The 63,496-nt window shown below is 37.1% G+C and overlaps 4 protein-coding genes, 1 long non-coding RNA gene and 1 other non-coding gene across 12 annotated transcripts; 2 read left to right on the forward strand and 4 right to left on the reverse strand.

Annotated features, from left to right (window-relative positions):
- Positions 1–3,040: 3,040 nt before the first annotated feature.
- Positions 3,041–5,781, forward strand: LOC149019630 (epoxide hydrolase 1-like). The gene is made up of 4 exons (XM_089153604.1): positions 3,041–3,340; positions 3,457–3,639; positions 4,270–4,508; positions 4,633–5,781. Exons 1-4 carry the CDS (start codon positions 3,059–3,061, stop codon positions 4,877–4,879), a joined length of 951 nt encoding a protein of 316 aa, XP_089009730.1. The 5' UTR covers positions 3,041–3,058; the 3' UTR covers positions 4,880–5,781.
- A 714-nt stretch (positions 5,782–6,495) lies between these two features.
- On the reverse strand, positions 6,496–9,846 carry LOC149019631 (large ribosomal subunit protein eL18y). The gene is made up of 5 exons (XM_089153605.1): positions 9,747–9,846; positions 9,560–9,649; positions 9,352–9,480; positions 9,084–9,266; positions 6,496–6,950 (listed from the first exon to the last, which is right to left on the reverse strand). The coding sequence occupies exons 1-5, from the start codon at positions 9,747–9,749 to the stop codon at positions 6,792–6,794; spliced, it is 564 nt and encodes a 187-aa protein (XP_089009731.1). The 5' UTR covers positions 9,750–9,846; the 3' UTR covers positions 6,496–6,791.
- Positions 9,847–14,643: 4,797 nt separating this feature from the next.
- Positions 14,644–16,689, forward strand: LOC149019632 (MATE efflux family protein). Its single transcript, XM_089151073.1, has 2 exons — positions 14,644–14,726; positions 14,818–16,689. Exons 1-2 carry the CDS (start codon positions 14,676–14,678, stop codon positions 16,276–16,278), a joined length of 1,512 nt encoding a protein of 503 aa, XP_089007199.1. The 5' UTR covers positions 14,644–14,675; the 3' UTR covers positions 16,279–16,689.
- A 1,873-nt stretch (positions 16,690–18,562) lies between these two features.
- LOC149019633 (uncharacterized) lies at positions 18,563–37,422 on the reverse strand. Of its 7 annotated transcripts, none has more exons than XR_016173100.1 (5): positions 37,167–37,422; positions 35,385–35,603; positions 24,635–24,824; positions 20,682–20,725; positions 18,563–20,398 (listed from the first exon to the last, which is right to left on the reverse strand). It is a non-coding gene; the product is annotated as an uncharacterized LOC149019633 (long non-coding RNA). The 7 variants fall into 7 exon arrangements; XR_016173102.1 differs by lacking the exon at positions 18,563–20,398 and adding an exon at positions 33,638–33,753 and having other exon boundaries at positions 20,418–20,725; positions 24,635–24,811; XR_016173101.1 differs by lacking the exon at positions 18,563–20,398 and adding an exon at positions 33,638–33,753 and having other exon boundaries at positions 20,418–20,725.
- On the reverse strand, positions 28,306–28,412 carry LOC149019634 (small nucleolar RNA R71). Its single transcript, XR_016173240.1, has one exon. It is a non-coding gene; the product is annotated as a small nucleolar RNA R71 (small nucleolar RNA).
- A 7,959-nt stretch (positions 37,423–45,381) lies between the features above and the next one.
- Positions 45,382–57,599, reverse strand: LOC149019635 (fanconi anemia group I-like protein). Its single transcript, XM_089153607.1, is given in 14 exon segments — positions 45,382–46,124; positions 46,232–46,422; positions 47,534–48,035; positions 48,152–49,122; positions 49,525–49,606; positions 49,707–49,898; positions 50,125–50,241; positions 51,542–51,622; positions 51,624–51,788; positions 54,583–54,742; positions 54,843–54,907; positions 55,816–56,004; positions 56,243–56,324; positions 56,404–57,599. Coding segments are annotated over 14 exon segments (4,272 nt in total). The 5' UTR covers positions 57,438–57,599; the 3' UTR covers positions 45,382–45,683.
- Positions 57,600–63,496: the final 5,897 nt, after the last annotated feature.

The following is a 63,496-nucleotide window of genomic DNA, read 5'->3' on the forward strand; positions in this document are numbered from 1 at the left end:
TTCTTTGATTCATGTAGAATAAGGAATTAATGAAGTGAGTGAAGTTAAGGATTAAGTGGAAAATATACTAGGTGATTTTTAGTTTTCAATTTGAGTTGAATTCAATCTTCCTTCCTCTTCATTTCTATTTTGAGTTTTATTCAATTATTTCTTTTTTTGTTTGATGGTTTCTTTTTAGAGGATAAAATGGATTTATGATTACTTTTTTTTCATAATGAATTAAGGATAATACTGATTTATCAAAATTAAATTAAGGACAATACTGTAACTTGACAAAAGGCTATATAAGTAAAGAGGACAGTTCTGTAACTTGACAAAAGGGTAAGTAAGTAAAGAGGGCAGCACTGTAACTTGACAAAAGGGTAAATAAATAAATAAATAAATATAAGATTATTTTGGGCTTTATGACAAAATATAAAGAAGTCACATCATCAGTAAACTAAGGGAGCAGGGAGACATTAATAATTATAGATAAAGTTAAAAGGTTGGATTAGTAATTTTAAAAAGTACAAATTCATCCAAAATAATTAATTTAAAAAATTCAAGAGATTAGAAGTAATAAAATTAAAGTATGATGTTTGGCATTGAGGGATGTTTGCAATAAAATAGATTCTAAGAGGTATAAATGTAACTATTTGCAAAGATAATGGGTATAAATGCAAAACACTGCTTTTTCATGTGACTCCAAAATTCCCACGAGGATTTTTAAAAGTGATGCCTGGTTATAAATGGAATGGACCACTTCATGGAAATGAACTTTTTTTCTTCTCTTTTTTGATTAAAAAATTCATTTAAATACAAAGTATGGATTACACATGAGTTGGGTATAGAATATCAAATACCATAGGATGGAATATGACAAAATTGTCTTATAGGTACAATTCCTTCCAAAGGAGGAGATGGTTGAAACAACAATGACCTCATAAATATTGTTATAAACACAGCATTCCATATCAAGTATGACAAAAATACAATGTACCAAACACACCACGAAACAACATTTGTTTGATTCTTCTCATTGAGCACCTTTGTAGTCTCCATGGAATAGAATACAACAACAATGCTCCACAAGCCACAAAAAAACATTCCTAGTCATTTTATTGAACTCTTCTGTGCAATCTCCATATTGCCTAATTTCAAAAGAGTTGAAAAACTCTTAAACCAATGGATTTTTTTTGCAACAGCCGCTACTGGCTGCTGCCAAAGGTATTGATGGTGCCACGTCATCACAATATGATCCAACAGTTAAGAATCAAACTGTGGGGGCGTATTTATAAATAAAATTTTTTATTTTGACATTCAAGATTTAACTTTTTATAAATTTACAAAATAAGTCTTTGGATCTACCCAATCCCAAACCCCAGCCTTTCTTTCCGTTCCAATTTCAAATCTTCTCTGCTAGTCTTGTTTCAATCGTTTTATTATTATATTCTCCTTCCTCATTCCTCTGCCTTAGAGAAGTTTTTGAATTTTGGACATGAAAGGTCTCGAAGCTTATTTTAATCCTCAAACTGTCGAGGAGGTTTTTCAAGCTTACAAGGGAATATCCCGTTTTGACTCTTGGAAGGTTGTTGATCCTTCAAGTGGTCCTAACTCTGGTAGCAGAAGTGCTTCTCTTCTCTTAGGCATAAACCTCCTCAAAATGTTGGGTATCCCCGTAGGGCTTCTTCTTCGATGACTTGGGGTTAGGGCCAAGCTTTTGCAATCCCAAGCTCAGTCATATATATTCTAATCTAAGCTCATTCCCGCTCTGACCCTAATTTAGGACCAATGATTATTGTCCATGACCCTAAGCTCTACATGGCCAAGCCAAGTTCATTCTCACCCTAACTATAATTCACGGCCAATGATTATTGTTCTTGGCTTTAAGCCCTACAAGGTAAAGCCAAGCCCATTCCCTCCCCAATTGGCCATGTCTCTGGCTTTGATTGGCCTTAGCTCTAACCCTGATTAGCCTTATTTGTCCCTAGCCCTAGCCCTGATTGACCATATCCTTATCTCTGTTCCTAATTCATTGGGATCAAGAATCAGGGACAAAATTAGGATATAATCAAGGCCAAAATCAGGGCCAAGGTTAGGGACAAAAATTAGGGACGGGTCGGTACAAGCTCGGCGAGCCCAAGAGTAATCCCAATGATGCCTTTGATCTTAATCAGGCTAGAATGTTTTTGGCCTTAACTCGCCTTCAAGGCCGAAATCTTGAGCCCAAACCCTATTCGGGCTCATGGCGAACTTAGGGCGGGTTAGGGCTGTCAGGACCAAACTTACACCCTTACTTAGATTTTGAGATCGGATAAATCCAAAAACTTTTTTTATAAATTTATAAAAAGTAAATCTTGGATGTAAAAAATTAAAAAAATATATTTATTTACAAATACACTCCCATAGTTTGATTCTCAACCATTAGATCATATTGTAATGATGTGCCACGATCAATACTTTGACAGCAGCCATTGCTGCAAGTAAAAATCCCAAATTAGTCTATAGTGGACTAGGAGTCTATGGTTATCAAAAAGTTTTTCATTTTTTTAGAATAAAAAGTCAAATTCTAGTATTGTTTTCCTCTTCCAAACGGTAGAAAACAAGAAAGAATACCAAAAGAGAGACGAAATCTACGAGAGCATAGAGAAATGGAAGGAATTCAACACAGAACAGTGAATAGAAATTTGATGACGCCGTCGGCTGCCGGCGGCAGTAGCAGCAAATAAAAATCTAAATATCTTTTGACTTGTCTTCATGATACTTGGATCTAATCAAACAGCTTTTTACTTTTTTCTAATAAAAAACAAATGCTAATGATGGATTAGTAAAGCGGTTAAAGACCCAACCTCCCTTAATCAAACAGCTTTTTATTTTTTTTAATAAAAAACAAATGTTCTTGGGTTCGCATCCATTCGGTGATATTAATTATATAAAAGCTCTCTTGAAGATGTAATCGTGGTGCGCATTAATTATATAAAAGCTAAAAAAAAAAATGTAAATATTTTTTTCTTCTATAAATGGGTATAAAACGAGAAAGTATAGAACAGACAATCTGCAAGAGTAAGGAGAGGGAGAAATGGAGGGAATTCAACACAGAACGGTGAGTGTGAACGGAATAAACATGCACATAGCAGAGAAAGGTGAAGGTCCGGTGGTGCTTCTTCTGCATGGATTTCCCGAACTCTGGTACTCATGGAGGCACCAGATTACTTCACTGGCCTCCCATGGCTACCGAGCTGTTGCTCCTGACCTCCGTGGTTTTGGTGATACCGATGCTCCACCTTCTCACACCAATTATACCGCCCTTCACATCGTTGGCGATCTAATCGCACTCCTGGATCTTCTCGGCCAAAATCAGGTGACGTCTCCCTCTTCTATCTCAATCGAAATTTCATGTTTTTTTCATTTCTTGATTGATTTCATCTCTCAACAAGAGGAACTGTTTGTCGTCGCCGGTGGTGGTGATGGTTGCAGGTGTTTGTAGTGGGTCAAGATTGGGGAGCTTACATTGCTTGGTGGTTTTGCTTGTTTCGCCCTGACCGCGTTAAGGCTGTCTTGAACCTCAGCGTCGCCTTTATTCCTCGAGATCCATCTTCCAAGCCCCTCGATACGCTGCGAGCTGCCTTTGGTGATGATTACTATATGTGCAGATTTCAGGTATCCCCTGCGAAACGATACTTAATTATTACCTAGCCTGGGTAGCAGGATTTGGTTTCCAACAAAATGAAATCTTAAGAGGTTTTAAACTCAGTGGAGCATCTAGTCTTTTTCATTGACTTTCAAGTATTCATTTTCTTCCACTTCATCTCAGCACCATTTTTGTTCTACTCTGAGCATTTCGGGAGTAAAGTTTTAGGTGCCCTTTTCATGGGTTGGTGTAAATCATGTCAATTTTACAGATTTGGGGGAAATCGCACAGCTTAGAGACTCGTTTGTAATTCTTAGTGATTTTAACTTCGATTATTCAATCTCATAGTTTTGTAGCCTATTCTCTAAGTTAGGGTAAATGTTTTCTTTTGATTTTGAGAACACCCATATCCAATGTACACCAGGCATTGTAGTTTACTGCAATTATTGGAGTTGATGAATTGTAAGATTTTTGTTTTCCCCCTCTGGGTAGAAAGCTCTTGCAAAGTGCAAACACCTAGGTTATCCATGTAAGAGAAAATTTGATCCTCTCTAGTTATGTTCATGATATTTTTCTTTTCTTTTTCTCCTAATTCCTCATTCATTGGTGTTTCACATTTCATACACCTAAACCGAACCAATTGGCTTGCTATTTGGTAGAAACCTGGAGAAATGGAAGAGGTGCTTGCCAATTACAGTGTTGCGGTAGCACTGAAGAGACTTCTAACATCTTTCGGACCACGTCCATTAATTCTACCCAAAGGCAGAGAATTTGGAGATGCACCAGATCATGAGATTTCCTTGCCCTCTTGGTTGTCAGAAGAAGACTTTAATTACTACGCCAGCAAATACAAGAACGGCTTCACTGGAGGGTTGAATTACTACCGAGTTTTTGATCTGTAAGCTCACTCCATAAAATTTGATATACTTGGTGAAACCATTATCATTCTTGAGACTCACTAGTGAATGAATGAACTTGTGTTTGAACTTACAACTGTAGTTCACTTCAATTCTGAATTGCAGAAACTGGGAGCTCCTGGCACCATGGACTGGTGCACAAGTGAAAGTGCCAACCAAATATGTTGTAGGTGAACTTGATATAGTATACAACACCCCAGGTGCCAAGGAATATGTTCATGGTGGTGGCTTCCAGAGAGATGTGCCATTTCAGCACGATGTGGTTGTAGTTGAAGGGGCAGGTCACTTCATCAACCAGGAAAGGCCTGAAGAAATCAACAATCATATTTTGGACTTCATCAAGAGGTTTTGAGGTGCTTCATTTGTTCTTCCTTCATTTGGTGTTCAATCTCCATGAGTCTGTGTGTTACGTGTATGATATATGGGTGTAGTTGATAATAATGGGGTAGATTCAAGGATTAGAGAATATTACAGTATTAGTATTGTACAATGGTCATATGACTAAAGGGATAACCTAGTCTATAAATAAATATAATAAGGGGAAAAAGCTATAACAGCATTCACTGCAGAACAACTCCAGCTTTGGGTACAAGTTCTTCTGCGTCGAGCTTGATAGGTACGCCTATACGAGATCCGCATTTTCGCTACTACCATCGCTACAACTGTAGTAGTTATGTGTCCGCCCTTGAGGCGTGTTGTCTGTCCCCCTATGTGGGTGTTGTATGTCTGTCCCCATATGTGGGTGTTGGTGCTTTATTGGTGTTTCTGTTCTAAGGGTCCACCGGGTTTTGTGGACGTGATCCATTTTGGGCTTGACCTAACCCCTACCCCGACCCTGTCTATTGCATGTACGACAGTTTGGTCCTTGTCCGCTCCTTGGTTTGTTTCAAACTTTGTGTTCTCATGCAGCTGTTTACCAAAAAAATGTAATAAGGGAAGGTATTTTGAAGGCAATGAAGAAATGTCATTCCCATATTTCATCTTCTTCCCTGCTGTTCTCGCCCCTCTGACCTTCTGTAAGTCCTAAAATTATGTGTTTGTAACACTGTCTTCAGCTCTAAACATCTCGTATTACCTTAAAAAATTCACTGATCTGGTGGCTGTTAACTTCTTATGTTAAAAACAAGACATTGTTCTTCCATTATCCGCTCTTGCCTCAATGGAGAAGTAAAACTGCAAATCATTCCATCCAGTGCTTCTTGGTAGTGCCACTTTTTGGAGCATGCAACGAAAGCTACAAGCCCTGATTAAGATTAGGATTTCAAAACCAGGATTGTCCCCGAAAGACAATCAGCCGACCGGAACAAGACCAAGGCTTTCTACTCGCTGCGGTTATAAAATAGTTCTCCTTAAGTTCTTCCCCAATCTTTCTTAACAATAATTTTTTGCGCTTGAAGGCCCATCCTCTACGGCAGGGTACAGAGACGAGGCCTTTGATCCACCTCTTTGTTACATAATGAAATGCAAATCAATCAACCGGGGAATCCATCAATCTGAATCTGACTTAGTCCATTGCTGCGGGATGTGGCACCGGGAGAGAATATGAATACTTACTCATACTTACTCAGCAAGATATATAGCCGTTGGTCGTAGATCACTAAGGCGCAACGGCTATATATTCCGCCAACTTATTTGAGTAAGGGGCGCCGTTATTAGGTTGGGCCAAGCACTTGATAATTCTTAGTCAATTCTGGTTTGAGAGCTTTCGGAGCCGAATGAAGTTCTAGGGTGAATAGCCGCCGGTGCTGCTATTAAATCATCTGATTGAAGTCAAAATGCCACATAAGTCATACCAGCTTTTGTCAGCGTAACTGTTGAAGCAGAATAGGAATACACAGTTGAAGATGTATAAGTCAGGAACAGAACTCGAACCCTGGATTAGAGCATGGTGCATCCTTAAAAGCACTGACACCTGAGGTCGATCAGTCATGGCAACAACAGATGGAGACTTGCTCGAAGAAATCAACGAAACGAAGAGCCTGTTAACCCAATTACTCAAAACTCCTCAACATGATTTTTCAGATCAAGAAGACATGCACTGAAAACAAGAGAACTGATTCTGCTGCCCAAGGAAGAATTACTCTACAATGAGATGGAACTACAATATCCGAACTGAATCACTAACTGCCTCAGGAACAAAAAAACAAACTTTAAATGGATGTACTACTCATAAAAGTACATATGTCTAGGAAAAAATAAATTCAACCATAACCTTACAGCTAGCTTTTCAAGTAGTCTTTCTTTCAAAAAACACAATCACTGACTCAAACCCTAAAGCCCCTGCTGTTCCTTTTTCCTCTAGCCCGCTCAAATTTCCTACCCTTTGCTTTCACATAAGGTTTGGTGTGGCTGTGTGGCACACCAGGGGCCTTGCCGAAGTGCTTCACTGCTTCACGGGCATTCTTAGGACCCCTTAGGAGAACCTGCAGCCAATTTACAGAAACATCAGAAACGACAACCTATAAGGGGGAATTTCTTTTTCGAGCAAATTGACAACTAGGGAAAAAATGTATATATACCAAAATAATGAAGAAGCAAGGCATTTATTTGGTACTTGAGTATAATGAAAAACTTTTACACCTTAGCTTGCACCAATTGGCTCTGATGCCAACTTACGAATAACACTGCAAAACAGGTACTTTCCCCTACACCCTAGTTTGAGCCCTACCAAGGGTGTCAATTAGTTCTGTAGAGTTGCCATGATCCAGAACAATACTGATAACCAAATTGCTTCTAAAATCCAAGACAAACAGAACCTGCTTTGTTTCAGCTCTTGTTCTGTTCTGGGTTCTCACACAGTTCAGCACCAATTCCTCTACTCAATTCATTTACTATAGCATATCCCCTACTCAATTCATATATCATAGATGCATATTATTATATGTATATAACATTATACAACAGTATCATAAATTTTAAAGGCAACATTAGAAATTAAATTCTAAAATATATTAGCATCATTATAAATTAACATATGGTATTATACCGGTAAGCAAAAGCAGTTTGGTTTTGACTATGGAGTATGGAATTGACTTCCTACTCAAAAGCAGAATAGAATCAAATCGGTTCAAGAATCTGAGTCTGATACTCATACCTAATCAAATTTTATTCAGTCTAGTTTTGGATTCTGTCATCAATTTTGGACAATTTAACACCCTTATCCACACCCCAGGGAGTTAATGCAGAGGTACGACACACTTTAAAAAGATTCTATCTTTTGATAAAGAAAAGGCAGAGCAGAGTATCTAACAGAGCAGCAGAAAGAAATGTCTGCAAAATGACAGGTTGAAAAAACAGCCCATTTGTTGAATTGTCAAGTTCCAGCCAAAAGAGAGATGTCTAAGAAGCAAGATAGTGCATTAAACAAAATCTAGGATAACAAATAAAACAGATCGATATTTTGACTACTAGAGGATGTATCTGTATACATAGTATAAGGTATACAGAATCTTAAAATCCATAATTTGGTGGATTAAGAATATTGTTGAACATCAGACAGCCATGATTGCCACATCACCCTAAAACATAAAACAGCAAGAGACAGCATATACTCTTGTTTTGAGCTGGCTTCTATTTTCTCGTGGGGGTGGTTGAGGGGACATCATTTGGGGAGAGAGAAAAGTGATTTAATACTCTACCGGTACTGAACTAATCACAAGGTAGTCTGAGAAACAAAAAACCAGAAATCTAAGTGGGCCAATTAATCTAGCTTTTGAGCAAAACCAACAGAATGGCATGTTCATTCAGGCTCAACTAGCTAAGTTGCAAGACCGACAACAAAGATCTAAATGGTTTCACAAATTGCCCATCTTAAAATGGGCTTCCATTGTTAAAAGAGCAATTCAATATCCAATAGGCAAAAACATAGGGATACACCTGTTCTCTTAACAACAATTTGACAGGAAACAGACACGCTAAGATTATATTCTGAGAAGTTCATTTAACAAGGCCAAGGCTGCATCTATAGAATGCATTCCACATGTTCACCAAAATTGGAAAGGAACAACAAAATGGTTGAAAGATTTACAAACATTGATATTTAGCGACTTCCAGTATTACAGTACAAACATCTGTTTCTAAATGGCTTTATGTTTGGAAACTAGAGGAAGAAAAAGAGTCTTTTTATGACAATTTTCGGTCAGTTGTGAAAGGGTAGCAACAGATAGTACTCAAAACTGAGCCACCTAACTAATACACACTGATTTTCATTTAAAACCTAAAGGGTTTTGATGCGACCATTGACTTCTACGACATAAGACCAGAAATTCCACCTGCTTGTATGTGAGGCAAATTGTACCAAAAATCAGACAGTAGAAGCACACACGAGATCTAATACACCACAAATTTAGATCAATGGCAACGCCCAATACTACAATTTAAGACCAGAAGTTCCACACTTAAAAACAAACAGAACACATACCAACAAAACACAAAGAATAAAAGGGTAATGATTAACGAATGAATCATGCAAAAGCAGCATAAGCATGGTTTTCTACACCCATGCCTATCTTATTAACATAATGCAATAAACGAGAAGAGCGATGGGGAGTCCGTACCGTATTCTGCCCTAGAGGAGCCCTAAGAGCAAGCTGATCGAAAGTCAAGCACTCTCCTCCTGCGTTCAAGATCCTCGCCCTTGCCCTCTCCGTGAACCTCAGAGCAGCCACCTTCAAAGCTGGGACCTCATAAACCCTGGTATCGTCGGTAACCGTCCCCACGAGCACAGCTACCTTATCATTCTGGCAAGTGCGCACCAATTACAAATTATATGCGAAAATGAAGAGACCTTAATGGGTTTAACAGAGTTGAGCACAAAGAACCAACCTTTCCCTCCATGAAGCCAATCAACCTAGAGAGAGACATCGGAGCCTTGTTTACTTTGCTCATGAACAGCCTCTTCAGTATCACTGCATTGAACTTACTTCCCGTCCTTCGAACCAGAAACCGATAAAGCTGATCACAAACAAAGCAACCATTTGATCAGAAAAGCGACAGAGATCTTCAGAAAAGAAAAGTAAGAGATTAAACTAACCTTAACGAGAAGCTTAAGGTAAATATCATTAGATTTTGGGGCGGTCCTCTTGGTCTTCTTGCTCTTACCACCAGCAACAAGATCGATACCCTAAACGCCATAGAAATGGACAGTGTCAAGTAAAAAAACACCAAATTCAACGAAACAGGAAGAGAGACATAAGTTGTTTAAGATAAGAAGACGATACCATCTCTACCGCAGCTGCTTCGTCCTCTACCTCTCCTCCTTCACCTACCGCCGCAGCTGCTTCTGGTCGAAGAGAGCTTTCTCAATCTCTGCCATCTTATATGAATAGCAGAACAAGGGTTTTGCCCTATGTCTTTGTGTTTGGTTTAGGGCTTCAACTCGGGCCGTTCTGGTTCGAGTTACTGTTAACCCTATCCCGGTCTGACCGTGCTCGAACCCAACATTTACAGCTACAACCCTAGCCCAGTCTTAAGCCCACAATGTTGATTGCTAGCTGCTAAGCCCAATTTCTTTTAAGCCCATATGCTTTCTAAATAACTCGACACCTCCAACATGGGCCTAAAAGCAAACCCACGTTCGGCCCATATTGTTACCAACTTTTCTATAAATGGGCTCCAAAAGAACATGATTCTTGTTAATGGATTAGGAAAGGCTTCTAATTTAGGGGATGTTTGGTGAGCTTTTTTTTTTTTTAGTTTTATTTTTCTGGAGAAAAAAAAGGGAACACACACATGGTCGTTACTGGTGGGAAGTGCCAGAAGGGTGCTAGTATCACCACAAGTTGTTCGATGAAATGCCCAAAAGGGATTTTCTATTCACAAAGTAATAGAATGCATTTGCTGATGCAGGTATGCCATAATAGCGTATTAGGTGCCTGTTAGAGTCAAGTTTTAAGGTTTAAAGTGCATTCAATCATCCGAGAGATAGTACAAATTTTCCAAATGTGAAAAGCATTCCAAATTAACTATGATTGAGGCCTTCCTCCTTTCCTTCACTTGGGTTTTTCAAGGACAGATTTCTCACCCCATCTCTAAAGTCTTCAGTACCTCCTCTTACTCCACACGCTTAGGCAGAGAGCTCTTTGTCCTTAAAAGTTAAATGTTGACATAGGCTCCAATGCTTATTCTCTACCCTAAAGCTCTAGCTTTACATGTTAAATTTGTCACTTCATCAACTGGCCAATCTCATTCATTTCCTTTCTAGAACCTCAACGTTTAACCATTATTTTCATTACTTAATCATGAGTTTTATAAAGTAAGCCTTCAAATGCAAATCTTTATTCTTCCCAACTAAACATCACATGCCCTGTGGGGACTTAATATTCCACTCTTATCTTTTAGTCATTTTCTGGTAGAATAATAGAAAACCCTAGTTAATGATGTATGGAAAGTTTTGGTTATTTAAAATAAATGAACTCCAAACAAATGATCACAACACAGTTTGGATGAAGCTCTAGAAAGAAAAAAAAAATTTATCACAGTTGTGTGGCTGGGAGAGTGAATGCTTGTCTGTACTTGTTTAGGTAGAAGTCTGAATCGGACATGAAAGTCCTTTCCCCCCACAGGTCCACTAGGAGCTGTTCATCATCCAAACTCCAATGGGACATAGAATAAACAGTACCACCTCTATTAAGTTCGGTTTTGACTAAAGTTGGAGTGAAATAGAATAAAATTCCGGGACTTTAGGCTTTTGCTTTTGAAGAAAGAAGACACACTAAGCCAGCAAACAATAACAGTGGTTATGTGGGACTCTTAAGGGGAAGCATCTAATGTCAATTAACTTTCTTTTGCAAGTTGTGCTAGTTGCTTAGGCTCTAGACAGTGATAATGAGAATTTTAAAATTTTGATTCCCATTAGTGGTTGGTGGTGTTCTTCTCCCACAATATCTACAAGGAGCTTTCAAATCTTCTTTCATGGTGGTTATACACTTCCAACTTCTTCTTCTTCTTCTTTCTTCTTTCTCTTATCATAGATGCTGGCCTGCCTGTTGGGTCTTGGGACCGGAGACATGGTGTCTTCCCAGCAGACCTAATCAACTGTAGGAGAGATGTGACCATCGGATATGGTATCTCTTGTCCCCCCTACACGTGCATGTTGCACACTTGGCATTCTGCACTTGAGTTGTTTCAATTAGAGATAACTTGATTGAAAGAGAAACCCACTATCAACCTCAAGAAAACAGTGTAATTAATTATCATTCTTTAGGAATTAAGTCATATAGTCTTAATCCTCGACTTACCCATATGGACTGTTCTATGTTTCTTTCTCCCCTTACTTTCTGGTAAGATATTACTTTCAGTGTTAGATGTGATTGTTTTGATCACTATGCCATAATCACTCACTAATGCATGTTTTCAACTCTCTAATATGACTACCTTTTCTCATGCAGCTGATGAAGTCCATGGTACGTAGAGAGAGAGAGAGAGAGAGAGAGAGAGAGAGAGAGGATGAGGTCCTGACCAGAATTTGCAAAGAGGAAGAAAGAGAAGTTTTGTCTCAACATGTAAGAAGCATGGTTTGTGCATTGATCTCGTTTCTTTTCCATATTTACAACTTCCAAGCTCCGGGCTTTGAATGTGGGAAGATGATTTTACCTCTCTATGGATTTTGTATTAAGTATTTCTGGGACAAATACTGTAACTAGCTAGCAAGTGACACACGTAGATCATGATCATCTCATGTCGAATCGAACCAAGCAATACAAAAGAGGAGAACGTGGTTTCATATCAAGAAAGAGGGAAAGCTGCTTTAACTTTGGTGGACATGGTGCGTGCTCCCCTTAATATAGGTGGGAGGGCAGTAGCTAGTGAGGATAGGGTTTGGTGCTTGGGGTCATTTAGGGGACCCAACTTCCAGAGATACCAGAAGAACTTGGCGACAAAGCTTGCTGTAGTAGTGTGTGTAGTCCTTGCCCTTGTACGGGCAGAACGTTTATTAAATCTTGTGTGGCTCTCTTCTGTCTGTCTGGAAGGTAGGTCAATGGGTCAGGTAGGGTTGATTTTGGTTCAAAACTGAATAAACGAGTTTAGTCAAGCCCTTTAACTTATCTTATACTAAATCGATTCAATCTAGCGTCTATACAATAATAAACTAGACTCCATCAGAAATGTAACAGATTCCAACGTGATAAAACTGAATCTTAAACCAATCCAAGAAGGAAATATACAATGGTTAATTTGGATTTGAGTTGATTTTAGTTTAGCTTGTAAGTGGTTTCAAGTGTGCAATTCTCCAACCCAGGGACAATGAAGCTGACCCCTTTCTGGGAGGGGTTCCATCATCAACTTGAGCTTCTCATATAGCTAGAGTCAGGTTTACATCACATGATTTTTGTGCCTGCACGCAAGTACCAAAATCTGGGGTACCCTTCTCCTAACCCTGAAAGTTGATGGAAGTCTTGCAACTTAGAGCTGGTCCTTGAAATTCTGGATGAGAACTTGTTTGATTGGAGTCCAATATTTCTTTTACTTCGACTACTGAAGTGTAGATGGATTTATCAATCTTATTCTGGTTCACATGCTTGTAGACTTTTGGACTGTTTCTTCTCCCAATCCTAGCTAGCTGCTCATAGAGTCAAGTGACTGAGGGCCATCTAGGGCTAAATTTGCTTTATATGAGATTCCAGACACTTGCCTACCCATCCCTATACACTCTTTGCCGATGTAATTTGTATTTTTGTGGCTTCCCTTGCTATGCATCAATGGAAGTTCAGATAATGGCACGTGGGAATTAGTTCCTTCCGCTTTCAAGTCTTAAAGCATCCATTTGGGTAGTTCAGTTCATTAGATATTTTTAGAGTTCAGATCTTTTATTCAGGTATAGACCTCTATACTCCCTTCATACTTCTTTACTACATCTTAGTAAAAAAAGTTTATTGGGGAGTCCTCTTTAAAAAAAAAATTCTCCTAATTTAGAGATGGGCTCCCTTGTAATGTAGAGATATGAGAAGAACACAGACGTCTACCCCAAGACAAGTAGAGGATCCCAACTCACGTTTTCATAGCAAGGTAGCTGCAATATAATCAAAATTTTCATCATCCATCATAGATACTACATCTACCATGCATGTCTATGCAATTTTTCATGAACTAAGGTGTGCCCTCTCAACAGATACATTCCAACAGCTAGGTTGACCATGTGTTGAGTGTGGGGAACATGAAGAAGTGCATGTATCACCACCAGTTTCTTAAATATTACTTCTCAAGATAGTTTCTTTTGAAGTCATCAACACACACAAAAAATCTATCTATATATGGGAAAGAGAGAATCTAATATATTGGGTATTAAAATAGTAAATCTCATCTTTAATTTTAAATTCATATTCTCTAATCCAATAATATTATCTATTTTATTAATTCGGATGGCTAGAACTCGCAGATTAAGTGATTCTCTTTTCATCATGAGTGAATGGAAACTCAATCCAAAAACTAAAGTAGTGATAGTAACTCCTTACTAAGCACGTCTTTTGGGTAACACTTAACCAACTTAGAAGAGATTAGGTCATTAATTTTCTAGTTGCTATTTGCTACTACATTCTTCTTTAACTGTCACAGAAAAGGACCCCAGTCAGGCATGCATGAATCAGTAATATAAACAAGGGGACATGACTCAACATGTTGAGCAATACCTTCCAACTCAGCATAATTTTATCTCAAGAAGGTAGAAAATGAAATTTTATGTTACCTTGCATGTTAACAATTAATACAAAAAGCATCTACGTATGAATAGATATATGTACCTATGTATATATGTTAGGTGATCAAGAAGAAAAGAATTACCTAAATTTGTTGACAATATATATATTTTCCCATGAGAAGTAATAAACGTAAGTGAATTCAATTCCTATAAGGAAACTGACGAAAATAACTATGACAACCAGTATAGTGCATGTAGAGGTGTAATACTTAACTTATTTCAGTTGCGGTTAGCTTTTCTTGCAAGCTCTCTTGTGGGGAAGGAACCTTTATAAAATCTTCTCTGATCCCGACTTTCTAGCAACTGAGCTTTTCCCCCCACACCTTCAAAAGCTCTCTCTCTCTCTCTCTCTCTCTCTCTCTCTCTCTCTCTCTCTCTCTCTCTCTCTCTCTCTCTCTCTCTCTCTCTCTCTCTCTCAAACAAAAAGAAAGAAGGGGAAACAGAAGAGAAGAAGATGGTTGCAGGAGAGCAAATCAAACTCCAAAAGTACTCGAGAATGCCAGAGGTACGAAAACCTTTTAAATTCCAATGAGTCATGACTTGCAGCAAATGTGCTGCTTCACTTCACGCACCACTTATTTATTTATTCTCTATAGGTAATAGAGGAATTAAAGAGAATGAAGAAGATTGGTTTACCTATTGCTGCAATGGGCCTTGTGGGCTACCTCAAGAACATGATCTCGGTTGCATGCATGGGAAGGCTAGGCCCTCTTGAGCTTGCTGGTGGTGCTCTTGCCATAGGCTTCACCAACATCACTGGCTACTCAGTTCTCTCTGGTCTTGCCATGGGTATGGAACCTGTTTGTAGCCAAGCTTTTGGTTCTCACAATCTTGCTCTTGCAGTTCTCGTACTTAGAAGAACCATTCTCATGCTACTCTCTGCATCTCTCCCTATTGGACTACTATGGAGTAACCTTGAACCAATCATGCTTGGACTTCAACAGAAACCAGACATTACAAGAGTAGCAAGTATCTACTGCCACTTTGCTCTCCCTGATCTCATCTCTAATAGCTTCCTTCATCCTCTGCGTATCTACTTACGTAGCAGGGGAAACACATGGCCACTAATGTGGTGCACTTTGCCCGCTGTCATTCTGCACCTACCCATCACTGTCTTCCTGGCATTCAATCTCCAGCTCGGCGTTTCCGGCATCGCCATGGCAATGGTTATCACCAATTTCAACTCTCTTCTATTCCTTCTATGCTACATGTTCCACACAAGAACTTCTGAAGAACCTTTATGTATTCCTCTATTTCCACCAACATTAACATCAACTACCATGGGAGAAGAATGGGGAATGTTGTTAAGGCTTGCTATACCAAGCTGCCTAGCAGTTTGCTTGGAATGGTGGTGGTATGAGTTTCTCACAGTCATGGCTGGTTATCTTGGAAAACCTAGAGTGACACTTGCAACATCAGCCATAGTTATACAAACAACTTCTCTCATGTACACCTTGCCCATGGCACTGAGTGCTTCAGTGTCTACAAGGGTTGGTAATGAGCTTGGGGCGGGCAACCCAAGAAAGGCTCGTTTGGCAAGTCATGTGGCTATGGGACTAGCCATTCTTGCTTCCATGGTTGGGTTGTTGTGGAACACCATAGGGAGACAAGCCTGGGGGAAAGTGTTCACGGAAGATAATGAAGTTCTGGAGCTGACCATGGCAGTGTTACCCATAATAGGATTATGTGAGCTTGGTAATTGCCCACAGACAACAGGGTGTGGCGTTCTCAGAGGGACTGCAAGGCCAAGCATAGGAGCTGCCATAAATTTCTATTCATTCTACATGGTTGGAGCACCTGTAGGGATCTTTCTTGCAATAGTACTGAAAGTAGAGTTTGTGGGGCTTTGTTATGGACTGCTAGCGGCACAGATTGCTTGCGCACTCTCAATTGGAACAGTGATTTGTAAGACAGACTGGGAGAAGGAGTCATTAAAGGCAAGAGACTTGACAGGGACTGAGAGATGTGAAAGCCCAGATGATGATGAGGAACAAATAACAACCAAATGTGAAGAAGAAAAAGCAGAGTTTCTCAAAGTGGTGAGCATGGACGCGTGAAGGCGTGGGCAAGGGAAACACTAGCTTGTGAGAAGAAAACTCCAACGTGGCAAAAAGTAGTCATTGTTTATGGATTTGATTGCTCTACTATGTAGTTCAAATGGGATACATCATCTTCAGTATATATTAGGAGAATTACCCACAAAACTGGATTTTCTTTATTTCTTTTTTTCTTTTGGATTGATTTGATCTCTTCCTACTGGTTACTGACAACTACCTTCCTCCGTTCTCTCTCTGTCTCTCTTCTCAACAGCCACATTATATTGGCTTGGCTCTGGCACTCTAGTGCTGTTTCCACTTGTCTTTGTCCGTATCAACACATACGTACACACACAACCCACTCTCTCTTCCCCCTTCTCGGAAAAAGATTGAGAAGATTATAGATTTTTCTTGTAATGGTAAGCGTTCTTGTTGGAAAACATGGGCAGGCAAGAAATACTAAGCATGTGAAGCTAGACAATCTACATCAATATGCCAGTCATTATCACTTTTCATGGGAATAAGATGATCATTTAACTTTCTAATGCATATCTAGACGCAAGAGTATAATCTTTGGAGTGTTAAAGAGTTTTATTTTATTTGTGATCGTATTCAAGAAGGTTATCATTTGTCGATTCAGTCCAGTTTTAGCATATTCTTAGCCAGCTTGAAACCAAACTGTTGGGAATCGAAGTTTTGTGTTCCAATTGGTTTTGATTAGTTATGTTTATGCAATTGATTTCTATTCTTTCAGCTTTATTATTAGTTGACAATTATCAAGATTTAAATATAACACTCAAGATTGATGCTAAATTAAAATCTTTATTTCTAGCTTACTATGGAGTTGCTGTCACTGCATCACTTGCCCTAATTTTGAGTTGTTCCTACATGATTTATTATGGAGTTGCTCTCACTGCATCAACTTATTCCAATATCATTGTAATCCAAGATCATAAGTTCATATTAAGCTATATAAACTTCGTATGGAACTGCATTATTCTTGTATTATTCACCAAAAAAAAAAAGAAAAAAGCAATATTCTTATATGATGATAGAGGCCATATTGCCACGCTAGTTATAACTGGACACTCCATACACTTTTGATTACCCAATCCGTCAACCAGTCTGAGATGAGGGATTGAGCACTCAAAAAAATGTGAGATTCTTCACCTAGGAAATAACACCACTGGGAAATGTAGAATCTCCAAAACATTTTCCATCTCTCAAAAAATCATTCTCTAGTGGTCCTAGGGGTTTAGATCCTCTCCGTCTCATGTTGCTTTCTCTTCTGTCCGTTTGATTGTCAAATGGGCAAGGTGTGGATTGGTTTAATTATAATTGTCAAATGGAGAAGAATCACGCCTTTTAAAAACGAACTAATTCAGTTTCAATCATTTCTAAACAAAATGGTTCCATTCAACCTTGGCATCAGATGTTTGCAATTGAACCACTCCCACATTGCCCATCAGCGTTTAGACGACACGACCAGACACAACATGAGACTGAGAGGAGCCGGATTCCGTGTGAGACTCATTTTGGCATTTCTGAACAATATAGATGGAACTCGTGAATTCAATCTACACAGAGTTATTTGAATCTAAGGATTTTAAATCCCTAGATTCATGAATGAGAGATGTATACCTATTTGGTGGTAAATCACCTTCAGATTGCCAACGCAGAGTTGTTTTAGTGGTTAAAACCAATACCTCTTAGTGAAAAGGTCGTGAATTCGACTCTCACTGAGGCATATTAATATCCCATCCCCCGACTTAATAAAGCCCCTTTGTACCCAAAAAAAAAAACACTTTAAATTCATCCAAGGATTTCACTTTTTTACCTAAAAATGTGAATTAAGTCATTCTTAACCTCTTGGGTATTGGGTGAAATCTATGGATTCCACCCTAAGTATAAAATGAATGAAGTTTGCAGATTAAAGCAAAGTAACCCGATAGAACTCTACAAATTTGATAGATTTGAAGCTAATCAAACAGTTAATTTTTTTAACCATAAATCCATAGGTTTAAAATCCATAAATGTGAAATATCATTTCATTTCAAATCCCTGGGAGAATGACTCTTGTACGAAAACCTAACTCAAACTCAAAATATCACTGATTGTGGGGAAATAAGATCGCTAGCTGTCACAAACTGGGACCCATTCCAACTAGATCAGCACTGGGAAACCAATTTCCTTTTCTTTCACATTTTGAATTGTGGTTGATTTTGGGACCGTTGGAGATTCAAATTCTTTCTTTTTTTCTTTTCTTTCTGGGGGGGGGGGGGGCTGATTAATTCGTACGTTATAACATTCTGGATGAGTGGAGTTTAAATTGACCTCAGGTCACCCCATGGGATTTGCTTTTAGGTTTGCCACTTTGTCTTGCAAAAACACCAAACCAGTCAATTCCTTTAGGATGCAGACATGCACTAGAAATAGAATAAATAATTGAAAAACTGGACACAACATAAGAAGAGAAAAGAAAGCACAATAAAGACTTTGTCTTGCAAAATCACCAAACCAGTCAATTCCTTTAAGATGCAGACATGCAGAAGAAATAGAATAAATATTTGAAAAACTGGACACAACATAAGAACAGCAAAGAAAGCAACAATAAAGCATGCCAGTTTGTGAGAACCTTGGATGTGGATGTATTAGCATCCATATGCTACATTTTATCATTGTCAATGCTGTTCAAATCTTCCTGATCATGTTACAGAGGTACAACATTGGAACTCTCGATATTCGTTTTCCAGCGATGAACAGGGCAAATAGTGAGAATAATCCCTTACTTGCTCATTGATTTATATTAGGATAAACCCGTATTTTACTCGTGTAGTTATTCAAAATGTTATATTAAACAAACCAAGACCTCCTTGGTCTTACTGCTTCTACATAGGAGGCTGCCACCACTCTGTCAGAAACACCTTCATGACCTTCGACTTTACTTGTCCACAATATTTCGATCTTTTCGGAAGTATGTTCTTCAGCTCCACGAGCCCTACATGTGATGAATAAAAGAAATTTCAATATTTTCCAATTTACCACGTGGAATATCTGAAGTGCTTGAGATAGAGGAGCCCATATCAAGTTAGGGATCGAAAGAAGCAATGAAACAAGGGTACCACAGAAGCTCCAAAAATAACTAGTTTTGCAACCAGACGAACTTTACCTAACAAACAAATCCAAAGAAGAAACCAGAAAATAGTAGAAAAATTTGAAGTACTGAACTTGCTTCCACTGTTGTCTGTCCTTACACAGCTGGTACACATGGGTCTCTAGCTAGGATTAGAAAAAAAAACCCAGAAGATTCACATAGAGTACCTCAATAAGAGGGAGAATATATGTGGCTCCAACTACTCTAATCTTAAACAGCAATGGAAATGAAACATCCAAAATCATCAGTTGATCCTGGATTAGGGATTCAATTAATTATTACTTAGTCCACAAGGATTCACTGGTCCCCTTTTAAGTACATTATTCACACTGGGTTTTTGACAACACTCAACTATTGGTGTGATTAGGTATCGTTGCCTAATTAGGCTTTTAAACATGATACTTTGTCCTAGTGGAGTTCAAGCTAGCACATTCATAAAGAGTTAAGATGTAGTTGCGGGACAATTGATTGAACAACAGAGATGTGACTACTGAAACTCATAGGACCTCCATTCAGAAGAGCATCCACCATTCAGCAGGACCACTGACCACTGATCAACACCTTAAAGTAAATACCTAACTTACAGGACAGTTTCTGGAAGATACGTAACATGTTCACATTCTAACCACTACAAAAAAGAGTAAAGTGGATGGCTTACTTTTCTATGCCATTCACACAAAGAGCATATACTGATGATGGATAGTATTGACAAGGAATTTTTGAAAGTTCAAGTTCCATACACCATAAGTGGGGAATGAGGCATTACATATGGCTCATTTCTTAAGTAGGCCTACGATATGGAAGATTTTTTTGGGAGCAATCTTGAGGTTTTTCTTCAGAAACTTCTGCTGTATTGTTTTAGATAATAAATCAGAAGATATTTGTTTTCATCCCTTCTCCGTTTACCAACTAGGCTTGTTCTTCCCTGGAAGTAATGGCTGTGTCCAATGCAGAAGCTGGGAAGGGAAGGGAGAAGGCACATCAAAACTGTACTGGTATTAATTGATATGTATTTGTGCATGTGTGTAAAGAAGAATGTTCACACAGGAAAAAGAACCCCGAGCCGATATCCTTATTAACTATCTCCAAAGAGAACAAAAATTAAGATGAATATTAATCAACCTCATTCAATTTAACTAGATGCTTTGATCATTCGAAGGAGAAAAGTCCACCTCCAACCTACATCCCCCACCCTCAAAAAAATAACAATAAAGCTGGACCAGAAGACACTACATAAGTATATCAACTTAGAAGTACATTGCATTCTTACATTAATTGGTTTGTTTAACTCATCCTTGATCCAATTGTTCCCATCTGCAACATAAGACAGCAATACTTTAGGGTCCATTTGGTTGAACAAAAGTAAGTGAAAAGAGCCAGAAATAAAATTAACTTACTTTTCACTCATACTTGCAACAAACCCCATTGAAAAGTGTTCTTTTTCTTCTTTTCATTTTCACATCATTTCTAACCAATCAAAATGGCCATAACACAATTTGACTACTTTCTTTTGTTTATTTCTCACCTTAACTAGTTAATTAAAACTTGTACAGGCATTTTGAACAACAACAACAACAACAACAACAACAATAAGCCTTTTCCCAACTAAATGGGGTCGGCTCTGGTTCGCCCTCCAATCGTTCGTTCAGGCCATGCTGGATCGGCCGCTTCTTCCTTTCTCCCCTTCTCCTGGTTTCTTGGTCTCCCCTGCTCTTCTGTTCCTTCTTGTCGTTTTAAGCTGTTCAAATATTATGGGCTGCCAGGGAACTAATCCCAGGAAGCCTCCCGATAATGCTGCACCATAAAACTCAAAGATATAATAGGACTTGACCTCGGAATCTTGACAGATTGAAAGTGATGAAACCACTCTGCCCTTCCATTTAGGATGCAAAGGTATGAAATAAGTTATTAAATATTGATATATCAAAAATCATGTGGCGTTATATCATTCCATCCAAATCTGCTATATAATCCACTATAGATGCCATCCAATTATTAAAGTGATTCAACAAGTGTACCTACCCTCAAGGTGAGGGTCAAGGGAAAAGCCCAGGGGCAAACCTAGTAATCTTGATGCTTAATGCCCCAATTGCAACTATGATGCATTCATGTAGGCAAACTTACACGTTGAAAATTGAAGTCATATGTGCCTCCAGTAACCCAGAATTATCAATGTCACCTTAGCAATCCTTTATTACTGTAGGAAGGAAATAAACATTCAAATATAGGAGAGGTCAAGTCTAATAATGTGAACAGGCAGGCACTTCTTTCTGTTTCCAGATGACTGATTTATAAGAGCCCAAAGAAGTATTTGAGTAACCCTTAAAGTATCCCTTTCCTGTAAAAACTCTCAGTACTGTAGCCCAATCAGTGTAGAGAAGACCCACTTTTTCAAGCCCTGTTTGTTTTTAGAAGGTCTTCAATGTCAGGTCATAAAGCTATCTTATAAAACTACACCAATAGTTCTATTCATACACATAAAATCACATGATATTCTACATGCCACCTGAGCTCCACATGCAGGGAATGTGAGATCCTGGCCTGCACATGCAAGAGAGTATTGATGCAAACTTGCTGCGTGAAAGCCACCTTATTACACTTTCAGAGACACGCTCTATGGTCATAAAAAAATCATTTCTTATAACTCAAGATGTGGGATTGACTAAAAAGAATGAACTCCAGAGGAAGAGCTGATCACCACACATCAGATATTCTCTTCCTACAATTGAGCTTTTGGTAAACCAGTACCAAGCACTGGTCTGGAGGAACCTTTTACTGCCATGATCCAAACAGGGTTGTTTTCACTAATTCATACTCTGATGACATGGACATAATTATTCATCAGACACTGAATCCTTAGGACCTAAGCATAAGGATATACAAGTATAAGGCAGACCCTGTTCCTGATTTGTGATGCACTGGAACAGATTTCCCCATTTCTCTAAGAGTCTTCTAAGTACCTAGTAGAGGTCCAGATTCACGATCAGGTACAAACTAGGGATGACTATTTAATTATAGGGCTGGTCCCATTTAACATAGCAGTGAATTTTGCCAGGTCCATGACTGGGCTGGCCTCACTAGCACTGCAACTTCAGGGCTAGAAGGCTCAACAACGTTGAATATAGATATGTATTAAGAGCAAAATAAACTTCAAGCTATCCCATCACCACATATATTATATTATCAAATAACTCGAAACCTACAGCTACTAAAATCATATAACTCTGATGAAGCAGTATGCAATATTGAAATGAATAGATATATAAGGTCTTGGTGAATGAACAATAGCTAGCATAACTGCAAGTGCCATCAGATGATAACTGTGATTTTGAAAATAAGGAGATGAACGAAGGAGAGAAGAAGAAGAAGAGTTGATCTTGCTGTGGAGGCTCTTATGAAATTATGAGCATTCCTCTTAACAAACTCTTATCTATAAGCTATTTACAATAGTATTCCTAATAGGAATCAACATAGAAATTTAAGTAGAAATAGAACTCCCAGTTTAATTTATCTAGGACTCTTAGATTTGCTCCTCCTCCCATCATGAGTTAGGCAGTTAGCACATGTTGCCAACTTATGATGGTTATATTCTATTCCAATTTTGCCCTTCCTAACACTCCCCCTCAAGCTGGAGCATATATATTACTCATGCCTAGCTTGTTACATATATAGTCAACCCCTCCCTAAAGCTTTGGTGAACAAATCTACAATTTGCCTTCTAATGCACACATGGTTAGGGAATATTATGCATCGTGACTTCTCACGAACAAAGTGACAATCAATTTCAATATGCTTGGCACGTTCATGAAAGACTGGATTGAATGCTATATGAACAGCAATTTGCTTGTCACACTACAACTTCATTGGTGAGTCATCAACAAATCCTAACTCCTTGAGTAACTGTTTTATCTATACCATCTCATTGGTGGCATGTGCCATAGCATAATACTTAGATTCAACGCTTGATCATGCTGCCACAGTTTGTTTTACTCTTCCATGACACAAGGTTTCCTCCAACAAACGTACAAAAGCCTATGGGCGATCTTCTATCAATAGGTGACCCAGCCCAATCAACATCAGAGAATCCTTTAACATCCCTATGACCATAATTATTGTAAAGAAGTTCACGTCCTGATGCTTTCTTAAGATACCTCAGAATTCGGATAATTGCATCCCAATGTGTTGTCCGTAGGGCAAATAAAAACTGAATCACAACACTGATAGGAAAGGCAACGTCAAGTCAGATAATTTAGCTTCCCAACAAGTCTCTTGTACTTCTCTAGATCATAAAAAATGGTTCCATTTTCTGGCATTAACTTTAAATTGGTTTCCATGGGAATATCTAGGGGTTTTAATCTCAACATTCATGTTTCGGAGAGTAAGTTGAGTACATACTTCTGTTGAGATAAGAAGATGCACTTTGTTGATTGGCTGACTTCAACTCCTAGGAAATATTTTAGTTTGCCCCAAGTCTTTGTTCTAAAATTTCTCTTGTAAATAGGTCTTTAATTTGTTAATTCCTTAAATGTCATCTCCTATAATGACAATATCATCAACATAAACCACAAGAAAGATTTTGCCTGCATCAAAGTGTCTAAAGAATATAAAATAATCACTCTCACATCATGTCATCCCAAACTCTATCACAATAGAAGTGAATCGTCCAAACCATGCTCGAGGTGACTGCTTGAGACCATATAATGATTTGTAGAGGCAACAGACCATACCCTTGTCCCCATGAGCAACAAACCAGGTGGTTGCTCCATATACATTTCCTTAAGCAAATCCCCATAAAGGAATGCATTCTTCACATCCAACTAAAACAAGCACCACATATAGGTGGCAACAAGAGAGATGTAAGCTTGTTGACTGGCAAAAAAGTATCTACATAGTCTACTCCATAAACTTGAGCATATTTTTTTCTCTCCGAGACGAGTTTTCAGGTGCTACAGAACCATTAAGATTAACTTTCACAGTGACTATTCACTACCAACCAATAGCAGTTATTCCTGAGGGCAGAGGCACAAGGTCCCAAGTCTAATTGTCTTCTAAGGCTTGTAATTAGTCTTTCACTGCATGAGCCCACCAGGATCAGACAAGGCTTCAAAAACATTCTTAAGAACGGAATAAGTCTCAATAGCAGATAGAATAGTAGAAAACCCAGGGACAAAGTAAAATAAGAAACAAAGTTAGAGATGGGATATTGAACACAACTATAAGTACCTTTTCAAAGGGCAATGGGAATATCAAGATCATCTCTGGTAGGAATGTCCTCAGGATCAGCAGACAAAGTTAGTAGAGAGATAGAAACCGTAGGTGCAAAGGTGGGGCAAGTGGTCTTGGCTGGCACACATACACTTCAGTGATGGTCGGCAAAGGTGGAGGTGAAGGAACTATTCCCTACAGGAAAACACTTTAAATAACAGAGATGGAAAAATCATCATCAAGGTCAGTTAAGCTAACAAATTCAATAGAAAAAGAAGTAGACTCAAAAAGTGATGCATCTGCAGTAACGAAATATTTCCGCAAGTCAAAAGAATAACAACTATCCCTTTTGAGTCCGAGAGTACCATAACAGCTATCCCTTTTGAGTTCGAGAGTACCCAACAAACATACACTTAAGAACACAAAAATCAAGTTTGGATTTTCTAAAGCGATGATCAAGAAGGAAACAAACACTACGAAATATGGGGAGGCAAAGCAAATAAGGGGGATGAAGGAAATAGTAGGGATTAAGGAATACAACCTTGTAACACATAATAGGGCATCCTGTTAATAAGATAGCAGCAATCAAAACAACATCATCCCATGAGGATTTGGGAACCTTTATCTCAAATAAGAGAGAATAGGTGACCTCCGGTAAGTGTCTATTTTTTTTCCTTTCTACAACCCTATTTTTTTTAGGAGTATCAACACAAGAGGTTTGATGAAGAATCCCATAAAAGCCATAAATTTACAGAAGGGATTAGAGAAATATTCTTTAGCATTATCACTACAAAAAGTGAGGATAGAAACACCAAATTGTATATGAATTTCAATAACAGAATTACAAAATATGTCAAATAATTCTTAACGCTTTTTCATCTAATAAAGCCAAGTGACTCTTGAAAAATCATCGACAAATGTAACAAAGTATCAATAACCTAAAACAGAAGTAACTAGACAAGATTCCCACATCAGAATGAACCGAAGAGAAAGCTTTTTCTAATCTTTTATTTGTACGAGGGGGAAAGCTCACATGATGAAGTTTTCCAAACTGACAAGATTCACAGTCCAAATTAGAAAGAGAATGAAAATGATTAACTAATAATTTTAAGTTTTCTAAAGAGGGATGCCCCAGTTGGTAGTGTACTTGATGGGGGGATGGAAATACTAGAATAACTAATGGAGGATGTCTCCTTGAATAGATATAACCCCCATAACATAGGCCTCTACCAAGCTTCTTCTTCATCATAAGATCCTAAAAGAAACAAAAGCCAAGAATGAATGTCACAGAACAATTATTAGTGGAAGTAAATTGATGAACAGATAATAAGATGAAAGGCAAATTAGGTAATATAAAGAATTGAAGGTAGAGTTATGGATGTAGTAAGTCAAACAGCCGCCCATTTCTTTAACATTGGTATAAGACCCATCAGTAGGTGTAACCAAAGAAGAGGATGAAACAAAGGAGAAAAAGATACCTATAGCCCCGGTCATATAATCAAAAGTGTTTGAGTCAATGATCTAAGAGCAAGATGTGGTCGAAAGATAAACGGTAGCATTACCCATCTAAACAAGGGTGGTAATGGTGGATTGTCATTGAGTGGCTTGGAACTAAGCGAAACGAATATAGTCTTCCTCAATCATATTTACAGTCTTACCCTCATGTTGAACTTTAGTGGTTGTAGAGGTTGGTTCAAAGATGTTGAACTTTAGTGGTTGTTAAGGTTGGTTCATGATAAGCATGCATTTACCATTATTTATTTGATTTAATTCCCCATACTTATTTAATTGAAGAGAGCTAATTGAGTATTTTTGTGTATTTTTCAGGAATAAGGTGATTTTGGATATTAGAGATAATATGGAGTAAAGTTGGCAAATATATTAGATATTTGTGGATTTTAAATCATGGCATTCAATCTTGCTGCTCAAGAAATCATGAAAAGTGAGATCTTAGCCAAATTGGAAATAGGTGGAGGTCTAAGGAAAAAATTGGTAATAAATCTGAAAATCGGGTAAACAGACCTACTTTCAGTATTTTGGGCATATCTCTCTCGTATGAGCTTGGATTTCGGTGATTCAAGATGCTATGGAACGATATCGAAAATATCTACAACTTTCTAGTTTTGAGTTTTTCCAAAATCCAAACGAATAAAGGTCGAATCTATGGGTAAAGAGAAGGGATTCATTGTGTGCGGGAGACATAAAAGAGAAGCCAGCCACAGAGAAGAGAAGAAGACGGCGAACGCGGCTCTCATCTCTCTCATTGCTGAAGAAGAAGACCACATCTCTCTCTCTCTCTCTCTCTCCCTATGTTTCATCTTTATTTTTCTTATGAACTTTGTGATAATGAGTAGCTAGTTCCTTTTCTTTGGGATGTAGATGAACCATGCTTATTTCATTAATTTGATTGTTCTATATCTTCTAGTTGATTGTGTTTGAGTTTGGCCAAAGATGTTTTATAGCTCAGCAAACTAAACTTGCCAAGCTTCCGCAAAGAACGATAGTCTTGGAAAGATAGGGCATATCTAGGAAGACCATCCCTAATTTACTTTGAAGTGTAGAGTTATATCGGTTATGGAAAAGCATTGGGGATTCAAAATCCCAAAGATCTTCAAATATTCATAGTTAACGTTTTTGCATTAATTGGTAGATTTAGTTTAAATTTAGTTTTGTTGAATTCAATCTTAGTGAATTAGCCTTTTAGTTCCCCATAGTTCGACCCCGTACTTTCTGCTTGCTAGATTAGTATAGGATTTTATTTTTGATTGGTTAGCGACACAATCAAATTTTGGCGCCATTGTCGGGGAACCAAAGTACGGTTGCTAGGATTGATTTTTGTCAATTAGGCATAATTTTTAGAGTAATTTTAGCGTTTTTTATTTTTTATTTTTTTTTTTTTTGCTTATTTAACTAATCTCTTTTTCTTTTGTTTTGTAGGTAACTGCAAGAGTAGCAATTCAATAATTAGTTTAGGTTGTTATATTTTATTTCTTAGATATAATTGTATTTAGGACTTTTCAATTGTAATATTTGCATTAGATTGGGTTGTTTAGGTTAATTTTTTAAAATCCCCATCCCTCAGATCCCACATATGTAACTTTTGTTCGAAAGATCACGTGGATTGCGCTTCAAGTACATCCTAAACTCTCCATTTTGCTATAGTTATTTTCTTTTAATTTTACTTATTTAGCTTCTTATTTTTTTCTTCTTCTGTGTGTATGCATGGTCGTCGTTCCCTAAACCCTGAGTTGACTCCATTTGACTTAGAGTTAGAAGAGACTTTGGCCAACCTTAGAAGGCAAAGAATCATGGCAAACTATGAGCCTCCAATGAGGCCCTTGAGTGAGCATTTCATTCCTACGATATATACTCCGGTTTCTTGTATTAAGTTGCCTAACATAGAGGCGGCTCAATATGAGATCAAATCTAGTGTGATTCAAATGCTACCATCTTTTTATGGACTTGCCAATGAAGAGCCTTATAAGCACTTAGATGAGTTTTTAGAGGTGTCCTCCACGGTTAAAATTCAAAACCTCTCAATTGATGCTTTAAGGTTACTTCTTTTCCCATTCTCCCTTAAAGATAAAGCTAAGCATTGGCTTCATTTTTTGGACAATGTTAAAATTTCTACTTTGGCAGAAATGCAACAGGGGTTCCTTAAAAAGTTCTTCCCCATTGACCGTACTAATAGCATTAGGAGAGCGATAACGAGTTTCTCCCAACAAGAAGGAGAACAACTTCATGAGGCCTGGGAAAGACTAAAAGAATTACTTAGAAAGTGCCCCCACCATGCTATTCCTAAATGGCAATTGGTTCAATGCTTTTATGATGGCCTTAAAGACCGACATAGGCAAATGATTGATTCTTCTTGTGGTGGGACTTTCATGCACAAGAATAAGAATGAGGCATGAGAACTTTTTGAGACCCTTAGTGAAAACTCCCAACACTATGCTTCAGCAGCTAGGACTGAGATTCCATCCATTGGGCAACCAAAGAGGAGCGGTCTCTATGAGATCAATCCTACCATTGAGATGAGCACTAAGGTTGACTTGCTATCAAAGAAATTGGACCATCTCTTGTCATTAGGACAACAAACCCCATCTCCACTTCCTACAAGTTTCTCTCCACCTAATCAGATTGAAGCATGTATTTTATGTTCTAGCATATGCCATCATGTCAGTGAGTGCTATTTGGCTACACAATACCCTGAGTTTGTTAAGGAGCATGCACATTTGGCCCAAGGAGTCTCTAAATTGGGCAATGATCCATATTCCAATACCTACAACCCAGGATGGCGAAACCACCCCAATTTTTCATGGCGAAACTCAATGCCCAATCCCTCTAATCAAATACCTTATAGGCCACCTCCATATAATATGCACCAAAATGCCTATAGGAATGAGCAACCATCGTCTCCACAACCCTCACATAATTCATCATTTGAGGATAAGGTACTAAAAGCACTTAGTGGATTAGAGCAAAACACTCAACTGTTGCATTCCCATTCTCAATCCATTAACAAATTGGAAACCCAACTTGGTCAACTAGCTAATGCCATCAGTAGGAGGGAGGTTGGTCAGTTACCTAGTCAACCAATAGGTAACCCTAATCATCAAATTGGGTCTAGGAAAGAACAAGTCCAAGCAGTCTCTATTGTGACACGTAGTGGGAAGGAATATTATGCACATTTGCCTACTCCCAAGCCATTGCCCATTGATCTTGAGAGTCGAGAGGAGGTTGATTTGACTCATAAGATTGGCGATGATGCACACAAGCCTAGTAAAGAAACACCACCTGTGAGTATTCCCCATCAATTTCTTCGTAAGGAGTTGCACATTCCGATTGTAGAGGGTCCTACTCCTAAATCTTACACTCCCAAAGCCCCCATCCCTGAAGCTCTTGAGTCCTCAATTCCAAATTCTAGAAAGAATGCTAAGATGCAAAAGATGATTGATTTATTCCAACAAGTTCGTATCAATCTCCCACTATTAGATGCTATCAAGCAAGTCCTAGCTTATGCTAAGTTTCAAAAGATTTGTGCATCCAAAAGCGTAACTTGAAGATTCAAACACCTAAAACTGTGCACTTAACTGAACAAGTCAGCTCAGTAATTTCCAACCAACTGCCCCCTAAACTTAAAGATCCAGGTACACCTTTAATTTCATGTGTCATTGGAGATTTATCCATAAGCAAAGCATTGCTTGATTTGGGAGCCAGTGTGAATATTTTACCCGATTCAGTTTATGATAGGTTTGGCCTAGGAGATTTGAAATCCACTGATGTGATACTACAATTAGCAGACCGCTCAATCAAACGACCTTGTGGACTACTTGAAAACGTTTTGGTAAAGGTTGATGATCTATATTTTCCTGTAGATTTTTTTATCCTAGATATGGATAATCCAACTACCAATAAGTTACCACTAATCATTCTTGGACGACCCTTTTTAGCCACTGCAAATGCCTGCATCAATTGTAGATCGGGTGTTATGGATATATCATTTGGAAATAAGAAACTTAGAGTCAACATCTTCAATGCATCATTAAGCCCAAATAGGGGTGAAGAGTGCTTTGCGAATATTCTTATTGATGAGGTAGTGGCGGATTATACTCCAAACATGCTTATTGATGATCCCCTACAACATTACTTGCCATTTGGGGAATCTAACCTAAATATTGAGGAAGTCAACACATTGTTGGACTCTTCCACTTCTTTGGAGCAGTCACCATTTACATTTAGATTTGAGCTTCCACCTCCATTGGCTGCATCTCACTGAGTCTGGCTGAAGACTCTAAACTTAGCGCTTTATGGGAGGCAACCCATTTGTTTAGATGTTATTTCTTGTTCTTTTTCTTTTCTTTTCTTTGATTGTTGTTAGGTTTTACTGTTGCATGCTCTATCATGATTTCAAACATCGGGTACACTCTTTCCTCTATTTGCTTTTATCATGTTTTTTTCTTTATATATATCTTGCATGCAATGAGGTCATTGCATAATTTAAGTGTGGGGGGGTGTCAACTCAAGTAAGACTTGTTGATAGTTGGTTGAGCATTGTCACAAAGATAAAAAGTGCCCAATTTTTTCTGGCTTTGGTAAGATAAATGTTTTAATTCCTTGCTTAGATACAAAATGAGAGTTTAAGTGTTTTAGAAATCCCATCTGATGTAATGAACACCCTCTTGAGAGAATAGTAATGGGTTTTACATTTTGAGACTGAGGTTGAATTGGAAAATAGGAACTCCAGGTAGTCCAAAAGGTTTGACCATTTAGTTGTCTTGTATTGCCTTGTGCTTATGGTGACAAGTTGAGACCGATTTTAGACTATTTAAATGTGAAGTGAATTGAAGTATAATGTGAAAAGAAGAAAAAAAAAATGCTGAAGTTTAAAGGTTAGACCTCCTTCTTAGTAACCGGGTCTCGGTGTCACCAACATCGTGCCTCGCGTCAAATAGTTGGGGTGTCTTTGGTCCAGTCTTGGCCTGTAGCCTAGTTGGCTTGAGTAAGTAAGTTCGAGGGGTATTCTACACCTAGTCCCTTAAGGCCATCTAGCTTGAGAGTGGCTGACCCAACACTCGTTACATAGGCCATCTAGAAAGCTTAAGAGGCAAGACATTGCACGGACTAGAACTGTGAACATTAAAGAAAGAAGTGAATTAATGTGCTTATAAAGGTGAAATGTCTAAAAAGGTCAATATTGCTTAGATCTTGAGTTCTTAGTATTATTTAGTACCTAGTTTAGTCTTATCTGAGGGTGAATTGGTAGACTGAAGATAAGAGGAGACTTCTTGATTGAATTGTTTGCCTAGAGCTAGACTCAAGAGAGGGTGTAAAGAGCTTAAGTGTGGGGGTGCCTATATTCCCTTCAATCTTTAATGGAGTGTCTTTGTCTTGGAATCTGTCTTTTTACTCTTACTATTGCCAGAATAATTAGAAGAGCACTTAAGAATTTTGTATGTATATTCTCTGCAAACACTCACGAGACACAACTAGTCCACTAGGGTAACCTAGGGGTTTAAAGGCTTGTTGCACATGCTAAGTGCAACCGTAATTCCTACGAAAGTGAGTTAGGTTTTTCTTTCTTTATTTTCCGTATTACTTTTATTGTTTCGTTTTGCTTGAGGACTAGCAAACACTCAAGTGTGGGGGTATTTGATAAGCATGCATTTACCATTATTTATTTGATTTAATTCCCCATACTTATTTAATTGAAGAGAGCTAACTGAGTATTTTTGTGTATTTTTTAGGAATAAGGTGATTTTGGATATTAGAGATAATATGGAGTAACTATATTAGATATTGGTGGATTTTAAATCATGGCATTCAATCTTGCTGCTCAAGAAATCATGAAATGTCAGATCTTAGCCAAATTGTTCTAGTTTTGAGTTTTTCGATATCGTTCCGTAGCATCTTGAATCACCGAAATCCAAGCTCATATGAGAGAGATATGCCCAAAATACTGAAGGTAGGTCTGTTTACCCGATTTTCAGATTTATTACCAATTTTGTTCCTTAGACTTCCACCTATTTCCAATTTGGCTAAGATCTCACTTTTCATGATTTCTTGAGCAGCAAGATTGAATGCCATGATTTAAAATCCACCAATATCTAATATAGTTACTCCATATTATCTCTAATATCCAAAATCACCTTATTCCTGAAAAATGCACAAAAATACTCAATTAGCTCTCTTCAATTAAATAAGTATGGGGAATTAAATCAAATAAATAATGGTAAATGCATGCTTATCAGTTCAAAGTGGTGGTTGCATTAGTAATATGTGGGGGTTCCATGAAGTTTCCAACAAAATTGTTGAATATATCCAAAACAACCACAATGATGATAAGTCTTAACTTGTCCTATATTGTCAGAAGAGTTGTGTGAGCCTAAATTTCTTCCAACATTATTCCCTTGATTTTGTCATGTACTCAGTCTACCAGGGGTCTATCCTCCAAAAGTGCCACAAGAAACAGTTGCCAAGGCTAAATTTTTAGTAATGGTGTTTGAACTCTCTCTTGCAACACGAAGAACTGTCGAAAAATGTGTCAGCTAAAATGGGGACATAATCACTACCAAAAATGTGTGCTCTAACTGTCTCATATTCCTTGCCAAGAGCTCCAAGGTAACTCATGACAGCTAATTGTTCTTTTTTATTTTGCACGGTTTTTACATCAAAGAAGATAGGTAGGATAGAGTTTAGTTCTTCATATATTCTTTTAAAATCTGCAAAATACTAAGTAATATCTCTACCCTTCGTATCTACTCGATAGAAGTCCGGGATAATTCATAGATCCTAGCCAAATTATTTTGTCCAGCATACAACACATTCATAAACTCCCACAAGTCCTTCACAGTGCACAAGTGAGTAACCAGATCAACAATATTGTCTGACAAAGAGTTAAACATTTGGCCAAGTATGCAAACATCAATAATTGCCCAATTATTATCGTCAAGTGATCTATTTGTCCTTGTTCGGTGAGAACAACTTTAACTATAACCCTACTGGTGGAAGTTTGATACACCTTCCAATTTCTTTTCAGTCAATCGATGTGATGATGAAGAAATAATTCCAGTCATCGTATTTTTATTATCATCTTAATTGATGAGGCTTCTCCCATACCCAAACAACTCAAAGAACAAATTGCCCAAATACCCACAGACAAGAATTTAAAAAATTCACTTTTCCCAAGAAATAGATTTGGAATCAATCCCAAAAATATGAAGAATCAGAATCAGATCAATCTCAGAAATATGAAGAATCAGAATCAGAATTAACCCATAAATATGAACCAGCAGATTAGGCTGAACTAATCAAACCTAACAGACTGAGCCAGCAGGTTTAAATCACCAAACTAAACCAAGTAAAGTGATCAAAACACCAAAGCCTAAAATCCTCTCTTCACCAAATCGCAGAGAACTCTCTACCAGAAAATGGAAGAAATTCCAGCACAACTCTGGCAATGACAATACAAAAGGTAGTTGATCACTTCTCCCCCCTGAAGAGGCACACAAAATGGGTACCAACCTCAATCGAGAACTTGCTAGGAGTTGCGCCTCTTCACCAACGATCTCTGTATGCATCATAGCTTCAACCAAGATTCCCATAAAGTTGCAGGGTGAGGTGCTGCTTTAAATCTTCAACTGAAACATCAAGAAGAGTGCCACGTAAGGTGCTGCCCCACCTTAATGTCTGGAATCCAACCCTCCTAACAGGTGTGGTACCTGCGCTTACTCTAGAAGTAGTTCTTTGTACCAGTGATGATTAAAATAAAAAAGTAAAGGAAAACCTACAGCTCTGATACCATGTGATTTTGAAAGTAAGGAGAGGAACGAAGGAGAGAAGAAGAACAAGAGTTGATCTTGCTGTGGAGGCTCTTATGAAATTATGAGCACTCCTCTTAACAAAATCTTATTTAGAAGCTATTTGCAATAGTATTCCTAATAGGAATCAGCATAGAAATTTAAGTAGAAATAGAACTCCTAGTTTAATTTAATCTAGGACTCAGATTCACTCCTTTTCCCATCAAAAGCTAGCGCCTGTAACTAACTCACGATGGTTCTATTCTATTCCAATTCTGCCCTTCCTAACAGATACAAATCAAAGAAAGAATATTATTCAAAGTGCACCAAAGTTCAATAACAACATACTTCTACAAATTATTCATCCAGAAAAACAACATGTTATACAAGTGAATGGCATACAATAGAAAATTCTACCAGCACATCATCATCCAAAGCCCCCCAAGGAAATGCAAGTCCAGGACACATTATGTTCACACCACAAAAACTTATTTTATTGCACCTTTTTCCGCTTGCAGCTTTTTCATTATATTTGGATCTGCAAGATAGAATAAAAGCACAAGGAGGTAGATAATAACCACATCCCATTAAACAATTGTCTTTGAGGTCTTATTGGATTAAATTTTTAGTTCATGAGCTTTTACCTGAAAATGTAACTGAGAAATCCATTAATCACAAACATAAGATCAACATCTCACTGCCTCAGCAAGAATATACCTATCCCAGTACAAAGATAACAGTTTCACAACGCCACAAGAATGAAAAATACTTTATATTGAGGAACAAGCTGTAGCATCCGTATGTAAGAACCATCATAACAATCTGAAAACATGGATCATTGTTTACCACAATCAGATTCAGATGATTTTAACTAGATACTAAGGGGGAGCAGAACAGATATTTTTCAGAAAATACTCACAGATAGAAAAACCAGAATTAAATCAAATTCAAAAAGAAACAACACACAAGCTGAATGATGAGCATAGAAAAAGATGTCTTGCATATGAGAGATATAGTTTTTCAGGAACCAAGCAAACAAATAATTAAAAAGTAAGAAATTCAATTAGAGCTATTTGTGAATTAGCAATTTTGCATTCTTCTACTAAAAATGAATGGGTTTGCTAGCCCCTAATTGGGCACCATCAATTGGAGTCACAATAGGCATTTAAGGACCAGATAGGAAACAAAACAATCCACAATCTAAATGAGTTTGATACTACCATCAAAGGGTAATGACAGTTTGCTATTTATTAAAGCAGACGGAGCAATAAATCCATTTAAAGTGATAATATTATTCAGTCAGGTCTTCAGATGCTACGAAAAAACAAAGATCAAATGAATGCTGCATTACATTTGGTTTCCAAATGCCAGTCAATGGATTAGCAACTGAAATTTTTATCACCCCCAAAGTACAAAATAGAGTGTTTAGGACTAAAAAAAGGAGAGAAGAACAAAGAAGATTTTGAACAAACCATTTGGCAAGAATTGATTATATTCCCGGTGGTTGTAAGAATCTTCTTTCTAAAATCGCCTCTTGTTGAATCTTCCTTAATGCTTCTATGTTCCCTAACTAAAAGAAGGGGATGCTCAATGTCAGTTTTAATCCAAACCTCATCTGCAATAGTTTGCCAGTTCTTACACTGGCGTACTTGATTAGTTGACTTTGCAAGGATAAATCTTCAGAGGAGACCCTGAAAAAGATTCAGAAAGTCAAAATTAGAGAAAGAAGATTGTCACGTCGCCAAAAAAGAGAAAAGATACAAGGCAGGGCATGAAATGTTTCACCATTGTTGTCCATGAAGCAATTCTTTTGGTGAGATAACTCATTAGATAAAAGTTCTTAAAATGTTCAACAACTTTGTTTGTTATTAGACCAACAGCTTCACATATCGTAACTCTAACCATATATAATTAAATTATCTGACATTGTGAACACTCCCAATAAATGAATGGAATTCAGTTGAAAGAGACAGTTAATCAGTTATGCTGGTTTGATATTTTAGACTTGGTAACAGGTTACTAAAATAACTTCAGTTTCTAAGGTTAGAACATTACAAGTTTTTGATAGTTTAAACACTGAATTCATTGCTGAATGCCATCCGAGGTTCATGGTTCTTGCTTCCTTACTTGTGGACCATTAAAAAGTAGCCTAGAAATCAGCAGAGATTCCATAAACACACAACACACAAAACATGCATGCATTGCTAGCCAAACAAACCAATATAATCCAAGCAAGTCAAGTTCTGATATAGGGCTATGGTTTTAGGATTTAAAGCCTAAAAGGAAATTGCGCTAACTAATTTCATGTCAAAGAAAAGATATAGAGATGATGGCTCAAGCAAATAAAGGAATCAGCAAAGGAGACAAGAATGTAAAAATAAATAGGGTCCAAGGACCTGAAAGGCTGGTATTGAAGTTGGACTGAGCAGAATAGCTATTAAAGTAACTTTAGTAGGAGACCCTGAAACTAAGACCCGGGAGTGGGAACTGAAAAGATGAAGCAAGATTCTATCCCCAGGCTGGGGTATCACAGGCCACCAGCACTACCAGTGCAAGGCATTGGGACCTTCAAAGTACAGCAGATGCTGGCTTTGATGGCACAAAATAATAAAATAAGGATTAGGTATTCATAATTGGAGCTTGGAGGTTCAACCTTCGAATAGGACTGCTCCATTCTAATTCCACATTCAAACACATAAGCAGGCTATCAATTAAACACACACAAAATGATTAATGATAAAGAATCATCCATGCCCGATGAACACTTGGCTTCCAACATGACTCTTAAGGCTCCAACTTAGACTAGCAGTCCAGAACTCAATTCCATAGAGTTCTTAAAATCCTAATAATAACAAGTGATGGAACTCAATAAAAACACTAAGAATAAAAGTGAGGGGTTTGCTTTCTCTGTCAGATGTTAGCCTAAAGTCCTAACCCAAAGTGGAAATTTCCACCAAATCCTTTTATTGGTTTCTACCCATTCCCACATTTTACCCTACTACCATAAATGAAAATTTCTTGCAAGGCAATTTCGAAAACCAACAGCCCAAAATCTTTCTTTCTTACTCACTTTGTTGTTAAGTACATACAACGAATAGTAGTGAAAGCCCACATTGTCAACCAATGTGGGAACAACAATTTTGTTGAGAATTGGAGAACAGAAGTGAAAATAAAACTTGGGGAGAAGTTGCAAGACTTTCATAATTAAGTTATAAATCATAAAACATGAACCAATTACAGAGAAAGAGACTCACTTCTGAACATATCTGCAAGAAGAACGCAGAATCCTTTGTTTCTGTCGGTGGAAGTTCTTTGACTCTACACTGTGTTGTGATGAGAAGGTGGGAAATTAGCCCATCAAATTGAAACACAGATACGAATCGCAGAGTCGCGTAGTGGACAAGTGGGGATTAAAGAACATTGCTTTGCTGCCCATTTGCCCATACGATCTCAGAGAGAAGCTAAGTGCCAGGTGCTCCTGCGGTCCTGCATTGCTTCCCGGGATGCTTAGTAGCGTGACTGAAAGTGGTGGGCATGAAAATTAAAGACGAGAAAAATACGCTTTATTTTATTTTTATTTTTATTAAAAATAATTTTCTCCCCAACCAAACATAAACACACGTGCATTTCAAGGATTTGACTTTGACTATAAGAAGTTATTTATCATTTTTTCCATTTCTTTTTTTATTAATAAGTACAAATTGCATTTGGAAATTCCAGGCATTACCCTTACAATTTTTTTTTTTTGGTAAAAAAAAAAATCCTTATCTTTTATCACTAATAAGTGTCTTCACTTGGAAGTCTAGAATTAAGCTTTTGATCAGTAGCATTGATTCCCAAATTCAAAGATATTGTTTAATTGAGAATAAGATTCATAGTGCTTTAAAAATATTTGAATTGTAATCTTAAACTATGATTCTATGCTCCCATGTTTACTACTTTATAGTTTCAAATTATTATTTTTGTCAAATTCTAGAAGGTTCTAGAAATTTAAATATGGAATTATATAAAGTAATTTCGGAGAGATTTCGTCAATTCAGCCGGCGGCGAGCCGGCGGCGAATTGTAGCGATATTTCACAGCACCTTGGGTACAAGTTGAAGATAATCATATGTGCATTTTTTTTGGTAAATAAGTTCTCAGGGATTTATTATTAACTTGAGTATATAGGATTGAAATGAGGAGTCTCAATCGTCTCCCCCAATGACTGTTGACCACGAATTACAAGGAAACTCACAGGATTAAGGTGATGGGGTTTATTTTTTAAAATATTTTATTATTTTTTACTTATGGGTCCCACATAATTGGTGGTTATAACGCCTTCAAGGTTTGTGTTGCCCCCATCAAACGAGATGATCCACACTCTTGAATGAGTTAGGTTGAAGAAATAGCTAGAAGCAAAATGGTGGGGTTTTGTTCTTTTCCAGATTGAAAATATTTGATGAAAAAAATGAAAGGCATGTACGACCAACTGACATTATATGCCCAAATAGGGTAGGTAAGGTATTATATTAGTTCAAACTTGGATATCATTATTTTTTGTTTGTTTTGTTTATCTTTGGATTAATCTCAGAGTTTAGATTCTCTATTCTCATGGATGAAGGATTGAAATATCTTCACATCTTTTCATTATATGTTTAAGGAGGGGGACTTGTTATAATAATTGAAAATCATTACTGTTAAACATATAAATCTTTTGTGTTAAATCAAAAGGAAATAAATCTGAATCTGAATTTGCAGAAGCAAACTTGAATCCATATCAACTTGAATCAATTTTGAAGTTTGATCTTTCAAAACAACATGTATCCTTGAAGAGCAAGGTTTAAAGTATCGTATCGATCAAGTGATTTTAAGAGATGTATAGCTTTATATCGAGTATTATATCGCTCTAGATAATGTATTTGAGTATAATTTAATGGAGAGATGTATCGTATCAATTTGGTTAAATATGGTTATGTATCGACTAGTATCGTATGATATCATGGGATACTTTAAACCTTGCTTGAGAGAACCAGTCATCTTCCTTTCTTATTCTTTCTCTTTTTGGTTGATGAAATGCCTAAAGAGAATATCTTGTATGTGACGTGTGTTATGGGGACCAAACCTTATTTATTGGAAATGGGGTACGACCCTTTAGTTATCCCATCATCAAGGCACTTTTAATTGCCTCCTTTAGTAGTTTTCATTTCAGCCCGTCATAGAAATGAAAATTACCTTTTAAGATCTACACATTAAAGACCCACACCTTATTAGATATTGGCAAAGGTTTAAAGTATACCACAATACAATACGATACTAGTTTATACATATTCATATTTGACCAAACCGATACAATACATCTCTTCATTGAATTACACTAAAATACATTAGGCAAAACGAAACAATACTCAATATAAAACGATGCATCTCTCAAAATCACCGGATCGATATAATACTCGATACCGATATTTTAAACCTTGGATATTGGTTTTAAGAAATCCTTGCATTGGCAAATTCATTTGAAATTTTTACTTCTTAGCTACTGTTGCATGAGGGTGGATCAAGCTATATTTCCTAATGATTTTGTATGCATTTTGGGAGATGATAAATTAAATAATCTTGGAGAGTGTTCTTCACCAAACCAAGAAGTTACAGTTGTAGCTACCATTCAATTATACTGACTCACATCTAACAGCAGCACGATTGGAATCCATAAAAGCAATTCATCTTGAATTGTAGAAAATAGCAACACAGTACACAAAGCCCATATTAAAGTAAATGTTATGAAAACTCCGAAGTGTACACGCTTGAGTTCCAGGTCAGCCAGACGTAATTAGGATAAAAACTAGAGAGAAGAGAGCTTGAAAGCCTGAAAATAACTGAGTTTATAGAAACCAGACTACGTGGCAGCGAAGATGAAGTAGAAGTTAAAAATCATGGTAACCATGGTCGTCCTTTACTCCTGATCTTTCTGCCATGGCGATCAGGACTCAGGACCCACTCGCTTGCTTTGTTTTGTTTTCTATCTGGTCCAATCACCCAGTCATCTCTTTTTTGATCTGCCTCTTCTTCTTGCTTTGCTTTCATTTCAAATTAGATAGATTTCTCAGTTTTTGTTTCTTCTACTTAGTTCCCAACCCACATAATCGCCGCCTTTGCCGCCGCCGCCACTGCTGCCTCCTCCTCTGTGTGTGTTTTCAAGAGAGGATTCGGATGGTGGGTTTGAGTATTCTGCTTGAAGGCCAGAAGAATTCCGACAAAGGCCCAGTTATCAATAAAGCCATCGTCGTCAAAACCTCTCCTCCATTAACTAATTCATCATCGATGCCGTCTTCTCTGTATTCTCCGTCACCTTCGCCGGCGATCACTTTTCTCGACTCGTGTTTTCTCTGTAAACAGAGACTCTTGCCTGGCCAAGACATCTTCATGTACAAGTAAGTCAAAACAAAACCCAAAACCCAAAACCCATTCTTTCTTTCTTTTTGTTCCCCCAAGATCGATTTGTTAGTTTGCTCGTTTGGGTTGAGGTGGGTTTTTGCTAGTTTGCTCTGTAGCTTACATTCATCTGTTTTTCTCTTTTGTGGTAAGTAGAAAACGCCTGTTCTGCAATTTTGGAAAGTGGGTCGTCATTATCATGGATCTCTTCCATTCTTAGTTTTTGAAACTGACTCTCATGGCTCGCTTACAGGGGAGGAGCGTTCTGCAGCGAGGAGTGCAGGTATAGACAGATTTTCATAGATGAAACAGAGAGTAACCGGAGGAAGTACTGCTCTCTGTCAGACATGAATGTGCAAGTGAAACCCTCGCCTTCGTCTTCTTCGGCTTCATCTCGTCATTCTCATCGCAGAGAGACCAGAAACAGAGCAGGTCGATTTGCATGGTGAGATGGAGAGAATGAGATTAGATTATCGGAAATCTCTGAATCACGTTTGCCTCGTGTGTTTTTGACTAGAAAATGAAATCGTCGTCTTCCTTCTTTTCTTTTCTTTTCTTTTTTCCTTCTTTGGTTTCGATGTAAGAAAGTAAGAAACAGAGAAGTTTCGCGACGGTGGTTCTGCGTCACAAAAACCTACGCCCCGCCGCCGGAAATGGTGGCCGGAGACGGGGGAGCTTTGTTTTGAAGGCGGTAGAGGTGTTTTACTGTAATCAACCAATTATAGTAATGGTATGTAATAATTAAGTTTTAATTGACCGAGAAGAAGGTGGTGATTAGAGATTATTAGATGGAGATAATGATTATGATTAGTGGCCTTTTAGGCTTTAAGCTTCACTTAAGCTTAAGCATAAAGATTCATAAAGAAAGCAAGCCACGTGGTAATAGTGAGAAAGTGGGTTAATCCATAAATTTATAATTACTCGCACAACCAGGAAACGAAGATGGGATTAAGTACCTAATCAGTGGGGTCCACATGTGGGCCCCGATCCGTCCGTCTTTCCCTCTCTCTCTCCACCAGCTGTCCCTTTTGTGTCCTAACTAATAAAATAATATTGTTGGTGAGAGAGTGAGAGTCACTGTCTCACTGTCAACTTTTGTCGTGACTAGGGAGTTTGTGGGCCCGTTTTGCGGGTGAGTAAAACCGTTGGATCCGGGTCAACTCAAACAAAAGTCGGAAGTTAATATTTAGATGGTTTTGCCTTATTTGCCAGGTGGCACGTTGAGAATTTATCTTATGGGTTAAACGATCTGGAAAATCTTGAGAGGCGTACAAAGTACGTACATGGTTACGTGTGGAAAAGACAAGTCTATGCTGACAGGTCAGAGCGTCACCCTGGATCTGATCTTGGACGCTTCTATGGTTTTACATTTACGTACGTCTCTAGTAGCTCACTAAACGGTGAATTGCTTCTCTCCTGCGCATTTACACTCTTACGGCCGTGGGTTGGTCAACACGTACTCATCTGTTACATCTCTTTTGCATGCAAGTATTTATTGGATTTTTTTTTTCTTCAGATTTTAGTGATGAATTTTTGGAATTAAATAAAAATAAACACAGTGGGTTAATTGTTTCATTAGCATAATAGATTAATGTGTTTAGGGCTTGTTTGGTTACATGAATTTCTGAAATCTCTGGATTTATAAATTTGAGATTTATACCATAACAAGATTTACTGTTGTGTGAAAATCTCAGGATTCATAAAATCTAGAGATTCATTTTTTTACACTAAAAACGTGAATCCGTAGATTTATGGGTATGGATGAAATTCAGATATTTCATTGCTACTTTAAAAGCGCTAGACATTTGTGCATTCACAAAAATCACGACGACCAAATAGTTTCTTAGGATGAATCCACATATTTCATTATAGAACCAAACAGTTAATTTTATGAATTGTGATTCCATAGATTTGAAATCTCCAAACTCATGTAACCAAACAAACCTTTAATGAATTGGGGTGTTTGTATTTTTCAAACATAAAATAGGATGTCCGTGATTTAAAGCCTCTATTTTGGAGTGTTAATGTAATTTGCTCTTTAAAATAACGAGTAGCTGGAAACTTGGAATATAAAATCCGATCACGGGGGGCAATTAACCTTAAGACGTCCTTGCAAGCACTCCTTACTAAGCCAAAAGAAGGAATGGTAAGAAGAAAGACTTCTAAGAGTATATAATATCAAATGTATGAAATTTTACCTAAGTGAATGTATATAAGGCATTCAAATGGAATCTATGTATCATCCGATAACAATATCAATAGTTACTTATCTCAAATGGATAGGATCAATAACATAGATCTTTGCCCGATCTTCATCAACTTCATACTAATTACAAGGACTAAGACTCATGCATATCATGTCTCACCTCTTTTCTTAAGGTTATTTTGGGTCTTTCACTAGTTTTTTTAGCGACTTCAATCACGACTAATTTAAGAGGGGCATTTAAGGGTTTAACAGAGTAGTTTATTATTTATGGGAGTTACTTCCAATATACTTATCGCTCACCCGTGATTGCACCTCTCCACTTCCTAAATGTGAAAATTCTTTGGATTTCATGTTACCATCAATGGTGTTTATAGTTATCAATATTGCTAGCATACTACCAATATGCATACTTTAGTTACATCTTAAAGAATAACTTTTTAATATAATTTAAAGCAAGATAGAGCTTTGCCTTTGGTTATAAAGAAATTTGAAGTTTGACTATATAGTTATGAGACATTGGTCTTACCAACTAAGCAACTTTTAAAATTGTTCAAACTATATACTCAAGTCCATGGATATCAAAGGGAATGCAAATATGACAAAAAGAAAAATTATGATTCTATAGATATTTTTTCTCTTCTTTATCAACATTGGTACCAGATGGTCAGGTCCTTTCTATTTGTGGTGGCCTTTTAGATTGAAAGGTCACCATCTGGCAAATACATACAATATCCAACAGCCTGATTGTACCTACCAGGTGTTGATCTCTTCACTTCGATGTCACTATTAGTGATGATCAATACAGTCATGTGTATCCACCGATAACACAAAGTGGGCTTTGATAAAAATATTAAATAATAATAATAATAAATAAATAAATAAACAAAGTGGCTAACCATTGAACTAAAATAAACGTATTTGTTTCATAAAATAAAATAAAATTCTAAATTCCATCTCGTTTAATATGATAACTTTTTTTAACAGAAAGTTAGGAACTCATTTGATAGGATCGAGTGACAAGCTAGGGGCCATGCTGGTCTCCCCACAGACAACAAGAAAGGCAAAAGGAGCCAATGAAGATTCTTTCTTTAGATGAAACCAATGAAAATAATTGATAAAGGGGGCCTTGAAAACAACTGGTATAAACATCCAAACATGACCTATCAGCCCACAAATTACAAATACAAGTGTTAAAATATCAATGGAGTCTAGAAGGTAACTATCAGTTCACCCCCCCAAATAAAATAAAAAAGGGGGTTAAGAATGACTAGTATCGTTCAAACTTATCAATTCAGGCCAAACAAGATTAGGGTAGGTCAGATTCTAATGAAATTTCCTACAGTAACACCCTTTTGGTTCAATTGAAAATACAGTCCTAAACTTATTTGGCCCTGAATTTTTTTCCATTTTCACCCTAGAAATCATGTTGTTTATTTTCCAAAATCCTTAAAATTGAGTTTAAGAACTCAAAGAAAAAGCATAAAACCTACCCAATGCTAATACTAAATACTAAATTAGGTAAAAATGTGAAGCTTGTAAACTAAATCACATTCAGGATTAAAATCAAGGTCAAGCAGGTCTTGAGCCTAAACCCTAACCCAGCCCACCTTGAGTCAGGGCTGACATATTCCAGTACTAACCAGCTATTGATAGAACACCTAACTCTAGCATCTAATTCTAAAACCCTAATTTGATAAGTTTGAATTACCTTGTAACCATACTTCTCTTCACAACTCCTCTTCTATTGTAAGTTTGTAACGATTCCAACTTTAGTTCAATGAAACCTGTTATCTTGTATAAACAATGACAGTTTACTAATTAGTAAGCAAAAACAAGCTCCATAAAAGCTCCATAAATCAGAAGAACAAGAATAGAAACCTATTGCCTGTCAACCAAGAAATTAGTGTTCCAATCTAATCCGAGAGATGGTGTTTTACCAGAATAACCCATTTGGAGTGTCATGATATGGATTTGAGCACATTATCCTGCAGATATTTTGCTTCCTAAGTATCAAATTGACAGATTTGCCCTATTTAGTCACCTAACTACAAACTCATCACCTTACTACCACAATAACCCACCATCAACCAGGTTTGATTGATCCCAATAAGAAGCAGACAAAGTGGTTGGTCTGATGGGTGACATGAACCTACACAAAGAACCAGATGGCAACAGTCAATTGAAATAACCAAGTCAGAGGAGAGAAGATAAGAGAGAAATATCAGGAGATTCTTCAGTTTTTTCCAAATATGGTTTCTAATATTGACGATCAAATTTTATTGAAGGGGATGAGAACTCAAGGAGTCATGGAGACAGAACTTCTAGATCCAGGGAGTGGAAGTGGGCTAATGTATCCATTCTACATTGAAGTGATGGAATCTATGCCCCCTGACCAAAGTTTGGTGTTAACAAACTCAATGACTTCTATGCTACAATTAGCCAACAAGTAGTACTGAACTACAGTACACCAATAAATATAACCATAGGACAGTAAACATAGTCTTTAGGACTTGTTACAAAATTTTTAGCATCACAGCTTCCCATTCCATGAAAACCATAAGCAGCCACTATGATTTGATTTTGTATAGGAAGAAAGAACTATAGACCACAATTTTCCCATAATCAAGTAAAGCAAAAGCCAGATTCCATATTTATTATGCAGTAAGAGGAACTTTGTGACAATTTCATTTTTCGATTCTAAAATCTGTAAGAAGCTAGCACAAGCCAAAATGGATAAAACTAAATTTTGGTTAAAAGCTCTATTGATTATGAATAATTATCCAATAAAGAAACATTTTTAACAAATTTTCAAATAAATTGAAAACATAGAGAATTCAGCAAGTAGCCATTTCCATTTAGACTGAATTCCAAATGTCAGTGGTTATAGTTATACCTTTCAGGACATCTAGGGGAATTAATTAGAATCCAAATCAAACTTTACTTCTATATAACTTGATCACAGGAATATTTGACACCATTCTATAGAATTTTATAAATGGATCCATGTTTATGTGGAACCCTCACTACTATGGATGGAAGAAGCAATTTACAAGCAGCTCTTTTTGTGACCATTCACATATTTACTGCATGATAAGTATCCTGAATTCCTTCAGCTACTAGTTCACTACTGTTAAATAGCTCTTTTGTCTAAACTACGATTCATCATCTGAGTCCCTCACAACCTTAGCCGTTCCAGTTCTTGCCCTCTTGTTTTTGACAATGATATCACACTCTTCACTTCCAGATCCAGAATCTGCAGCAGCCACCGTACCACCAGAGTCATCTGACAAAACCTTGTCAGACTTACTTTCTTCCTCTTCACATGCATTGTTTTGGGAACCACTAGCATTAATTTGGTCAGCAACATGACTTGGTGGCTCCTCTACTCTACTTATCTTTTCTGGATCAAGAATCTTAAAATCCCTAGCAGTGCTGCGTTTAGCATGTCTCAACAAATTTATTTTGCTCACCTTGCTAAGCTGGATAAGATATTTTTCATAATCTTCTATCTGGAAGATCAGGTCAGGGATGCATTTATTCTCCCTTTTGATCCTACCAATAATTCCCTTACCTTGTGCATTCTCCTGTTGATTCTGCAAGTTAATTTAAAAGCACTCATTAGGGAAACCTCAGAAAACTGAGATGATCATTGCAAAGCTTTAAAAAAATGGACAATGTCAAAAGACACTGAGGTGCATACCTGTTGCATCAGAGCCACAAAGTTATAGAGCGGACCAGTCAGCTTTTTGCAGGTCATTTCTGCAAGCTTCTGGAACTTGACTCCAGGTAGAAGCTGTTTGCTCCCTTTGGGAGCAATTCGTAGCTTTGTCATAGAAGCTAAATGCTTGTAAAATTTTGCTGCCAATCTCAACAATTGCTCTGCTTGAGGATCTGCAGATTGAAGATTTCCATTTATAAAGATCTTCATACAGCCAATACATAGACGTGCTATGAACCGGTGAACCTAAAAAATGCCTAGCCTCAACAACTTGCCATATGTCGTGTTTTAAGGATAGGAATCTGCCATCAAAATCATCCCACCTTTAACAGATGATGATGGTCAGAAGCTTGCATTTTGTTGAAGGATGAAAAGAGAGCATACAGAAAGGCTCCAAGAGGGAAGGAAACTCATTTAATAAAGTATCTTTAACTAGTCCAAGACTGGGCTGAAGCACTCTATTAGGTGGATCCTGCCTACAGTTTGGATCTGGATTGCCAAATGTGAGACTGGTCTGTGGGGCTGAATAGCACACATTCAAGACCTAAGCACAGAGTATTATCGATGATCTCTTTAGTAAACAAATATGACTTGAATTTCAAGTTGATATGCCTAATTGGAGGCCAGCTCCTTCCTTCAGAGTATATGTGGCTCTGCATCTTACTTGGATTTGTAGGTGTTACATTCCACTGGTTTGTTGCTCAACTTTTGATAGAACAGGAAGGTTCATCTCAATGGTAGAAATAAGGTCACGGTATTAAAAATATCAAAATTACATATTATACATCAGTCCCCATTCCATGGAAAACCCTCACATCAAGTTTTAGATTAGTCTAGCAGAAGCACATATTCAAATAAAATAGAGTACAGGTGATTGGTAATTTGAATATGAAATGAAGCATCAGAGTACTTGAATCAAAACCCTACCTTTTCGTTTTCACAGTTTGTGCAAATGCAAGGCTCTCTTTTGGAGCATTGATTTGTATTATGAGGAAACCATGAAAATTTATGGTTAGGAATTGATCTTACCGGGCTTCTAATGCAACTACAAGAAGCAATCCCAAAATCGCTATTACCAACTTTAATCATTTGGTGTCACAGTTCATAGCCACCAATAAAGTCAGCAGGGCCTTTGCCCAACACTCTAAAAGGGTGAGGACTTTATGCTAGCTGTGATCTTTTCACAAAACCACCTCCTTTATAGAGGATTCAAAGTAATTGTATATGTGGCTTGAATGGCAAAAGAATAGGATGGTATGGGAAGAGAGAAATGATAAAACATACCCCTGAGATTCATAACCACAAAGAAAGATAACAAGTTCACCAGAGCTTCAGATCTCAGGTACAGAGCATCCTCCAATATTAAGTCTGTTGTCTTTTCTCCATACTGATCAAGACAAGGATATCTTTGAATGACGGCAAATGACGCCTTCAGTTTCCTCACAGCCCAATCCAGATCAAGAATAACTGATTCAATTAATTGCAGTAAACTGGAACCTATTGCATTTTTTGTTGAATGATTTATGATGGGATAAGTTTCAGATTTCTTCACTGGACCACTTTCCCCTGATCCATTAACTTTTAGCAGCTCTGCAGCCATTTCTTGGGCCACAATTAAGTCATTTGGAGGTGACCTTAAACAGAAGGCAAATGTAACCACACTTCTAGCAGTTTTGGAATTCAATATGGTATTGCTTTTGCAAATATTAATAGCCCAAGCTCCATGATAGTTCCTCAGCTTGCTTGGAAGTTTGTTCGCCATCATCAATGCCATATCCAAGAGAACCTAAAAGTATAATCATATATTAAATGACTTTTAGATTAGCATAAAGAATACAGCAATGCATCTCCGATCATTATGCTTGATTGAAACAGGAAAATTCCAACATTTTTATCAGTTACCTCAGATTCTCGAAAAAGTGATAGTGAAAGAAGCTCAAGGCACAAGGGCTTTATGCTTTTCTCAATGAACAAATGTATGTCTTTTGTAAGGTCATCTTCAATCTGTAAGATAAGTTCATGGTCGTTATCCCCTCCGACAACCACGCCATTTTCCAAATTATATTCAGTTGCAGTAAAAGATGCTAAATCCTTAATCAAGTTAATCAAGTGACAACTCTGGAAACTTAATGTAATTAATTCTTTCAAGCAAATCAAGGATAGATAGATTTGTTCCTCCCTGGCTTCCACACTGCTCCTTCCCTTAGATTCTTTTGTCTTTTGATCCATATCCAGCATCGGCCCCAATTTGAGCAGCCAAACCAATTTAAGTAACGGAAGTCCCAACGCTTTGATATCTCCATAGATCAATGTCTTCAATGGGTCATTATAACTCAATAATGGGAAAGACTTCACCTGGTGAAGTGAAGCCTTCAAGGCAAATGCTATTAGCTTAGAACAGCAAGTTGATGTTTTCAATGATGGTTTTCCATCGTTCTGTGATACCGCACCAACGTTAAAATCGGTGGTTTTAAGTAACTTGAATGCTGTTGATAAAATTTGGCAGATACTTGAGGTTGCTAAGAAAGGTATTCTTCCAGGAGACGATGTCATGGACCCAAAATGATGACACTCTTTAGTGTTATGATCAGTATTTGCTGGTGTATTTTGAACGGTACTTCTAGGATTACCTCTTTTGATACCATTACCATCTTTTACTGTAAATACTTCCTTCTCCAAAGGCTCATACAATTCAACAAGTTCAAGAAGTTCCTCCTCAAGATTAACTTTTTCTTCAACTGTTGCATTCTCCAACTCAATTGAAATAGCATTTACTACTACCTCCAGAATTCCTGACAAAATCAAAGCACAGTAGCTATCCTTATCTTCTTCCAGAGCTCGAGAGCCTGCATTCTGCGTTTGGCCCAAAAAGTCTGATCTGACAAGAAAGGAACAAACAAGTAAGAAGCAGAAAATTCTATAAAAAATTGCAATATGTGGTTTTCTAGAACGTTTCATTTCAAGATTAGAGAGATCCAGTTTTTAAACAGAGCTACACTTTTTAAAATAACTAAACTCCAAAACACTATCATGACAACTATATATGAGGTTCTTGAGTAATTCTGTAACAATTTCTAGTATTCAAGACTATTTTATACAACCATAATATTTTCACCTTTCTTTTCTTTTTAACTTTTCTTCAAGTAATTGAAACGTATTTTTCAAGTAGGGTTTTCAGTTTTCTTGACAAAAGTCTTTAGAAGAAAAAAAAAATGAAATTGCATTTAATCTGGAGAGAAGATACAAGAAAACTCTATGATGAAAACTTAAAGAACCTTCAAAATGGCCATTTCTTAAGAACTTCCTGATCTTCAGTAAAGCATTGAAGAATGTCTCAGCAGATAGTTTTTTCCCTCCCTGCAGAAATTTCAAATGTTGTTTTGAGTACAAAACTTCATTTTGATGTCTTTTCTTTCATAGAGATCATAACCCCATTCACTCAAAGAGTATAGAATACCTCATTCTCTTGTGTGAGAGAGAAACCAAGACATGCCCATGAATCCTCCAAGCGGTTATCCGTTTTCCCATGCTGCTGAAGGAGAAGAATCCAGGACACACAAGATAGAAGGCAATCCAAAGGCTCTTCAAGGCAAACTTTGCCACTATCAGATTTAATGCAACAGCTAAGGACAAGTGGAAAATCCCGTTCCTGCCAAAACATGGAATCAACCTCATGTGTAAGAATCTTAATTTGCAATATAACATTACAGAAAACAACAGACGTTGGTTTTTGTTTCTTTCTTGCTCCCCCACCCCCACCCCACCCCCCAAAAAAAAAAAAAAACACAAAAAAAGCCCTTTTTTAATCTTTATAGTGGGTGGCTATCAATTAGATGAATAAAGTATTTAGCTTCTAAAAATTATCAAGCTCATACCTCACTATAGAAATGACAGAAATGAGGTAACATAAAATCAAAGATAGGCCCAGCTGTGAACGGATCCAGCAGAACAAGTTTCAAAAGTCCCTGGTACATGATCTCTTTAACTCTTGCCTGAAAACACGTAATCCAACCATAAGGATAAACAGGATATAAATGAAGCAAAATTGACAACTAAGAAAAATCTCTGTTCGTTCTACAAAAGCATGGTGAAAACACGTAAGTTTCGCTCTACAAAAGCATGGTGAAAACACGTAATTCAACCAAAAGGATAAACAGGATATAAATGAAGCAAAATTGACAACTAAGAAAAATCTCTGTTCGCTCTACAAAAGCATGGTGACATAGTTTAGCTACTTCTTTTCTTTCCTTTTCTTTTTTTTTTTTTTTTTTTTTTTTTTTTTTAGGGGGGGGGGGGAGGGGGGGGTGGATTGGTGGGGGGGGGGGGAATGAAGAAAAGAAAAGAAAATCATAGAATTCCTGACGAGTTTGGAGGAAATCCAAGTTACTTGAAATGAAGCTTTCATATACATTGAAAACTCAAAAGTCGATAAATAATGAGATACAAGTAGCTCTATTACTGAAATCGCGTTATAGAAATAAAAAGAAAACCCTCAAAAAAGCATACTCAAGACTAAAAATTCACTAACAGTTGCTGTACTATCAGAATATGTTAACAACCTGCTCAACATTTCTACTGTGTGAAGCCAAAACTCTAGTTACAGTCAGATTTTCTTTACAATATAGTACTACTGCTTGACATTTCTACAGTATTGAGCCAACACTCTGATCTCTATCAGACTTTTCCACATTCTTAAGCTTGAAGATAATAAAAGAAGTAAATTTTGTTGGCTCAATACTGGCAATTTACGTTTTCCAAAATTTCCACACCCCAAGTCCAATTTTGCCTGAATCTCAAAGAAACGAAAAGAAACTTGTGAAGAATCAAATCAAAATACCATTGACATTTTAATATTTTCAAACTTGCACTGAAGTATATCTGTAGCTCCCTGGACTTATTGCTCCCCCCACAGAAAAGTATGGAAGTTTTTGTGAATTTAACCAGAGGTGAATACAAGAGCTAAAGAAGAGATGTCCCACATACTAAAGGGAGCAGTGGGAGATTTGAGGTCTATGTAATAATGCTTTTTATGACATCCCTCAAGAGTGCCATAGAAAACTTCCATGTTTTTCCTAATAATCAAAGATTCCCCAATAGTCCATGTTTTTTCCTAATAACCCCAAATGGCAAAGCTATCTATGATTCAAATGTTTGAACCTCCATGTGACCAGGGATCAGCTACTGTCTTTGCTGACAATCTTGATTCAGTAACCACTATACCACTAACCATTCCACCATTGGGAAAAGGGATGAAAAAAATGGAGCCAAGCACTGTTTCAAATAAAACCATACCTGCTGAGACAGACATCTCTGCAGTAGACCACTCAGCTCCTGAAAAAGACTCATCTTCATCACAGAGGGCAATTCAGCCTGGCTGGCTACAACTGGCTTGGCTGGATGACTCTTGAAAGGAATCCGAGGCATCTCTCTTTGATTGTTGTTCTGCCAAAAGCATATCAATAATGGCATTGGTAGCAGCAATACGAACTGTCTCTTCTCTTCTGAACATTGCCTTCCTCATAACCAAAATCATGTAACTCTGTAGGATATGAAACAGATTAGGCAGACTGAAGATACTAAGCACTTAAATATTAAAGGTCTGAGGAAAAAGCAAGTTATCCATATTAGGGGTTCTTTTAGTTGGATAAGGGGAGAAATATTATGAAATCAGAAAGTAATTACATGTGAATGCCTTCTCGTATTGGAGGACATTTTGATGATTTAGACTAAATGTCAGAGCTCTTAGCAAGGAAAGACTAATGTAGCTCAGCTGCCAAGAACCAGCCACAGTTGTAGGGACGTTATGAATATGTGAATAGTTTAGGAATATTTGATTTTACTTAATTCTTTGAGTCAAGTATCAATGGGAACTGTAATCTTAATCAGGATTTGAAATTCTAGTTCTAGCTTCTAATCTGGAACCTTACTGTTGTTGGGAGTCCTGTCTACGCCAGACTTGGGTATGATTTCTATTTATACTTTCAATTGACTAAATGAAACAATCAAAAAAATTAAAACTGTTTAGCTGTATCAACCTAAAATATTTGTAGAATAAAAAAAATCATGTGGCAGTCCAATTACTGATAATAGATTTTTTTTTTTCAGTGAAAGGAAGGGGTGGTAGCAATGGTGGCCATTGAGTGACAGTAGTGGAATGGTGGTGTGAGATCATTAGGAGAGGTGTTCTATTTCTAACATGCAGTTACTACTTTGCCCATCAAATTAATCATGTGTTCATTAAAAATCAAGAGTTAAATAAAAACAGCACCCTCAGCTATTTCCAAAATTCTATTCGTTTGATTTCTACTTCACTGAAACAGGTTGCAAAAACCAAACCAAACAATTTTCAATATTGAAACAGAGATCACACAAAACTAGGCCTTAAGATTCTGATTTATATTTCTCTTCTTCAAAGCATTGCTTAGTCTTGAGAGAGCTATTCTGCTCCCCATTTTCTTCTACCAAATTCTTCAAGCAACCCCCAAATCTAACATATTTGATCCATAAAGCTTCTTCAATTTGCTGATCATTCTTTACAACAAATCAAGGAGTCCTTCAATAATTCAAACTGCTGTTCAAGGTATTCAACAAATGTTCCCTAATCCTCTAATCATAAACCCTAGTTTTCCCTCATCTCTAGACATCAATAAAGTCTCCATAGACTGAACCAGCCACCGAAGCTGCCCCATATTTGAACCAAATCTTCCCCACATCCATTGAAATATTTGATCCAATTAGTGGCCCATCCTGACCATTAGAAACCTTACGGTTCCTTCATCTTCTTCTTTTCCAAAACTTGGAAACCAAACCCTAATTTGCTGTTACTTCGATTCCACCAATATTCCACCATTAAAACATCATCAAACCTTCAATATGAAGTTCTACTAAACTCAATTGACACAATCCTATCTTGAAACCCTAACCCTAGTTTTGACCTAAACAAAGTAACCAATTCATGGCAAAACCTAGTTATTGGCTTCTAGTTGGATCCTCTCCAATTAGAAAGACTAGAACTAAATAAAGTCACAGAATCAAGCAACGCTATTCATAGAAAACAAGGTGAAATAAGATGAAATATTCAATTAAAAAAAAAAAGCATATCCTTACTCCTTAGCCCTACATCTACTTTGAGGATATAGTTTCATTTGGGAAGTTTTAATAAGATGGAACTTCCGGGCTTTGCAGATGGCCAAAGAACCTGACAAAACAAAAAGATGGAAACAAAGACAAGACATACAATAGGCAAAAGTTACACAAGATGACAGGAAACCATGTTCAGTTATCCGACTAATTACCTATTCCTCATAAACGGTTACGTTTCAAGCCTTCCATTATGTAAGGCTGCTATCTTGTTTGTCAATTTTCAGTTGATGTTTAGAACAAGATTCATACCCAAGGATTATCCCTAAGTTGCTTAACGAAGAAATAAGACCCACAGACCTCTTTCTCACAAGCAACCCAACTAATGGGAATAGTCAAAATCATTTTTCACTCCAATAATCATTTTTATTAGATTCAATTCCTTCATAACTCAACCATTGAAGAACATTTTCTCATGAGATTGGTCACAGTTTTCTCAATTATGGACCTAAAACCAAGGTTCTAGATTTCAATTATGAGGCTGGTTTCAACCCTGGCCAAAACCGAGATTTCTCAGGTTTAGAATGAAACCTGGTGTTTTCTGGGCATAACTTGCTAGTCTTGGGCTGGACAAAAATCTGGTAAAAATATTCCAAATATAGTTGAAACTGATCAACATCTAGTACGAATCAGTATCAACTCAAGGTTTTTATCTCAGTTTCTGAACTTAGATTTAAGAACCACGCATAAAACACAAGAATGTCCCCTCTGTCTACAGGAAATGAGAGGAATCTGATAAGTGAGAAAGCGCCAATTGGTTTGACTTTATTAGAAGCTCAGATCTTCTAAACACAACAATGTGCATGTAAGAAAGGGTGGAGGATAAGGAATCGCACTTTATTCACCGATGACTGATAAAAGTAAATCTAAAATGACTTTTGACCTTTATCTTGTAAGTCTAGGGTTGCACAAAATTTTATCATAAGCATATTTATATCTTTAGTCTAGTTCTACCAACAAATATCTCAACATGACAAGTTGACAACTCCCTACACCCCCCTCCCCAAATTCACTACCTAACATCAGAAGAGAAACGGAGGGGGTTAGGTGTGCGGGGACAAAGGTAAATCATCTCATAATTATGGCTCTAGTACTTGACATTTGTTTCTTTTTGTTTCTGTGCAATTACAACATTGAATAGATCATCTCATCTTACATAGCTTTTGCCGGTAGAGATGTAAGAAAGCAAATACCTGAAGGTCAGGACTAAATTTCATCAGGGGCAATAGGTTGGTAACAAGGGTAGTGGCAACTTGTCCATGCATGAAAGTGAAATAATCCAACAATTCCTTCAGCCGTGTCACATGTTCTAGCATGGGATACGGATAACTCTGAACCAAAAAACCAAGCAGTCTGCATGGGAAAAATATACTCATGACCAGCAATGTACAACAACTTAGGTTTTTAAGAAAACAGCCAACAGTACCCAATTAAATTATCAAAATATTGTTACCTGATGATTGGTATGCTTTGTTCTGGCTTCAGAGAAAGGATACGGAATTTGCACTGCTCAATAATCTGCACACCAGGTGAAATAAATTTATAACTATCAATACCACAATTAGTATAACATGCATATCAGTCTCTAGAAGGAAAATATTGAGTATCCATAACCAATTTCAGTACTACTTGAAACAATATAACAGAAATTTCAGGAAGTCCAAAATTTTCTCCTCCCATCATGGCTGTTGTTGTCTTAAACAGTCAAAATGGAGAAGACAGAATACCCTCCAAATATATAAAGAGACAAGGTAGGAGCACCACATTATAAAAGATAATAAGCTTCTCTATAAGATAAGCCAATCTTCAAATCAAAAGGACCAAAAAAGAAGCCTTGACATAGGGCTTCTATGGAACCATATTTCATAAAGCAGGTAGAGCAATTTGATAAAACCTTCGTTGTTGCCTTGGAAATGACCACTAAACCTATTTAATACTTAAAAAATTGAGGCTCACCAAGAAGAAGAATTTTGATGAATCAAAGTTCTATGCATTCAAAGAACCCAAAACAAGAAGAAGAAGAAGAAGCAATCATCCTGAACCAAACCTGAAAAAGGAAGGGGGAAGGGATGAAACTAGCTCAAAGCTTTAAGTTGCTCCGAATAGAACCACATCAGTAATGAGTTTCACAATGAACCAATAAATGGGTTACCTATATGAATAGTGACTCAAACAAAACCTGGGGGAAAGAGAGAGACAGAATCTTAGTAGGAGATAAATTAAGTTCTTCTAGATGGGATTCTCTCAATTTCCAAACAAAGGAAGACATGAGAAAAGTTCTCAGCTAAACTCAGATGTATGTTTTAAGACTAACAGTGCAATATCTTTAACAACATACATTTTGTACTCGCATATAGAAGAATATCAACTTTCAAGGAACTATATTTTGTAAATGAATTTTGTAAACCTCTAGTGGTTGCAGAGACCTCATTCCTGGCCATGTCATGAACCTCGAACAAATTCTTTAGCATTTGAACACCAAGCTCTACTGTGCCCATCACACAATGATTACCATATTCTTCATGTTTATCTTCTTCCACTGATTCTAGCAACACAAATCCAAATTGTACAATGCTAGGTACAATATGCTCCGTCCCATAGTTGCTTTCCTTGACCTGGGGTGCAGGAAAAAAAATAAAATAAATAAAAACTCGCCATGTATGAAAAATGTCAATGGCTGCAGTGAGTAAGTGCAAATACAAATGATGCAGCTGCCTGATCAGTTGGATGCAGACAAGAGTAGCTAGATGGTATATATTGTACACCATCAACCAAATGCAAAGTTTGTATAAACAAATTAATCTACTTGGATGAAAATATGTACAATAATAGAACAAGCAATAGAGGGATTACAGCTCTTGTGACAGCCTTTTCTACTCTTTGAACAGTTTGAAGATATTCTTCCTTCAAAATATCAGGCAGCAACTTACAGTTTCTGCAATTTCAATCATAAAGTCAGAGACCAGCCCCAAAAAAGAAGTCCTCAGTGAACAAAATTTTTGTTTGATTCCTACCTGGCGAATTTGTGGTCATGATAAGACGTTACCACTGCAGTTTTCAATACCCCTAACGCACTCTCATTGAGTCTGCGAACCCTCCCAACAGAAAGCAGAACTACAACAGTGAAATGGTTAAAAGCCCTGAGATCCGACTTCACAAGCCCCAAGACCTCCTGCCCCAAAGAAGGATCCTGCTTCACGGCAAAATTCACGTGAAGCAAAACTGTCCCTTCAACTTGCCTAACTATTGAGTTTGTTTTGGACTCCCTCATTGTTCCGAAAAAATGTACAATCCCTTCGATCACATCTCGTTTACTGAATCCCTTGGAAGCCAAGACCAGAAGCTGGTAAACAAGAGTCGGCAAATCTTGCAAATCCACTCCCTCCATTCCCGAAAAAACCTTTCCGAGAAACTCTCTGGCTCGACCCTTGTCAATAAATGAAAAATCACGAAGAAGAGAAACTATCTTGACCAGTAACACCTTGGACCAGTTCGATGAGATGATGCGGTCAAGCACCGAATTAACATAATCTCCAGCTCTTTGAACCTCGTCTGAAGATCTAATTAGGTTAAGTGATGGAGGGATGAGCTCAAGCGGTTGGGCATCGTCGGGTTCAACGATCATCGATAAATTGGAAATTAGTAAATCTACGATGGAAGCAAGATCGTTTCCAGGGATTTTGTTGAGGTGGAGAGCGAATAGGTGGACAACCTTCAACGAATAACTATCGTGAGGGATTTTAGAGGAGTAAAAGAGGCGAAAATACGCGAGCATAAGAGAGAAGAGAAGGGAAGAGAGGGAAGAGTTCTGAGAAGATTGGGAAATTAGGTAAACGATGGCAGAAACGTATTCAGTTACAGAGAGAGAAGAAGAAGGAGAATCGCAGCGGGAGTTGAGGAAAGAGATTATGGAGGGATGAGAAGCCTGCGACAGTAAGTGTGATGGTAAAGCTACACTTGTTTGTTGATGTTGTTGGGCCAGTCGCACGATCTCCGTATCGGTTAGCGGCGGCGGTGATTTACCTGAATCGCTTGCTCGTCCAGTCATGATTTCTGGCCCTTCTGGACTCCTGGTTGCAGAGACAAGATTGGACTTGAAGAGCTTCAACTATTGGCGAGCTGCGCACTAAAGATCTTTTAGTTGCAGAAATCTGAAGAGGAAATTGAGAAGACACAGAGAGGTTCGCCTATTCGCGCGGTCTATAGTAGATCTTTCGTTAACTGCTTGAAGAGGGAGTTTGGAGTTTTACATTCATTTGAGCGGGAAAAAAAAGAAAACTTAAAACAATATAGTCATTTTGTAAAAATAAAAATAAATTTGGGAAGGTGGTCCCGCGAACAGCCGTGTAAATTGCTTGGTTTTACGATCCTAAAAATCTTACCATTAAATTTGATCTAATTAAATCTGAATCCCCTATTATAAAATTTTTAAAATTTAATTCAGTAGATTTAATGGTAGGATTTCAGTGGGTCAATACCGAAAACGGGAAAGAGGAGATATGCTCAAGGAGGGGCACTGGGAAGTATCCTAAGAATTAGGGAATGGATCTGATCATGTAACCACTTACCATATTTCGTGTAGGACACTAACATTGAGGAAGGCAAAGATGCCCTATATCCGACACCAAACAAGGGCCTACATTCCATCCAACAACCTACGGTAAACCCATCTAACCTACATAAACCCTACTATTCACCATGCATGTATACATTATTAATAATTCACATTCTGATTCAAGCTCTGAGCCAACCTACGTCGAGAGTCTCTTCGAGCTATTATACTGCCACTAACTTGACCGTCGTACACGTTCCCGGCCTTGACCACCAAAGGTTGAGCACGTTGTTCTACAAGTTTTTTCAAGAGCCATATTACAAGTGTCAAGTTTATGACACAAAAAACAACCGAGTCCGCATACCATTTACTCAGGAGCCTACAACTGAAGCAAGAAATTAATGCGTCATCCACCTCGAGACCATTCCTCACGCCACCCAAGGCAATATGGTGTAAAATCTAGAATGTGATGATCTCCCTAAGATTCAAAATTTTATTTGGCGAGCTTGTGCTAGGGTTTTGCCAATGGATCGGAATTGCAGCAGAGAGGGGTGCTTGTAGACCCTACATGCAATACAACACTAGACATTTGGTTTGAACAACATCTTTTGCAGGGGAGGAGGATGGACACACCTCGTTCCTTCAAGCTAAGGCTCTAGCAGTTAGATGAGGGGCTGTTCCTACTCATCAAGGAGGCTTGAAATTTGTAATAGAGTCTGATAACAAAACCCTAATGGATGTTCTCAACACATCATCACCCATCCACCAATAGAAATCCGACTTTGTTTATATCAACCCCTAGTTTAGTGAGATCAATTTCTCATATATTCCTAAGGTTGCATTTGTTTACTGGAATAAAGGTGGGGTGAGAAAAAAAGGATGGGAAAATTCTTAAAAAGAATGTAGATTTCTTACTTTTCCTTTAAATCCCAAAATGGTAAATTGTTTCGTTGCTTGGGGTGAGAAAGTGAGAGACAAATTTCCTTGATTAGGTTTTGTGAAAAAGTAATGGTGGTGAGTCTTACTTTTTACTTTTCCCAAATTTTCCACAAAGTCTCACTAAATATGAGAGGTTTTAAAATAACTTGGGATGGGAAAGTTGGGAAAAGAGTGTGACATCACCACATTACTTTTCCAACCCCCACTTCATTCCTTCACCCCACTGTTTTTTTTTTTTCCCACCCCACCATAATAAACAAACGCAGCCTAAGTGTGTACATCAAATAGCTGATCACCAAGCTAAAAATGTACTATCAATGGAGGAACGAAATTTTGGCCCCTTGATGAGCCTTGGCTCATTGACCTTTGTAACCAGGAAGTTGGTTCTTATTTTCCTTTCATTAGATTTTGAAAAAAAAAAATTGATTTATCAAAAAAAGAAATTTAAAAAAATTTAAAATATATTTTCCAAGTGTACAATCCACGACTCCACACCTTAGGCGCAGGCTCCCAGCTAGCATGTTCAAAAGGTTCATGAAAACTCTTACCAAAAAAAAAAAAAATCATGAAAACTGATGGATTACTTTTATTACTTACATGCATCAATTGGCTATTGCTTTTTGATAAGTTTTTAAATTCTAAAATGAAATTGTTTTTCATGTTATAACTCATAAAGTGTTTCTACTTAAAGAAACATCAAAAGCAATTTCTGAGTTTTTCTAAAATCAAATGCACTTTTGTATGCATTTGCTAAAATGAGCTTTTAAAAGCATAAAGAATGCTAACAAGCATTTTATCAGAGTAATTGGAGATGGAGAGAATCAAAAAAAAAAATTCCTTTCACAAACACATTGTTTGCTTGTGTCTAAAAATGATACGCAAATACACGTGTCACAATCAAATAGTAAAGAGTAAGTATCGATCCCATGGAAAATTTTATCTTTGAATTTTAATGTAAAAAGATGACTAATTTAAATAAAATTAACAAAATACTTTGATTAATAAAGTAAATAAACAAAGGACAAACGAATTAAACAAGAGATCATAAATTGGAGAGTACACAATGGAAATAATTATAATAAGTCATATGAATGTTGGGAATCAATTCCCTCTTCCCTGAATTTGGGCTGTAAATGTTACATCAAAGTTGCGGCACAAGGCATGTCAAGAACCTGAAAAGAAATTGTACACATGTATCTTTCAATCTACATATGCATTAACATCCTAGTTTAAAACCATCATATTCATATGGTGAATTGAACTAAGGATGTGAATTATGCCTGGGTTCCAATGGTGGTTACGTGAGGCAGGTGAGTATCTTTACGCTACCCACAAATTAACTAAACTCACATAAGGATCAAGCTAACTCATGTTATTCAATATTGATATAGCTCCAATTAACTAAAACTACAACATTCACTCAATGATGATCAATTAATAAATGAAATCACTTAAAGATATGCATGTTGAATACATTGATAATAAATTATGCTGCAACAAAGTTACAACAAATTGAATAATCACAGTCAAATCATAAATTTGGGTACTCTTTTCATCCCAACAAAATAATAAAATAGCTAATATTAAAGTTCAAATATAGAGAAATAAATGCAACCATTAAAAGAGTTCAACTATAATATAAATAAATAGTAAATATAAAATCCAATAGAAAACTAGGAGAATGATTCTACAATACTCCAGCTCCCTATCTCCAACAGCTCTTCCTCTTGCCTTAACTCCTTTCTACTTATCTAGTTTTTTCTTTTGGTGACTCATTTTCTTCTCTAATTCTCCCAAACCTTCCTTAAGTGATAGGGTAAAAACGGATTGTAGGATTCAAACATTTATTATGATATCAACGGTTAAGGTCCTTCATGTAATGACAATAAGAATATCTAATCTTCTAGCATTTTTTTAGTGATTTAACTTGATAATGCCAAGTGTGTTCAATCTAGAAAAATCATGCTGCAACATCTCTATAGCAAACTGAGTAGACTTATTCTTTGTTCCTCTTTTATGCCTCATGTCATTTATTCATCCATTATATTTTTCTCATATAATAATAAGAAAAAGTGAACTAATCAATTATATCCATTAACTCAAGGAAAATTCATGCATAAATAACATAAAAGACCTTTACAAGATATTAGACACTAAGACTTACTAAAACACAATTTATTGAGAACTAACACTAAAACAAAGAGATGATACTTTTGAATCAAGTTATCTCGGGTATAAAATCACTAGAATTATCTCTATTTCATAGAGTTATCACACCCCCAAACTTAAGATATTGATCAACCTCAAGCGATAAAGGGAAAAACAAGAAACTAAAAATGCAAATGATAATACTAAGAGACCAAAATAAAAGAAAACACAATAACCTAGCTTAGTCATGCAATAAGATATAAATTACACAAAAGTTGCCTCTCAATCTTTCTCTAATTTCAGTTCCAACACTTTTTGCCAATAACACTTAGATATCATAAATTTACTCATAAGGACCCCCTCAAGTGTGTGTGTGAAAGTTAAGGATCTCACCCATGGTTACCCTAGTCTAGTTGAACTATGGTCGTCAAGTTTAGTTTATTAATTTCATAAGTTGACCAAGTGATTACCTCTCCACTAATTAGGGACCCATACCCTTTTACACCCTGAAAAACCTGTTTTACAATATTTTGAATGTTTGACCCTCAAACTTTATCTCTATAAACTTTCTCTTATTATTTTACAACTATTTTTTTATGTCATTCTTGCATTTTTATGCGAATACTGAAATTTGTTATGAAGGTAATTGGTTACTCAACAATATCACAAACAAAAGTGCACATGCATGCTTTTATTTTGGGCTACTATTAGACGCAAAAGTAAACATGAGTTACATGCGTACTCCTGATTACTAGGCAGCCCAAAACAACGGATCATTATTATTTATTTCTTTTGCCGTAGGGGGGTCAAACCTTTGCCAATATACACAATGCACATCATTTTTTGAACAAATCATATTATCAATTACACACCCAAATTAGGACCCCTAATATGTCAATCCCAATGTTCTCATTCAACCAATTCTGAAATCCTAAACTCTTACATTGATCCAACCTTCTCAGATTTTCAAAGGCTCGAAGCATCACTTGGTGCTGACTAATAGGACATCACAAATATGAGTAACTGAAGATATAAGATCATCATAGCGAAGTTGTGCTAAGACATCCCACCAAAAGTAGATTAAGAGGCACTAGCAGTCTAGCATTCTTATCAACGATTTTGCTTTGCAAATAGGGTTTAAGCTAAGGGGTACTTGAGTCATTTTAACAAATAAGGGTATTTTGGTCATATTTTAAAATTTATTTGAATTATAGGATTATTCTATAATTTTTTGACTAAAAGGGGAGTCACAAGTTTCATGCAGGTGGGGTGTGTATGTAAAAAATTTAAATTAAAAAAAATAAAAATAAGGACAAATTGGTCATAAAAGTGATAATTTGTCTTTAAATTGGGGATGCAAAGTCTCAGTTTTTTTGGACTAAAATTGACATAAACCAAACCTCAGGGGGTTCAGATGAAAATTACCAAAAAAAAATTATATATATATATATATATATATATATATATAATGGCAAATTGGTCATAGAAACAATAGTTTGTCCTTAAATTGATTTTTTCTATACCATAGGGGATGCAGATGCAAAGTCTCAGTTTTTTTAGACTAAAAATGACATAGACCAAACTTCAGGGAATGTCCAAAAGAAAATTACTTTTATTGTATTGAGCCCATAATGAATTTGTTGGGGAGAACAAACTCCATGCCATCTTTTCCAATGGAGCCTTATTTTGTTTCATAGGTTCTTTATATCCCAAGCCACCGTTTTCTTTTGATTTACATAGTTGATCCTAAGAGATCCAGCACATCTTTTGCTTTTCATTCTCTCGTCCCAAATAGAACTTTGTTGTTGCCTTCCTCATGGTTTCATGATGAGTTTTTAGTAGCTTGTAGTGACTTGCAGCATAGAGGTTCATTGTCAACCCCATGGCCTTAAGCATTACTTCTTCTCCAGCAGGAGAAGAAGCCTTGACTTCTAGCATTGAAGCTTCTTAGTGGTTTTATCCCAGTCTCTCAAAAAAGATCCACTTAGGACAATCCAAATTGTGTTGGGAAGCCAAGATATTTCTTAGGGGTATTACTAAAAGGTATTCTTAGAATTCTAGATATTAGATTCTTAAACCTGTGAGGGGTGTTAGGGTTGAACACTAAAGATGATTTATGGTGGTTCAATTGTTGACCACTAGCCTTACAATAAAGCTGCATGAAGTGCTTAATGCTATGAGTGGCAGGGAGAGAAATTTCAAACAATAGTAAGGTATCATCAGCAAATAATAAATGAGATAAAAGTGTTGTTCTATTCCTTATTTTCATACCTTGCAACTGATTCTCCTCTTCAGCTCCTTTCCAGATTCATGACAAAGCTTGAGAATACAACAAGAAAAGGGAGGGAAACATAGAATCTCCTTGCCTGATGCTGATGCTTCTTGGAGGTTTGATGTCATTGAGGTTGTAACATAGATGTTTCATTGTGTATAAACACAATTTTTATTTTTTTTTCTTTCAAAATTTT

Source organism: Hakea prostrata, chromosome 4, assembly GCF_041222555.1.
Source record: "Hakea prostrata isolate BN-2017 chromosome 4, UWA_Hpros_2, whole genome shotgun sequence".
Lineage (NCBI taxonomy): Eukaryota > Viridiplantae > Streptophyta > Magnoliopsida > Proteales > Proteaceae > Hakea > Hakea prostrata.

Bases quoted from the DNA above. Each gene is read 5' to 3' on its own strand.
- LOC149019630 (XM_089153604.1), top strand. From the start codon at position 3,059: ATGGAGGGAATTCAACACAGAACGGTGAGTGTGAACGGAATAAACATG. The intron at 3,341-3,456 runs GTGACGTCTCCC...TGATGGTTGCAG, and splicing joins ATCTTCTCGGCCAAAATCAG to GTGTTTGTAGTGGGTCAAGA. The intron at 4,509-4,632 runs GTAAGCTCACTC...TCTGAATTGCAG, and splicing joins TACTACCGAGTTTTTGATCT to AAACTGGGAGCTCCTGGCAC.
- LOC149019631 (XM_089153605.1), bottom strand. The intron at 9,481-9,559 runs GTTAGTTTAATC...GTTTGTGATCAG, and splicing joins ACCTTAAGCTTCTCGTTAAG to CTTTATCGGTTTCTGGTTCG. The intron at 6,951-9,083 runs GTACGGACTCCC...AATTGGCTGCAG, and splicing joins CTCCTCTAGGGCAGAATACG to GTTCTCCTAAGGGGTCCTAA.
- LOC149019632 (XM_089151073.1), top strand. From the start codon at position 14,676: ATGGTTGCAGGAGAGCAAATCAAACTCCAAAAGTACTCGAGAATGCCA. The intron at 14,727-14,817 runs GTACGAAAACCT...TATTCTCTATAG, and splicing joins AGTACTCGAGAATGCCAGAG to GTAATAGAGGAATTAAAGAG.